The sequence below is a fragment of the Mytilus trossulus genome, chromosome 12, assembly GCF_036588685.1.
Source record: "Mytilus trossulus isolate FHL-02 chromosome 12, PNRI_Mtr1.1.1.hap1, whole genome shotgun sequence".
Lineage (NCBI taxonomy): Eukaryota > Metazoa > Mollusca > Bivalvia > Mytilida > Mytilidae > Mytilus > Mytilus trossulus.
The window spans coordinates 16,038,504-16,110,592 of NC_086384.1; the positions used below are offsets into that span (position 1 = coordinate 16,038,504).

General features: G+C 31.5%; 3 protein-coding genes across 3 annotated transcripts; 2 read left to right on the plus strand and 1 right to left on the minus strand.

Annotated features, from left to right (window-relative positions):
* Positions 1–15,696: 15,696 nt before the first annotated feature.
* LOC134692251 (soluble guanylate cyclase gcy-34-like) lies at positions 15,697–33,758 on the plus strand. The gene is made up of 7 exons (XM_063552702.1): positions 15,697–16,345; positions 26,221–26,495; positions 26,950–27,382; positions 28,313–28,480; positions 31,496–31,594; positions 33,133–33,224; positions 33,672–33,758. Exons 1-7 carry the CDS (start codon positions 15,697–15,699, stop codon positions 33,756–33,758), a joined length of 1,803 nt encoding a protein of 600 aa, XP_063408772.1.
* A 4,254-nt stretch (positions 33,759–38,012) lies between these two features.
* On the minus strand, positions 38,013–41,188 carry LOC134692252 (fucolectin-like). The gene is made up of 4 exons (XM_063552703.1): positions 41,140–41,188; positions 39,988–40,218; positions 38,894–39,133; positions 38,013–38,245 (listed from the first exon to the last, which is right to left on the minus strand). The coding sequence occupies exons 1-4, from the start codon at positions 41,186–41,188 to the stop codon at positions 38,013–38,015; spliced, it is 753 nt and encodes a 250-aa protein (XP_063408773.1).
* Positions 41,189–44,270: 3,082 nt separating this feature from the next.
* On the plus strand, positions 44,271–47,959 carry LOC134692253 (uncharacterized). Its single transcript, XM_063552704.1, has 3 exons — positions 44,271–44,505; positions 46,652–46,737; positions 47,681–47,959. The coding sequence occupies exons 1-3, from the start codon at positions 44,271–44,273 to the stop codon at positions 47,957–47,959; spliced, it is 600 nt and encodes a 199-aa protein (XP_063408774.1).
* The last annotated feature ends 24,130 nt before the right edge of the window (positions 47,960–72,089 follow it).

Sequence of the window (72,089 nt, forward strand, 5' to 3'; positions counted from 1 at the left end):
TTAAAATGTTTTAATCGTTTACGGATTGATTTAACATACATAAATAAAATTTAAAAAGCAATGTTTGTTTTATCTTTTACTTTTTGTGCTTCTTTGTTTAATATTTGTTTTATATTTATTGTAATTCAGAAACTTGTACATCCTATAATGTTACTGTTTATGATATTCTCGTATTCTTGTCTTTCATTTTTGCTGATGTGCGTTTGTCTATCTGCCTTCTGGGGTTACGTCTGTATATATGGTGTGGGTTTGTACCTATATATCCCGTCAGTGTGCTATTGTAAAACATGTGTCTATGCTTGTCTTTCATTTGTGCTATTTTTGTGATGCTTTGTCTGTATGTCTTTTGTGTTTCTTTGATACATATATGACCTGGCTCTAACTTATAAAATCCCGTCGTTGTGTTTTTTGTACTATGGTAAATGTTTGTATTCTTATCATTATTATTTTGAAGGTGTACTTGGTCTGTATGACATTTTTGCCTTTTTGTGTCTGTTTGTCTTATTTCCGCATTGTTATCCGTATGGCGGAATTTGGCGTAGTTCTGAACTTATACAACCCGTTTTTATGCTATAGTAAAACAGATGTGTAAGTTTGTCTTTCATCTTGTGAGCTTTGTCTATTTGTCTTTTTGTGTTTCTTTGATACATATATGACGTGGCTCTAGATCTGTATCAAGTCGTTGTTTAATTGCAATCTGGTAAATATGTATAGTCTTGTCTTTATTATTTTGCTTTGTTGCTTTGTCTGTTTGCAATTTTTGCCGGTTATGTCTTTTGTTTTGTTCGCACATCGTTTTCGGTATGGTGGAAGTGATGCCACTGAAAACTACAATCCCGTTTCTTTTCATGAATCTGACCTACCGGATTTGTTATCACATAAGCAACACGACTGGTGCGACATGTGGAGCAAGATCTGCCTACCCTTCCGGGGCACCTGAGATCACCCCTAGTTTTTAGTGGGGTTCGTGTTGTTTATTCTTTAGTGTTCTATGTTGTGTCATATAGATATAGGAAGGTGTGGTGTGAGTGTCAATGAGACAACTCTCCATCTAAATAACAATTTAAAAAAAAGCAAACCATTTTAGGTCAATGTACGGCCTTCAACACGAAGTCTTGGCTCACACCGAACAACAAGCTATAAATGGCCTCAAAATTACTAGTGTAAAACCATTCAAACGGGAAAACCAACGGTCTACTCTATGTACTATTGCCACGAGCATCACTGAAGAGACATGTTTTGTCGAAATGCGCATCTGGTGCAACAAAATTGGTACCGTTGATTTTATTGTTTGTCTGTTTGTCTTTTTTCATTTTAGCCATGACGTTGTCAGTTTATTTCAGATTTACGAGTTTGACTGTCCCTTTGGTATCTTTCGTCCCTGTTCTATACAAATGAGAAGTTTAGCTCAATATAAAAACCAGGTTCAGTCCACCATTTTGTACATTAGAAAATGCCTGTACCAAATGAGGAATGTGATAGTTGTTATCCATTCATTTTATTTGTATGAGCTCTTTTTTTGCCATTTGATTAGGGACTTTCGGTTTTGAATTTCCGCGCAGTTCAGTACTTTTGTGATTTTACTTTTTACAAACTGATTCCTCGTATTTCATTTAGTTCTAAAACACGACAACATTGACACCATCGTAAAAAACATTTACAGATTAAACAATAAAGCAAAGCCCATACCGCTACAGTTAATATATAAATATAACCATATCAATGATATTCATGTCAGCAAAAGTGCTGACTACTTGGCTGGTGATAACAGTACAACATAAGAAAGAACTATGAAAATCAGTTGAAAAAGACTTTACTCATCAAATGGACAAAAAAACAAGTGGATTTAGTTTATTTTATCTTGATCTAAATTTATTGCGTTTCATGATGATCGACATTCATGATATACAACCTGGAAGAGTTGATACAGATAATGAGTTGTGGTATGATTACTGACTTTTGTTTTTGTTTTATCTCCGTAAAAAAGACATTACGTTCTAATGAATACAGCTTAGCTTAAAATAACCACATTATTAGTTACATATATAGTGTGTTGTGACCTAATATGATATATACAGGATCAGTAAATTCCATATGGGGTGAGAGCGAAGCTCGAACCCCATACGGAATTTACTTACCCTGTATATATCATATTAGGTCACATTTACACTATGTAACAAACTTATCTTACCGACTATCTTCATTTATTGAATTAAAACTAAAGTTGTCTTTTTTGCTATTATAAAACATTTTCTTATTTCTGTATAAAAAGTGTTAAAGTGTTCAATTTTAAGAACCTTCTTCAATTGGTCTGCATTAAAAAAAAAATGTAAACGACAAATATCTATTATCGACAACCTTGATATAACAATATTACACAGATCTTTCAATACTTTTTAATAATCAAACACTGAATAAGTTGTAAATTCAATACTCACCGTGTATTGAAATAAGCCCCGCCTCCCTACTGACCTAATATTGAATATACACGGTCTCCACGAGGTCGCTTTTAACCAATCATATTCCTCTAAATGTATAGGAGGTAAAATAAATACATTTATTTTGCATTTATAAATAACTATTCCTACATAACTTACGTAAAACAATCCTTTCCCTTTTAACAAGATATAAAGAGTGGCAGTTGTGAGATATGTAAGTATCTCCCAGCCTTTTCCCGCCAAAAGCATCCAAAATATTCCGTTGTGATTTGTTGACGTGACCGCTAGCCAGCACCACACTCCATTTATTCCGTTCACAGATTCGTTCCTTCCTAAAACGCCCATTTTAAACGCTATCGTTGTAATGATTCCTAAAACATGTATCAAAATAAATACAAAGAACATGAATACAACAGTTTAAATCGTGTGTTATTCAAAACATTATTCAAGTAGACATACAATGACAAGAAGGGGTTAGTTCAATATATAATAATAATGTGTACCATACATTTATTACGTATATGTTATTCGTTAATTGATTTCTTTACGATGTACCGTAGTTACCTCAGTATTCATTAAAGATGTGTTTTTAGATATACTGGAATGAAATTCACTTTTTTAAAATAACATTATGCAATCTGCTTTAACGTTCAAATGAATATCAACGCAAATTGTCTCTTGACCAGAAATATCCAGCTTGTTAACAGTAAAATTTCTGTGTTAGAAAAGTACATACCTGGTATTCCCTATGCTACCACATGCACAAATATAAACTTAACTCCAGATAAATCTACAACTCGGGAAAACCAAACGCAAATGAAAAGATAAACTGCAATGAATGAGGTCCACAGAAATGAAGCAATATTCGAAAATGTAGTAACGAAACTTTGAGCTTTACAGAAATTATCTGATGCGAACTAGTACTGCTATTTTGCATTCCAATCGAATACCATCTTACAGTTGCCATTAAGTAGCCTGAAGCAGTCAATATATCTGCTGATATTAGAGATATTAATATCAAACGAACAGTATTACGTGTGGATGGCACAACATAATATGACCAAATTAATACTAGTCCTCCAAGTACTGACAAACAACAACTAATGGTTGTTATAACAGCTGATACGGCGAGTTCTCCCGGGTTAAATCTAATTGTATCGTTAGACAACGTTTCCATTTTCATTTTGGATAATTGTTAACGGTACCTAAAATAAAGTATACATGTTTATCTTATTAAACAACGAATTCACTTTACTGATCAATTGACAAACTTTTTTATCTTATCAGAAAAAAACACTCTATAATACGATTATATTCAAAAATGATACAAATAGACATGAAGTAGTATTAATTCGTTACTATTGAAGAGTGTCACCATTCAAAGATTACATTATCGGACTTCCCATGTACGATGTGATACCCTTTAGCCGAAGGTTTCCAAAATGGGCTATTGTGTACTGATGCATACTACAACTACACATTAGCTATGAAATATTATCGCCTTTAAAATAGGTGTAAATGAAATAATAATCTTATGACATACTTTTTTCATATTGCATGTATTTCGCGATAGGAATCAAGTTGCCAATTGTACAGGAAAGGCAACATATACCAAAGGGACATTTAAACTTATAAGTAAAAACATACTGACAACGCCATGAAAAAAAACAGAAGAAAAACCAAACAACAGTATATAAAATACAAATGAGAAAAGTAAATATTATTAACATGCATCCTACCAGAAATCGGGTTGAATATCAGCTGCTTAATAACGAAAATTCGCGAAAACTTTTCACCTTAGACAACCAGAGACCTTTTGGTGTCCGCGTGGACTAACAAGTTTATCTGACGTTGTGTCTTTCAAAATTTGAACCATTACATGTGCGTTCGATTTCGATCTTTATTTACTTACAATTATAATAATTATTATGCTGTTATTTTATTTTTGGCGTTGAAATGTATAACACAATACTTAAATCGTTTTTTTTAAACGACGATACTTAATCGAGTCAATATTTTATATGCCAAGAAAAAAACCATTTTGATTTTTTTTTGCATACGTGACCTAATTACCAATATAATGAGTTTTATTTATTTTTGCTAAACTTTTGAGAGATAATGTTTCTTTGACATCCGATTAGCTATTTAATTAAGATCAAGAATGCGTGTCTTGTTTTCTAAGAGTACATATACTTTTTTAACAGCAACAACAGTTTTTGTTTACACGACAGGTGTGACATGAACTAGTATAAGTGCAAACGAAACATCAATTCACTAACTAACCGTGTTTCGTTTATAAATGACATTTATTAAATATAATAACTTAATCAATGGTTTTTTATGTCTTTCATTTGGATTTCACTGTTTAAAATGATTTAACCAAACTTGGTTCTATTTTGAGGTTTAAAATGATAGAAAGCACCTGGCCCTCCATTTATAATAGTTTCAAGAGATTTTAACCTTGTCGAACTTATAACGGTTATCCTCACCTTCTCAATTGCATTAATCAAATTACAGTTCGATGGAGTTTTTATAGAATCTTGTCTTTTCTATCGTCTAAGTTTTAATGTAATGTTCACTTTCAACATGAAATCGTGTGTGACATAGAGCGTCAAATCTTTTCTATCTAGATTGAATAATAATTTGAAACAACAGTTTATTTAATCCTCTAAGCTACCCCAATATCATTATATTTACTACTACCACTACTTGCAATAGTTACAATAATGATAATTATAGAACCCTATTTTTTCTTTATTCTATTATTTTCATTTCTGTATTTTGTTTGTTGCTTTTTCTGTACGTTTGGCTATTATTCTCTGTAAACTCCAACCAAAAGTTTGTCATTTCTTCGTGTCTGAATTGTTTATGACATTTTGGTCTATTATTTATATTTTATCACCATATATTTCGTTATTTTGTCTTTCCACCCTTCCTTGGAAAGACCTATTGGTTTTCTTCTGAATATTTTGTTTTTCTTCCGCCTAATTTTTTTATTATACTGTATTTTTGTTTCAAAAGATGTCACTTAGTTTTTTTTGTATATGATATCAAACAGTCTATAGGCTTTTGAAAATGACCCTGTGTAACCGAACACTTTCCTTTGTAATTCAGCTCAAGGTCATAGAAAAATTTAACTTTCAACACGGTGAGCTTTGCTTTTACCTCATATGTATACATGATAAAGCCATTTGACTTTTTGCTTAAGGTTGCAAGCAATTATGTGACCTTGAAAAAGCCAACCGGAAGCAACCTATTGTAAACCGGAAGTAGCTATTTCTTTACTTAACTTATGTTAAAATATATAGAACCATGTATTTTTGGAATCAGTGTCAAGCAACTATCAAACAATACCGAAATTTACATTTTTTAAACCGTAAGTAAAAAATTATATCCCTTATTCATATCTTTATATACTGAAACCATATATTTTTTCAGCGTACAATAAGCTGTCATTTGACGCTTAAATTGACATTTAATACCAAATTTAATATCAAAATAGATCCTTACTGTTGGAGAGACATTCACTTGTTCTCTGAACAATTTGTTTTTAATATTGTATTAGCATCTCTTTTGCGAAAAAATCTACATGCTTGTTATCAGATGTTCTCTGAAACTACATGACCAATTGACCCTTCTTTCATTTTTGTACCTGTAAAATAGGACAAGATTTCTATCAGAAAAAAAAAAACAACAAACAAAAACAAAAAAAAAAACCGCCGCTAGTGTTATAATTGTCCGTACCATCTGTATGTAGCGTAAGTCCTCAAATTTGGTATCCATTATCTAACATGATTTTGTCTTAACAATAGTGCATACAACTTATACATAACGCTTATTACCACTAATACAACTCCTTACTGAAATTGAGAAGCGTCTCTTACATGTATATCATTCATGAGTAATACCCTTTATCAACAAATTAATTTGATGATTGTTTTTCCTTAAAAGAGGGACGAAAGATACCAGAGGGACTCTCAAACTCATAAATCGAAAATAAACTGAGAACGCCATGGCTTAAATGAAAAGGACAAACAGAAAAACAATAGTTCACACGACACAACATAGAAAACTAAAGAATAAACTACACGAACCCAACCAAACACTAAGGATGGTCCGCAAGGGTAAGCAGATCCTGCTCTACATCTGGAACCCGTCGTGTTGCTTATGAGATAACAAATCTGCTAAAAAGTCTAATTCGGTAGATCATATTTATGAAATGAGGAGGTGATTGTAGTAACGACGTAAGGAACATATCCGATATCATTTGTGAAACGGTTATTCCATAACGGTCAATCAACTCGTGATGGCGTCCGTAAAATTTACGAGAGATGATTTCAACTTCACCACGTTTAACTCTTGATTTAATATCTTCCTTGTGAGTAAACAACCGTCTATCATGAAAATCTGGATGGGAAATGCAAGCACGGGAATATCGTATCAATTAAGAGATATTGCTATCTTCTTATCTTTCTTTCTAAGAAGTTCCTGTATGGGGTCAGCCTCGTAATAAGAAAGAAACAAGTCGGCAAGAAGAGGGGCACAATTCGTTCCCATTGGAATGGCGATAGTCTATTCAAAAACACGTCCTCCGAACGTATCAAATATGATGCCAATCAAGAAATCAAGCATATTGATAATGTCAGTTTCAGAGAATGTTTTTGAATTTGAATTTTTGAATTTTTGAATTGTTTAAATCAAAGTGATCCTTCAAAAAGTAGCATTTATCCCTTCCTCAGACAAGATACTTGTATCTTTGTTGGCCATTCTTTTTGTATGAAACAAAGCAATACCAACTCTTTCAATTTGTCTTATAGTTTGGAATGTGGAATAAAGTGTAGAAAAGTCAAATATTTTAATACTATTACAAGATGAAAGAGAGTTAGATTGTATGTTAAGTTTGCCTAAACCAAATGTTATAAAACTTATCCATAAAACACAGATCAGGGGTGAATAGGGGATGGCGATATTCTTAGTGTTTTTCCGTTTTAACGCCTTTTTTAATTGTGAAATGGCAACTCTGTGGATTTCGGTTCTCTAACTTTAGTTTGCTTCATCCAAATGTTATGACACTGACTTAAACATAATGCTTATTGCCACGAAACTGAGATCAAGTACAAATTTGGATAGCGCCAAAATTACCATTTTTGGGTTATGCGAATTCATTATGTAATATGCATGTTGTGTATCATGGTTTTACTTTTTTTTGTGCTTTAAATCATTTGGTAGAATAAATCATGCAGAACCGCATATCTGGCTTTATATAATGTGTATTGTGTGAATGAACGTGACGATTCATCCGATTGAAATTGCTATTCAGTAAACCGGGAATCCAAATGTTTATGTTTGAATGCCGATGGAGCGATCTTCATGTAGACTAGATTTTCCCGAACATACACTATAAATCAAGTACAGATCACATTTCAGACAACCCATACATAGCATGCCACGCGTCAAAGTTGGTATCAACAGTCAGTACATATACTTTAAGTTAATCTTTCTGCTACTACAACGACAACTTCTACTACTATCACAACTACTACTATAAGTTTGTAATGTGATTGAGTAGGTTATGGTATGATATTCCGAAATTTTTTTTGTAAATTCGGTCAGAGAATGTATTTATAAGTAAGTTAATAAATTATTTAGCCTTGAACTTACCAAGGATTGAACTGATTTTGTATAGTAAAGTAGGATTTTCTTTGATGTTGACTTATAAATTATGGATATTAATCATTTATATTTTTAGGATTAATACCTTTGTGTATCTCTTTCACAATAGTATTAACTTTGAGATCTATTGCTTCTTTGTGTGATTCAAGATAAAAATCAACAGTTATGGTATAAGAATATAAGATTGCTTAAACATTAAAAGAAATGATTTCCCACACGAATCTGTAACTGTTCGTTTATATGTGCAATAATATGTCAAACTAGTTGAAAAATTGCACCTTTATATAATTATTTTTTGTTTGTTTGTCTTTTGGGATAAATGATTCGACTATATTTAACAATGAAAGGAATTAAAGTGGTCGGTGTTTTCAAATTGAAGCGACAAAGAAGCCAGAAAGCGCCTGATGTTTACGTTTGACACCGAAAGCATATTTATGATGTCACCTAGTATTAGGGATCAAATAAGATAAAATCTTTTCGCGGAATTTTTATAAATGAAATTTTACACTGACATAATGATTGAAATTTAATCATGAATTTGTTTTGCAGTAGAAAAAAGATAAATCCGCTACGTGTCGCCAGGTTAACTAAATCATGTGCAGTAAACTTACCGATGGGTGTCTGCAAAGCTTCAAATACAATACAGGCATATCTTAAAAATAGCGAAATAGACAAATGATAACCTCGCAGTTATGTTGTAGAAGTTATTGCTCAATAAAAAGGCTGATTGTTGATGTTGATATATTGACTTTGATTTAAAAGATCCTAAATGACATAGTATTGTATAGTTTAGTCATTTAAACACACAAAAAATATTTTATGAGTACTTTATACATCCTTAGTCGTAGTTGAATCAAGTTCATGGACTTAAGGATAATCAATGCTGTTTAACTTCAGATTTGACTTTTAGTTGTCTTTTATAAAACAAATTGTATTGGACGTATTTTATTATAATCAGCCTGGTATATTTAATAAATAAAATATTCAGACACATGTAAATTTGCTTGCAGCAATTTAAGGACTCCGTTGGTCATGTTGGTTATTCGTGATGTATTATATTTCCGTTAAAATAATGCATTTTATGTGATCTATTCATAAAACTCAAGGAAATGAGTTTGGTTGCCATTTTGACCAAAAGTGTAAGTAACTAAGGGCTAGTGGCTGGTCTTAAACAATAAACATATCCCATACATTTTAATAGGCTATACAAAAGAATGACCATCATGACAAAAGATGAAACAAGTCAAGCAAGACCAGCAAAACGTGTTTAAACCGGACGACTTAGAGCTTAACAGCATGCAAAACACCTACTTATTGTGTACAACAGAACCAGAAGCAAAAGAAATATGTAAGCATTACAGTCTATGTTTTAATACAAGATAAAATTATTAAGTCAGCTATTCTTTGATATTAAGCTCAGGAAATAAAACTATAAAGAGGTAACTTCATACCTATAAAAAGTAACCATATATCTGAAAGTATTTCCAGAAATAATGTAACTCTGTGTGTGCACACAGATACGAACAAGTGATACTTTCAATCTCTGAGCTATATTTGGCCCGCTGATATATATGCGGGAAATATAGAAACCGTTACGCAAATTCCTTTTTGAAATGACAAAAAAAAAACTTAATCACATCTGATGAATGACAAACAACTGTCACTTCTGATTTGGTATAGGCATTACCTCAAATGAATACATTGAATGGCATGTCAGTTAACTGCTAGTAGTCTGTGGTTATTTATGTATAATTGTCATTTTGTTTATTGTCTTTGGTTACATCTTCTGACATCAGACTCGGACTTCTCTTGAACTGATTTGCAAGGTGCGTATTGGTATGCGTTTACTTTTCTACTTTGACTAGAGGTACAGGGAGAGGGTTGAGATCTCACAAACATGTTTAACCCCGCCGCATTTTTGCGCCTGTCCCAAGTCAGGAGCCTCTGGTCTTTGTTAGTCTTGTATTATTTTAATTTTAGTTTCTTGTGTACAATTTAGAAATTAGTATGGCGTTCATTATCACTGAACTAGTATATATTTGTTTAGGGGTCAGCTGAAGGACGACTCCGGGTGCGGGAATTTCTCGCTACATTGAAGACCTGTTGGTGACCTTCTGCTGTTGTTTTTTTATTTTGTCGGGTTGTTGTCTCTTTGACACATTCCCCATTTCCATTCTCAATTTTACATTGGAAACAATGGATAACACCCTCAGGCTGTTTTTGTAGCTAGATTAAACTTGTATAACATTCTCATAGACTTGATTATGAATGTTTCAAAGAAAATATATCAAAAGTTATAATATCTTCTTACAAGTTACCCTTTCATCACACGCGTTTTTGAAATTGAATCCATGATATGGAACATTGTCAATATGGAAGACTTAATTATCCTTTTAAGATTTCATTTTAATCACATGACGGAGATGTTGTGTAACGTTTATGATTAATATATGAAGGTCTAAATGGGGTTTACTGTGGAAAAGATATGAGGCATCAATGGCGAATAAAGGGCAAATAAAAAAAGAAACTGTGGCAAACAAAACAGAGAATAGAGAATAAAAGCTGTTAAAATATAAGAAAGGATAATAATGGGCAAAACAAACGGAGAACATACAACATTTGTCTAAAATATATGAATTAATGTGGAAACATGTCGTTCGGAACCTCAAATAGGGATTGATTGATTCATCGCCGCATTGTCATTGTCTTTGTAATTATTGACATTTACAGAGAATATTATGAAAAAAAGGTTTCAGGGAAGGAAATTAGTGTAGAAAATGGTCAAATAGAAGCTTTAGGGTTTAATTAAAAAACAATAAATTAAAAAACCCATCTGAAATAGTTTCCGTTTGCAAGTAGTTATAAGAAAAGATTGTAATAACATTAACGGTACCAATTTTCCTGCACCAGATACGCATTTCGACATAGTTACATGTCTCTACAGTGATGGTCATGGCCAAAATATGTAAAATCCAAAGTTTATATAAAAGATTAAGAGCTATAATCCAAAAGTTCCAAAAAGTATAGCCAAATCCGTGAAAGGAATCACAGCTTTGCATGAGGGAGATACAATCCTTAATTTATAATAAGTTTTATTATTTTGTAACAGCAAATTTAATAACACAAAACATCCGTATTTTAATGCCAGTACCGGAGTACTGACTACTGGGCTGGTGATACCCTCGGGGACTAACAATATGAGTGACACATAATATAAAATATACACATTTGTTATGTATATCAAAATTAAGGAATCAACAGATATCTGTTGGCAGTTGTCCTTTTTAATGAATATTAAACTCGGTTAACTAGTAAATACAATTAGAAAAAGTGTATGTTTTCAATTCATCTGGTTCAAAACTATTTATTAATTTTAACTGAATATAAAAACTCTTACATTTTATAACAGCATTGGATGCAAAAGAAAAATTATAATTATATTAAAAAAAACATCCTATCTTCTCATAGTTGAACGCTTGTAAACACATTTATCGTATACTTTCACTGGCCTAACTTTAACACAACTGTTCGCCAAATAGTTCTTTTCATGTTTTTTTGACATTGTACTTCGATTATGTCATTCATCTCAGACTATAAAACATACAAGTTACAATGTTCGTGATTATACGTTATTATACGTGATTATACGTGATTATACGGAGAGAAGTGATCACATCTGTTATTACTAATACTTCCATATATACATTTTCAACTTTGTCTAAAATGTAATATGTCAGACTTGAATTATGGAAATTAAACACGCACACACAATTAACATCAATTAGTGAAGGACAATAACAAACAGAACAATCTTGTTAAATGTCATTTCAAGAAAAACATTGCCAAGCTAATGCATTCCAAATAAGAGGGAATTTGACGAATATTGAAAAAAATGTTGAGAGAGTAAAGACATAAATTATGTACTTAAGGTGGTATAGGAGTCTAAAATAAAAATGATAGAATTTGTTCATACTTTGCCAAAATGTAGTATCTATTGATACATGTTAAAAAATATTATAAAAATGATAGGTCACCGTGCATTTTTTCAAGCTACGGGTCGTGACAAAATGACACATTTTGTATGGATTATACAGGAAAAAACACCATTTTGTGAATAGAAACTAAACGAAATGATAGAATTGTAAAATAAATTAGGAAAATATAGCTTGCAAACAATGCTTTGATAATATCAAAAGAAAAGATAGGGTCACCGTACGTTTTTTCCGGCTAAAATACAAAGTAGGAAAATGCAATGAACAATCCAACAGAAAATGCACTGTTTTAGAGTTACCTCCCCTTAAAATGACAATTTCAAAATATTTAAAAACAACCAAAAATAATCTACACTTGTACATATATTTATATTTATAAGTTATATTCTTATAAATTGGATCTTTTAAATGTAAAAACACATGAAATATCTGCATTCTTGCATCAAATTTTGCTAATTTGATAGAAAATATGGACCTTAGATTCTCTGTTTTTTACAATCCAAGATGGCGAAAGACACCCATACCACCTTAAGAAGGGACAACAGTAGTTTATTAATCTACATCATGAATAGATTACCTTAGCTGTATTTGGCGAAACTTCTAGGATTCTTTTGGTCCTGAATGCTCTTCCACTTTGTTATCTATAAAGCTTTTTAGACATTGTTTAATTCGATCGTCCCTGATGAGTCTTTGTAGACGAAACGCGCGTCTGGCGTACATACGAAATTTTTAATCCTGATATCTATGATGAGTTTATGTATTAATGATCAATTCTAACAATTATAACAGCATTTTCAACGAGAGAACCATACCCATACACTTTTGGATTTAAGGACATGATGTCATACACACTCTGTGAAAAACAAGCTTGTGAAATTCCACAATTCAAATATTGACAATTGCATTGATATAACTCGAATGTCTTCCTTAACCTTCTACGACTATTTGCATTTAAAATAATTGCCAGTGAACTATTTGGAAATGACTATCAATGTCGTAAAAATAAAAATTGCATGTGAGTCTAAAATGACAAACTCGTATTAATAAATGCACGCAATAATTTCTGAGTTTAGGTACTTAAAATGAGTTAAAAGAATATTCATTATTGCCAATGCCCTTGAATAACACATTAAATGATATGCTTTTTTAAAAAGATTATGAGGTAAAGGTTATATTTGTTTTGTTATTGTCACATAAAAAAACTATTGCTAAAACTATTGTTTGCTCATATCGATACTACTTCTTTTATGATTTATATGTCTGAGATAAAAAAAACAAAAACAAACAACAGTTGATGATAAACATGATAAACGGCTGTCATTCCGAAATCTCTTTTTATTGCATACGGATATATTTAGATACATTAAGCTACTTAAGAAATGAAGGGTTTTGATCGCAGTATAGTTTATGGTTTAACTCAATGTTGTTTTGTGGGAGGTATCTTTCCGTTTCTATTAAGATAGTTTTAACGTAAAGATATAAGCAATATAGGCAAAGCATGTGAGTTCGCGGTCTACTGGTTTTAAGACCGGTGTCTTTAGTTCTGAAGGTTCCGAGTTCGATTCTCAAATGGCATTCTAAAACATCAGAAGGTTGATTATCACTCTCTCACACACATCTCTCGTACCCAGAACGGAGTTTAAACTAGGAGGGGTACTTTGGTCTCAGTTGCACCTGGAGAACAATTTGCTGATATTTTTTTTGTCTGTTCCCGCCGCGCAGCCGGTAGGTTTTCCGCGAGTACTTCGGCTTTCTGAACCATAATAACAGATTATTTCCGGTGTCCTAACACTCCTTCGTATTGGTTGAGGATTGCCCTTGTACATGTTAAAAATAACTGTAAATATGTTATTGACACATCTCAATTATATAGTACAATAACACAATAACGGGATATATAAGTACTGAGCCATGTCAAATGGATATAGTTGATATATTTGTCTCATTGGCACTCAATCCACATCTTATAATTCAACAAACAAAAAATACAAATAAATAAATACTATAACACCCTATTAAGATGCGGACAGAACCTCTGTCAATCACATTTTAAACTGTAATTTTAGTATGCCAATTTTTGACAAACCGAAAAATGTATTTGCTGTTTCAATAAGAAAATATTTGGTGATAACATTAATGATTATTTATATAAAATGCTGCAGTATTGATTACTTCGATAAGTCATATGCCAAACACGCCATTAAGACATATTCTGAACTTTTGCATACACTTTGGGCGATACATGCATTATGAAATCCCTAGTTCTGCATTGCAGTGCTTAAATACCATATAATTTATTTATTTTTAAAGATCTTAAAGTCAACTAAGATATCAAATTCTGAAAAAATGTATTATTAATAATTTATGATTGGTTGATATAATTATGTTTAACGGAAAGAATAGATTTGAAATAGAGTACTATATCATATTATCCCAAAAGGACAAAGTTCACGAAGTGCGTGGGCTATGCGACTGCCAAAAGAAGTGAAATGTTTATCTATCTTTAAAACGGATTAATTTCACCGTTTTATACGTAAGAAAATACCTCTATCGTTTATTGTGTTTTGCCAGTTGAAAAGGGTCTTTCTGATTTCAATCTTAATATCTGTTATTTTGTAGTTAAATCTTTTCTTGAGTTAGAATACTGGAAAGTAACTTTTAATATTTAGTACAATTTCTCTACTTTAGAATTATTACAATGTATTTTCCAGTACTTGATTTGTACTTAAAATATTGGTACAATAAAAATACCTAAAATGATCACAATATTCCATGTTTGAACATCATAACTTTAAGAGAATTGAAGTAGACAAACTTTTTCAAAATACTGAAAATGTAACCGAGCAATCAAAAATATGTAGTACTTAAATTTCAAGTACCAATCAAGTACTGTAAATTACAGGTACCTAAATATTACAATATTTCTTAAGTAACAAAGTAGTACTGAATATTAAAAGATTTCCAGTACTACATATTTATGGTACATAGAGAGTACCTATGCAAAAGTAGCTGTGAAGGACTTTGCCATATTCAAGTTTTCACTGTTAACATGTAACTCAACGTAACCAATTTAACTGCTTGCGTAAAACGTGGTCTTAAAAAAATAATGTAAACAAAAAATAAAAAGTTATTTCGATGATAATGAACTATCAAACGCTATAAACCTTATCTTTATCCATTTGAAACACAATACTTCCTAACAAAATATGCAATGCTTAAAAGGAATCGAGATAATTAACCATATTCCTACACCAGATACCTTACAGCAAATCAGGACTGTCATGAAATACTTTATAATCAATACAGTCCTTTAATCTTTTCTACATCAACTTAACTTTGCAGCACCAGATTGATGAAATTACAAGTAAGACAATGTTGATTTTGTGATACTGTTCGCGCAGATCAGAAAGGATAATAAAAAAATAGTAGACAATTTTATTCTTGAAAGATCTTAATTTTTTTCAATATGTTAGTCTTAGAGCAATGCATTACATATCGACAGTAGTATTTGCATTACGTTACAGATCTCAACTTTTACACAGCATAATTCGAAGATCAGTTTACGTACTTAGTATCTATATTGCAAAATAAATATGGATCAAACAGAATTATTTGTTCCATTTAAACGCTGTTGCAATTGCAATTCAAATCTTTCGACTGAACGTGGACAAAATATCATACTCGTCAAAATATTAGTATTAGCTATCATTCCTATCATTGTTTTAGTAATTCAAGGAGGGATAACTATTGCTGATGATAATAAACATGTGGTGACACAAAACAAAGTGGAAGCAGATATTCAGTTTAGTGTAGAAATTGGACTACTCGTCCACAATTTACAAGTTGAAAGGGGAATCACAACCATGTATGTTTCTTCAGGAAGAATGGATATTCTACCCGTTCTACAAAGCAAAAGAACAATGACAGATATTTCTTTAAACGCTCTTGGAAAATGGATATCAGTGTCTACCCCTGGATACTTCCGGTCAAAAAAGACCTTTTTCCAACGACTACGGGAATATAGAAATACTTTTAACAGCGTTAACAAGAGTTCAAGTGAAGTCATAAGATTTTACTCTTACGATAATGACGTCATATTAGATTGGTTAGGCTCTGTTATAACAGACGCTAAATATATAACTGGAACAAGCTGGCAACCGTTAGTTTCGTACCATATGATTTTGTTAAGCAAAGAACAAGCTGGGATGGAAAGAGCATTGGGTGGAGTATACTTTGCGAAAGGTAATGAGTTTACATCTTTCCCAAATCACGTTAAATACCTTAAATTAAAATGATAAAGTATTAATCTACAATGGAAAAACTTCAAGAGGTACCAACGTAGAAACAAATATATCAAATGAATGGGTAACAACTGTCATATTTCTGACTTGGTACTGACATTTTCTTATGTAGAAAATGGTGGATTGAACCTGGTTTTATAATTAGCCAAATCTCTCACGTGTTTGACAGTCTCATCATATTCCCTTATATTGACAACGATGCGTCAACAAAACAAACAGAAAGTTTTAGATAAAAATGTCAAAAATACAGCAGTCAACATTGTGTAAAATCTTAAATTACTATAAAAACAAATATGTTAAAAAGAAGCACAAAACGGCGTATAGACCAATACGGTTACACTCGTTCTAAAAATAACTGTACAGAAAATTTACTTCTATAAACACGTCACAGGACAGTGAATAACAACCCTATAATAAACCCTAAATGAACACAAATGCTATGATATCGTTCTGCCCGAGAGAAGAAAAAACCGACTATTTACTTGAGTTATCGATGTTACATGTATGTGGACTTTTACAAAATAGGGACAAAAACGTTATGCTTAAACGAAATATTAAACAGAAGAGACCAAATAACACAGAAATTTACAACTAAGATTACCGTACGGCCTTCAACAATGAGCAAAGCCCATACCGCATAGTCGGCTATACAAGATGAGCACATTCGATCAAATCATAGTGAGTTCGAAGGACAACATCATAAATTGTTCCTTTATCTTACATTTATACAGGAAAATTAACCACTGTTGAATAGTAATAGCATTAGACACAATATTTCGCAAACAAAAATAAAAGTTGCTTTATTTCTTTGATCTTCAAAATGTATTCAATTTTATTGGCAAAAATCAAATTGACTTCACGATTAAATTTGTAGCAGAATTTACTACTAGATATTCGCACAGTTGAGGTTTTAAATTACAAATCCCTTCATTAATTGTCAGTGTTCATTGTTTTCAGGCACGTTCATGTTTTTGTTTTTGCATTTTTGCATTTTGTCTGCCTGAACCTCCGGCCATGGTTGGTTCAATATTTGTTTTAAAATTTCGGTTTATTAACAAGTTTCAGAGATAAGTGTGACATCAGTTAACCAGAACATATTTGAGTAAAAACCCATTGGCGGCCTTTTAAAAAACAATCGGTTTGGTAGCGTTGTTGTTTCTTGGAACATTTTCAGTTTTATTGTGATAACAACTCTTTAAATTCTAAAGTAACTTTATGTTACCTACTGTATAATGCGATAAGAAGAGTTTTTAAGATGACATCATATCATCATGAACTGAAGATCTTTTCATATGACATTTCGTCCCTCTTTTTTAACATGTTTCAATCAAATACAAATCAGCTAATATCAGTTTAAGCATTCATCATATAGCAACAAAACTATTTCAATTACAAAGTAACATATAGGCAGATGAGTTGAAGAATAAAGGAAACAGTAGTATATCGCTGTTCAAATTCATAAATCCATGGACAAAAAACAAAATCGGGGTAACAAACTTAAACAGAGGGAAACGCTTTAAATTTAAAGGAACAACGACACAACACTAAAATGTAACACACACAGAAACGGACCAAGCATCAGACAAAATCCCACGATAATTACAAATATAACATCGAAACCAAATACATGAATTTTGGATAGACAAGTGTCGTGACACGTCTTATCGCAGTGTGAATTTACACTAAAAAATAAGAGAAAACAAAAGACGCAACGTTAAAATGTAACACACACAGAAACGAACAATAATATAACAATGGCCATATTCCTGACTTGTTACAGGACATTTTTAAAGGAAAAAATGGTGGGTTGATCCTGGTTTTGTGGCATGCCAAACCTTGCACTGTAATGTCAATGTTACATATAACATTGGAATGCCAACATAACATTACAGGACTACAATACAAATCAATAGGAGAACGTATTACACAAAGAAACACATGATAAATAGATAACAAAAAGCATCAGGTTTAAAATTTAATACGGTCAAATTGCAATATTCCATGTTTCAACTCATTTATACTATCATTCCAAAGCGACCGTTGACATTTCAGATGCAGCTAGTTATTGAAAGTTAAAACATGCTTAAAACTTTAATGTTGCAATTGCCGTTTCTTAAATTTTTGAAATGCTTTTCCGAAGTGCGTATTACGTCATTTCCTGATCCTGATAAAGTGGATATGTGCCTCTCATTTTTAACATCTGGAGGCCCTTCATATGTTTCAAAAACAATAGTGAACCAGTGTTATCAGTGTTTATATTAAGACATAGCCTAGTCCAAAAGTGACTTTGAAAAGTTGATATCAATTTTAAAATGGTTGGGTTTACTATCCATCAATTAATAAGTTCAGATTAAATACATTACATCAAAGTATATGTCAATTAGACATGCATGATAACTGAATTGAAAGTTAATTCCATGTTTTTTAGATGATTAAAAACTGAAATAAAGTTGAATTAACCGAGCAGTCATTAAAACGCATGTTGTATGGAGTTTTGCATTAAATATGTACATTCGGTTTTAAGCTAATTTAAATGACTTTGTGTAAAATTACGGATTTACATGATAATTAAGAAGTACTAATCAACCATATGATGTTACAGTACATATAATAGATGCATTCTGTTATAACCTTTTCAAAAGTACAAGTATATAATATTTCTCAATTAAACAGGGTAATCTATAACAATTGAAATGCTAAGATTAATGCATTTTAACCAGTATTGTGACTGACCCAGCATTAAGTTGTGTATAATGCAGAGTTTTACAAATGTCAAATCAATTAACGTTGTATGCAGTATTGAGATCATATAGCTGCGTTTAAGATAAAACCTAAGCCATATTTATGACAATTATCATACAAGAACATACAACAGAACCTGATCATGATAATATTAGTAAGAAGGGAAGTTTGTATGATTAACATTGAGAGAATGTACATGTAGATATTAGCAATTAAGATATTATCGTGAAGAATTAATTCTTTATGCATACTGATTGCGAGTACAAACCTCTTTTATATTGCAAAACGTTATAGAATTACATGTTATACGAAGTTCTGCTTTATCAATGCTCTTGAAATTACTTGTTCTCTGTTTTGCTTTTCTTCCGAGCAATAAAGATAAGTCTTTTGTTAACGAAACGCACGTTTGGAGAACAAAATTGTTATACGTAAAATTGAGAAAGGAAATGGGGAATGTGTCAAAGCGAACACAACCCGACCATAGAGCAGACAACAGCCGAACGCCACCATTGGGTGTTCAATAAATCGAGAATTCCCGCACCCGTAGGTGTTCTTCAGCTGGCCCCTAAAAAATGTAAACTAGTATAGTGATAATGTATGTCATACTAAACACCAAATTATACACAAGAAACTTAAATAAAAAATCAGACAAGACTAACAAAGGCCAGAGCCTCCTGACTTGGGACAGGCGCAAAATTGCGGCGGGGTTAAACATGTTTATGAGTTCTCAACCCTTTACCTATTCTCTAGCCAATGTAGAAAAGAAAACGCATAACAATACGCACATTAAAATTCAGTTCAAGAGAAGTCCGAGTCCGATGTCAAAAGATGTAACAAAAGAAAAAATAAATAAAATGACAATAATACATAAATAACAGCAGTTAACTGACATGCCAGCTCCAGACCTAAATTGAACTGGTTGAAAGATTATGTCTTCATCATAATTATGAATATCAGGCACAATCCCTCCCGTTAGTGGTTTAGTATCATACTATCATAAAATATATGAGAAGAACATAACCCGTGTCATGCCAACAACGGTATCTATGATAATTTCCTTTACAGGGATTCATAACGGATATAATTCTTAAAAACAAGTTATATTACTCTTATGTATGCCTTAATGATGCCCCACAAGGCACTGCCTGTTGTCTCTGTCGATTTTACACAATATACTGTTTTTGTAGTAGTTATATTTATAATGATTTTATAATCGAAAGTATTTACAGATGTTGTCTCTTTTGCTTTCACCAAGTCAGGAAAATGACAGATGGTATTCATTTGTTTGATGTGTTTGAGCTTTTGATTTCAAAATTTTGTTCAGTTCTTTTTTTTTATGTTTTGCTTTTTAAGTCCATGTGCTTTTTCATTTCTTCACTTTCTCAAAGTATGTTAACCATTAGTATTTTTCGTTGAATTACACTTTAAAAGTTTACATTAACGTCAGCATGGAAATACATTGTACTTATTATTGGCCTGTCACGTTATAATCTCGGTCTGTAATTTACGTTGACTAATTGATGTATTTTGATTGTGCGTGTTCACATTCCATTATACAATCTGATATATGACCAAATTTGAAAATGAATACATTGCTGTAATATTAAAAGCAGATGTGATCACAACTAAACGTAATATCACAATTGCTATAGTTATATACATCTAATTTTTTGTCTGAAATGAATCGTATAATCGTAGTACGTTCATCACACTGCATTAAAAGAAATAGTCTGGCGGAAAGGTATCAAATTAAACCGGGGAAGACATACGGTTGATGTTGGTTCAATCGTCCGATTATCGGAAACTTGAATTTTTTTGAATAAATGAGTAGAATACGTCTACATCCCCTGCAGTTATAAAATGGATTTCTTTTTTTTTTTGAGAATTATGCAATACTTTAAGACATACGAGAACAATTAAGAGTTAGAGTATGATATAGTTTATCAACGGATAACATGTAGTTTACCAACAAGGAGCCGACACTATCTATGACATTTAATAGATGTCTCTTTCAAAAATGTTTGTGTTATGCGTTCTAACATATTCAAGCAAGCAGTTCACATGCATTCTTCTAAGGAAAAGAAAACTCGATGATTTCAAAAACGAAGATCCTAATTTTGTTCAAGCACATTATAAATTCTGCAATCTAAAGGTTAAGATTTATATAAACAATTTGCCTGTATATCTAGCAATGACTTATATTACATAATTACAAGGTCATCATGTTTCTGATTTACTAGTTTTATAGTTATATTTATTTAAGTGATGCTTGTTTGCATTGACATTGACAATCCCAGATGCTTTTGATCCTTTTATTGATAAATTGTGCATGATAGACGGATTTATCACAAACGATAAAACAAAAACAGTTGTGAAACATATATGATCAATTCCTCATTTTATTTCACATATGATTCCATGGAAAACGAACATTCGCAGAGGCATATGAAAAATGTTTCTTTTCGTTTTAGATAATCGCATAGTATTATAACGTAACTGTTGGTGCTGCGCTTGAACTGCTCAAACCAGTGATTGATCGCACATTTAATAAATTGTAAAAGAGAAAAACACTGCAGTATCATGAGTATTGATCTTAAGAATATAAATAACAAAAAATCATGATGTATAAGTCAACATCAAAGATCATGTCACTTTACTTGACAAGATCGTTTCAATCTTTAAAAAAGTTCAAGGTTAAAAGAAACATCACCATACTTAGTAAATAAAAATCTTTGACCGAATTAAAACATTTCTTTCAGCAGAATCACTACCAAACATATGAATTACTTATACCAAGTCAGGAATAATACAGTTTTTATTAGATAGTTTGTTTCTATTTGTGTTGGCCTTTTTTTGTTGCACTCCGGTGTTCCAGTACTAGAGGATCCTTTGTTTTTTTCGCTTATAGTTGATATGTTTCGATTGGTTTTGGTTTGTAACCTGATTTTTGTTAATCGATTTATTACTTTTGAACACTGGTATACTACTGTTACCTTAATTTACGAGCCTATCCGATAGTAGTAGTAATGGAAGTAATAGCAGTACCAGTAGTAGTAGTAATAGTACAATGTAGTAGTAGAAGTACAATGTAGTAATAGTAGTAGTTGTAATAGTAGTGGTAGAACTAGTAGTAATAAAAGTAGAAGTAGTAGTAAAAGCAGTTGTAGTAGTACTTGTAGAAATAGTAGTAGTAGTAGTACAATGTAGTAGTAATAGTAGTAGTAGTAGTAGTAGTAGTAGTAGAAGTAGTAGTACAATGTAGTAGTAATAGTAGTAGAAATAGTAGTAGAAACAGTAGTAGTAGTACTTGTAGTTATAGTAGAAGTAGTACAATGTAGTAGTAATAGTAGTAGTAGTAGTAGTAGTAGTAGTAGTAGTAGTAGTAGTAGTAGTAGTAGTAAAAGTAGAAGTAGTAGTAGTAGTAAAAGTAAAAGTAGTAGTAGACGCCGTAGTAGTAGTAGTATTAGTAGTATTAGAAGAAGTAGTAGTAGTAGTAGTAGTAGTAGTAGTAATAGTATAACTAATAGTAATACTAAAAGTATTAGTAGTAGTAGTAGACATTTGCAGAAACTAGGTCTACACCTAGGATTACACCTTAGACTTACGATTACACTTAAAAAAAACAAAGGGTCATCTCAAAATAAAAAAACAAAACAAATAAAGATACATAGTAAAATGATTTTTTTTATTATGTAAATAAATCTTTACGGCGGCAAACGAAGGCAGCGCATATGGTCACAACAGATGTTAATCGCTGTCTTGGAAGTCTCCACAAAGTCCCAATAACTTTATTAATTTTTAATTCTCCGATTGCGTGTTCAACCTTACCTCTATAGTGGGTTATCAGTCTATTTAATTTTCTACATTTTCTCTGCATATTCCTGGGTTTTCTAACAATTTGCTGTCTAGTATAAGCTGTCAGTACTGGATGTCTGCTAGGATAAATTTTGTCGCCCAGCAGAAATAGCTCATCCGGGAAAGGTAATTGTTGTCCAATATTTCGCATCAACATATATAGCTGAGCATCGTTTTGATGTCCAAGAAATACACATTCCATAACATATACTGCCTTCGTTCGATATAACAACTTGTGTATGAATGCAGTGATATTGTTTGTGTCCCGAATAACATTGTTCCTGTGGTTCTGTTATCGGCCTATAAATTTCAGTTGAAGTTCCGTCAGTAGCCCCTACTGCAAACGGAAGTTTTCCCCACCCACCTTGTAAGTCCTGCCATTCATCCAAAGAAGTCTAAAATTGGTTGTGTTTTTTTTTTCGTATACTTTTGAATATTTATTAAAAGAGAAAACGTAAATTAAGACTACTAAACAAACTGTTTTCTCGATTGAGATAAAGTTAGATTATAAAAAATTACCGAAAGGGAAATGAAAAACCACGCACAAAATATTATATATACATGTACATGTAGTTCTTAAACAACAACTTGTTGATTCTCATTCTCCTCAAATAAAAATCTCAGTTGTCAGATCATTTTATGAAATGATGTTTGTTAATTTTTTCATATAAAGATATATGAAGATGTAGTATCAGCGCCAATGAGTCAACTCCCTATTATAATAGCAATTTATAAAAGTAATGTTCGGCCTTCAACATATACATGCTTAAGAGTGGCATACTTAAACTATAGTTTAACACAACTACCAATATTACAGGGGCGGATCCAACCATTATTTAAAAAAGGGGGGTCCAACTACATGTCCCGATTCAAATACATTGATCGTCCGAAAAAAGGGGATGGTTCAACCTCCAGACCCCCCCTTTCTCTGGATCGGCGCCTGTATTAAATATGTTAATTATGGATACATGTTTTTCTTGAAAACTCAATTGTTCAACTTTTAAAATCATCATAAAAGAGATAGCATTTGTTTTGAACGATAGTTTGTATTTACACTTTGAGACGACCAAAGTTTGAATGTTACCTGTAAGTGTAATCGTAATCCTAATCGTATGTGTATGCGAGTTTTCGCAAATGTCTAGTAGTAGTAGTAGTATAACTAGTAGTAGTAGTAGAATGTAGTAGCAGTTGTTGTAGTTGTAGTAGTAGTACTAGTAGTAGTAGTAGAAGTAGAAGTAGAAGTAGAAGAAGTAGTTGTAGTAATAATAGTAGTAGTAGTAGTAGTAGTAGAAGAAGTAGTAGAAGTTGTTTTGTAGAAGTAGTAGTAGTACTACTAGTAGTAGTAGTATAAGAGGTGTCTGTAATGCATGAAGCAGTAGTATAGACCATCTTTATTTATTCGCTTTACATTTGGCGTTTTTTGGGCCTTTCATAATTTGCTAAGCTGACTGGGTTTATTTCATTGTAAATGGGAGCACGGTGACTGAAAGTTACTAACTTCTACCTAATATGTTCTCTGTAAGATATTCGTCGCGTTGCCGATCATGTCATAGTAGCACCAGATTTTATTAAGCTTAACATTATAAACAAATGCAAAATTATATAAATAAAAATATACAGCCAATTGGTGCATTTGTTTACAATTATTTGTTTTATTCCTGTGACAGCCTAGTGAACAAATATAGTTGTTGATATTTTAACCGATTTTCTATAAACTGTTTGTACTCGTGAAATGTAAGACACGCCTTTCTGGCCTTAATTGAAAACATAATCAGATTTCAACGATACATTATCTCTGGTAAAATTAGCAAAAAATACATAAGCCAATGTCAAATAAAAGCTCATTACATTCATAATCAGGTCATGTTAGTACATCAATCAAAATGGTTTATTTCTTGGTATAGCAAATACTGATAGTAAAGTCGTATAAAACAGCAGTTGTAGTGTTTTGATAGATGTGTCAAAAACAAAAATAAAGACAGTATAAAGTATATGTGAATTGTCCTCATGAGATGGATAACAATCATTGCACCGATCTCTATCACAGAACTACCCGTGATCCTCAAACCCCTACCCTCAAAATAAATAAAACCTGAACGGCCCCTATAGTTAGCTAAGACTGATTGATAGTTGTTGTTTTACTTCCGTGTCGTGAATCTTGATTATACTCTATGACGAAAGCAGAAGTCTCATTTTGACATGGAATGAAAACATTCAATCTTCGCCTATCAATGTCGGGGTCAAAGACACCTTTTTAACGCCTAACATCAAAGTTGACATAAATGAATGAAAAGATACCAGAGGAACATTCAAAAATTTTAATTTAAAATTACAAAATTTTAAAATAAACAATTCGCATCGCATGTACGACTTTGCATCCATATTGCGTGTCTATATAACCCGATATTAACATACATGAATATCTGAACACAAGGAATGTACGTCCAATTGAATTTGTCTAGGTCATTATGGAGTTCAAAAGTATATTCATCATATGTTTTTTTATCTTATCGTAGCTATAATGACATTTTAAAACAAAGTATACGTAATTACATGATTTTGTACATTATTCATGAATTTGTTTACGTAATCACGCTTTTCCATTCACCTGAACATATGTACAAAACATCTGTATACGCTTCTTTGACGTTTGAATCATAGATTGCAATAATGCCATATATTACATTACATTTTTATACGACTTATAATGGATACAATAGGACAGTGCATCAACCGCGAAACACTTGTTATATATAATATATATTTTGACCAAGGATCTTTCTTACATTCAACCTTAATTGGTATCTCAGATTTGCCCTTATTTACACCTATGAAGTTTTTTGATGGAATCAGTACGATATTATGTCATATGATCACAGAATGATCAGGATGTATGTACAAAGGTATCTGTATGCATTTAGTAAAAATAAACTTCTTTTTAAATTTCCCTACATTGTCTGATACCATTAAGTTAAGTTATATATAATGTAAATAAATGCTAAAACCTTTTCTGTATATATCTAAATAAACTAGTCATAGATATCAGGACTAAATTTTATATATACGCCAGACGCGCGTTTCGTATAAAAAAGACTCATCAGTGACGCTTGAATCCAAAAAGGTTAAAACAAAAGCCAAATAAAGTACAAAGTTGAAGAGCATTGACATCTTCTAGCTACATGTATAGACATCATAACTAATTATAAAAAATATTTGCAGGTAGTGTTGCATTACCTGAACTTTTGTGGTATAAAGAAAAAGCAACACTTGGTGCAAGCTATTTAGAAAGAAGTATGCAATATTCTACCACAGTAAAACAACAAATAAATAGTCGTTATACCTCAAGTGAACTAGAATCAGTTATCAACATCATGAGGTCAGACGTATTGGCTAATAATTCTACTCATGGATCTGTTGAAACCAGTATCTCATGGTTTAATAACATCACTAGTTATATTGATTTGCTGAAAGAAATACAAGATATCTTATCGCAGGTAGATAATATTATGGAGTTTTTATGTGTCGTTTTAATGAAAGACATTACTTTTAAAGAAAAAAATCATGAAAGGGGGAACTAGACGTGAAGACTTTCAGCATTTATTCATTTGTATTTTCATGATTTGTTATCAAAAAAGAGAAAAAGATTATATACCTAATGAATATTCAAATCGTTAGTAAAAAAATCATGACAATTTTATGGAAAACATTAAAAAAAAAGAATCAAAAGTAAAACAATGGTATATCAAACTCAAGAAAGAACTCAAAAGACTGACAAAACAAACCCCAAACAAAGATGTAGAAATCTTTGTTTTTTTCGGATGGGTAAGCATATCCAGCTCCATCCGTGCCCCTCGTTAAGTCACAAATGTTACAACAAAGCCGATGATTAGTCTTACTCACGGAGTTACATTGGAGGCTTACATACAATGGTATTTTTTTTTATTTCAGGAAATAATAGTAATGCTGGAAGACTACGTCACGTCATTAAAAACAAATCTAATTGTAAATGTGATAAAAATGGTCTGTGCGATATTATTGTTTCCGATAACTGTGATCCTCGTATACAGACTCACAAACAAACTTCAACAATTCGCAAATTCACTAAAAAACAAAACATACGACCTTGAGAAGGAACGTAGACGTTCAGAACAATTGTTGTATCAGCTGCTTCCTATATCGATAGCCAGAAGAATGATGAAAAAGATGGCGATAATTCCTGAACATTATGATTCTGTGTCAGTTTATTTTTCTGATATTGTTGGTTTCACTGACATATGTTCAAAAAGTTCTCCAATGCAGGTTATCTATATGTTAAACTTATTATATATTATGATTGACGCCAAACTCGAGGCCTTCGACGTCTATAAAGTAGAAACTATAGGTATGTATACAAACACATGTAGAATCCCGTTATGAGATATCAGTTTCACAAATGATAACGGATATGTTCGTTACAGCGTAACTACAATCCCGTCCACTTTTCACGAATGTAACCTACGACTACAGTTATAAATGGGTTTGTTATGAAATGGGCAACACAACGGATGCCACCCTTTCTAGCACTTTATATCACCCCGAAGTTTGGTAAAATTCCTGTTGTTAAGTGTTTAGTTTTCTTTGTTGTGTTTTGTGCGCTATTGTTTGTTTGTTAGTCTTTTTTCTTTTAAAGCTATAGCGTCGTAAGTTTATTTTCTGATTTCGAATGTTCCTCTTGAACATGTATATTAACTCATCATAGATACACGGATTGAAATTTATATTGACGACAGATGCACATTTTTTGTCAACAAAATAATTATCAGTGACGCTCGAATCAAATAATGTTAAAAAGGCAAAAATAAGTACAAAGTTAAAGAGCATTAAGTACTAACAATTCCTAAAGTTTGACCAAATACAGATAAGGTAATCTATTCCTTAGGTAGAAAAGCCTTAGTATTTACTGTAAAATACAGGTACTTAAATATTACAATAATTTTTAAGTAACACAATAGTACTGAAAATTAAAAGTAGATTTTACAGTACTACAGATATGTGATACATAAATAGTACATAAATAGTACCTATGCAAAAGAAGCTGTGTACCCAATCAGCAGAACCGTCACTCTTAATATTTTTGCGAATTTGTGTGTGGTCATTGCAGACTTTGTCGGTGTTCCTAGTTAATTGACGTCTTTAAAACTTGAAAATGTGCCTAATGATAATTTAGTCATTTTTGCAGCCGATGTAATGAAAGAAATATCTTGTAGTTTTCTTATCAACTAATTTCCGGATTAGTTTCAGTCATATGTATTGTACAGTTAATTTGTTCAAGGCGATGCCTACATGGTTGCTTCAGGTCTACCGGTCGCTGCTAAGAACAGAACAAAACATGCAACAGAAGTAGCATCAATGTCATTAGAAATAATGAGAACAGTCAGTGAAGCTAAAGTTCCTCATATTCCACAGGAAAAATGGAAAGTTCGAATAGGAATCAATTCAGGTACTAATTTTATCACCATAATATTAAAGTAATAATGATAATAATAATGATAATGATAATAATAATAATAATAATAATAATAATAATAATAATAATAATAATAATAATTATTATAATTATTATAATAATAAAAATGATGATAATGATGATAATAATAATAATTATTATAATAATGATAATAATAATAATAATGATTATAATAAGAATAATGATTCAAATAATAATAATAATAAAAATTAAGATAATGATAATAATATAAGTTACACCGTGTGCAATTGTCATAATACAAGAGTTTATCGGGTCAATCAAATTCTTTTAGATGAGGCTCGAAAAATACTGTATTAGGACAAACGAACACTGTGTAACGAATACATTCTGATTTTGTTATATTACATATTATTATATTCAAATGCAATATTAGGACAATATTAACCAAATATATTTGAGTAAATTAATCTATAGCTGTACAAAAATAAAAATAGTTTGACTTTAAAGCAACTCATTTTTTTATTAGGTAAATGGTATAAGGGAGATAAATCCAAAAATTGATGAACTGAAATTTATTAGGACAGTATCTGCCAATAAAACGGCAAGAAATTACTCTAAATCAGGATAAGAATATTTATTAGAGAATAATAATAATAATAATAATAATAATAATAATAATAATAATAATAATAATAATAATAAAAATAATAATAATAATAATAATAATAATAATAATAATAATAATAATAACAATAATAATAATAATATGATAATAATAATAATAATAATAATAATAATAATAATAATAATAATAATAATAATAATGATAATAATAATAATTAAAATAATAATAATAATAATAATAATAATAATAATAATAATAATAATAATAATAATAATAATAATAATAATAATAATAATAATAATAATAATAACAATAATAATAATAATAATAATAATAATAATTATTATTCCATATTGATAAAATATTAATAATAATAATTATTATTATTATTATTCCATATTGATAAAATATTAGTAGGTTTTTCTATATGAATGGGATTTTGAATAAATTAGCAGATGCACCTCCGGAAAAAGGATATCCACCGCGCAAAACGTCGCGTGTATAATTTTGGTAAAAAACGTTTGATGTACAATTGGTTTTGGTAAATATTTTCCATTACAATAATTTCTCTCGGAATATGGAATAAAACATTTACTGTCTTTTGTTTCGGTAAATATGTGGTTTTATTGACTTTAGAAAAAAATGATATCCACTTCGGCCGTTAGCCTCAGTGAATATCAGTTTTTCAAAAGTCAATAAAACCACAAATTAACCTCACTAAAAGACAGTAATTGTATATTATTCCATATTGGTATTACTTTAGAAGGTTTCTCTATATGCATTGGGTTTTAAATAAAAAAAGCATATTCACCTGAGAAAATGTTATTCACTGCGCTTAACGTCACACGCTTTTTCATGCAACGTTATGGTTAAATGTTCCATGTAAAATTTGTTTTGATATATGTTTGTCATTAAAGACATTTACTTCTCTTGGAATATGGAATCAAACAATAACTGTTTTTTGTTTTGGTAAATATGGGGGTTAATTGACCTTTGAAAAACTGATAATCACTTAGGCCGTCGGCGAATTTAATGCTTTAAAAATTAGTATTTTCCCTCAACTTGATAGATTCCTTTTTTCCCATGTCTTGAATATTTCATCATTTTCTCTATTTCACAATTCCAATTCAATTTTTTGCATTCATCTTTATCATGTCCAAAAAACACTCCTAATTCTTTAATGGGTTTATCTACGCAATGAATCCCCGAAATTTTATCTTTACATGATTTCAATTTCCTTATACATAATCCTTCTGTTTTATTTCTATTTTCCAATAGTCCTGAAAATGAGCCATCCTTTCAATTATATTCATTGCAGATATTACATTGTTTTTATCTTTACAAAATAATTATGTGTCATCTGCTAGTTGTGAGTTTAATGCTGTGACTTTTACTTCGTTGCTATTCCTCAACTTTAGAGCCATAACTTCAACAGGCAAAATCAAACAATAATGCTGATAAAGGACAGCCTTGTCAGATTCCCCGTGAATTTTTGAAATTTTCTGATACCCATCCATTGTTCATAACACATGTTGGAGCATTTGTATACATGGGTTTAACCCACTTAATGAATAATTCGTTAAACCCAAAATGGTTCAAAGTTCCAAGAATAAAATCCCATTCTAAAAAATCAAAAGCTTTTGTAAAATCCCTAACACCAATGCTCCCTCTATTTTGTATGTTTTGAGTAGTCTATTACATCTTGAATTTGTCTCAGATTAAACCCAATGAATCTGTTTTTAACATATCCGGTTTGATCCTCATTTATAATTTTTAGAAGGACTCTTTTTAATTGTTGCGAAAGAAAATATGACAAAATTTAAAAATCTATATTAAGAAGTGATATTGAACGATAGTTTTCTAAAAGTAATGGATCAACCTTTGAAATATCAAAGTTAATTTACTAGTACGTTGTGAAGTCCATCAAGACCTGGAAATTTATTTAATTTCCTTTAAAAGATACCATACGTGCATCCCTCCACTGCTATTTTCCCTCCGCATAGTAGTTTGTCATTTTTATCAACAGTATTTTCTAAATTTGTATCGCTGATATTCTGTTAAATCTTTTTTTTTTACTTTTTTTGTTATACAAGTTTTCATAATAATCTTTTATTTTGTTTAAAAGTTTCTTTTGATCTGAAATAATTTTCCATTATCTCCCATTAGCTTCCTTATAGGTTTTTGAACTTGTCTTTTTTTTTCTTACCCAAGGAAGTAAGAATTATTTTTTTCACCAAACTCGAACAATTTTTCAATCAAGTATAGAAAATAATTGAGTTTTTAAAAAAATATAGAAAAGAGTTTAATTGCAAAAAGATATAGCAAAGATAATAATGGTCTAAAGAGTAAGAAATATCTCGAGCTAATAACACACGTATAATATTTTTTTATTAATGATATAGGTCCTGTTGTAGCTGGGGTAGTAGGTACTAAGATGCCTCGTTACTGTTTGTTTGGTGACACTGTCAATGTAGCATCGAGAATGGAATCGTCTGGAAAACGTGAGAATGAACATATTTAACGAAACTGTTTACCGTGATCGAAACATAGCTATATCTACTAATAATTTGTACAAAGCAATCAAAATGGTATAGAATAAAAACATGTATTTGGTTAAATTTCAAAATCACAACTTCAATGTTATAAAAAAAAAATAGGAGACATTGCATGATTGACAATGTGAATACCATACAACTAGTGAATATAACATGAATTTAAGCAATTATGTTTTAGCCACCAGGAGCAAAATGAAAACCGTATAAAAAACTTTAAAAGAAATCGTGAGAACAAAATGTGAATCAAATCAAACGAAAAAAAAAACCCAACAGCTTGATTCAAAACACAGCATTACACGAATAAATTATACAACTAACGGCCACAAATGACAACCGCTGATTTACATGCTTCTTTGTTGGGACAGTCATATAAATAATGAGGATGGTTTATCGTATGCGTGCGCACTAAACCATCTTGTGGCAATCAAATAACAAAACAAAACAAGAGCAAACTACATGTAGAATACCCACAAGCTTATGCAAATACTGTTATATATTGGACAATACAATACGAAAAAATAATATTAAAAGGTTAAGTTTGAAAAAGAAGTAAGACCGTTATTCCTTAGATTGCATGAATTGATATTGATATTTATAGGAGAAAGAAATGATTCATATTGGATATTTTTGTTAATACGTATTATCTAATTTTTTCTTACTTCAGAATAATATTTTAAGCGTTTAAATCATATATCTACTGTTTTACTTTATTGAACCTTTTTGAAATCTACTTTTGAATTTTGTATGAAAATTGAAATTTTAATATTCTGCCAATAGTTGAGCCGTTGTTAGCAAACATGTATTTGTTAGTTTATTTATAATTATAATCCATGTGTAGATGTCTAAGCACTATGACTAGTAAAAAAGTAAGCAGGTGGAAAGTTTCGTCTCCAATTGTATCACCAGCCCAGTAGTCATCACGTTGGTGTTGACATGAATATCAATTATATGGTCATTTTATATTTCCTGTTTACAAAATTATTATTTTTTCGAAATACTAAGGACTTATCACAGGCATAAATATATTTCTTATTCGTACATTGTATTTTGCAAAACATTTTGAAATTTTTTGTCAATATTGCTTTCAAACTTTGTACTTGTATGGCTTTATAACTATTTTGATCTGAGCGTCAATGGTGAGTCTTATGTAGAAGAAACTCGCGTTTGGCGTATTGAATTATAAGCTTGGTACCTTTGATAACTTTTAGTATGTATTTTAACAAAGTGTGTAAGAAACGTAATTTTCCCCGACAGAGAATTGTGAAATATTAATCTTTAAAAAAAATACACAACAATTTAAAAAGTAGCTCAATTACTATCGCCAATTTATTTAGAAAAAAAACCCAGAAAGTAAGTGGCCACAGTCAGACAACAAGCAAAAACAACAAAATAACAGTAACATTATCTGAACATATTTAGTTACTTTGATATCTTTTTTATTTGTGTAATCATCAAATATATAAATGAACTTGGTTATGATTCAGCTGGTATGATTCAGATATCGTCTGCTACAAAAGAAGCTTTAGAAGCATATCCTGAATTTGTCATTAGGGAAAGAGGTGACATGAACATAAAGGTATAACGTGTTGGCTACCGTAAGTTACAAATATTCTTTGTTTCTGTTTTATATATTGCCTTTTAGTGAGTAAACGGACATTATATCTCGCATTAGGAAGTGTCACATTCTTGTAAATCTTGTACTTTTTTTTCTATTTGATCGGGTTTTACTGTATGCTCAAATATATATTGAAATTAAAAATAAATATATTTATTCATCTTATGAAATAACTGTTTGTGATTCGATTTTGTGACTACTCTTTGATTTAATGCTTACTACATCCACAAAAAGACAGATTACAACAACGAGATAGAGGAAACAAAGGAAAACTGAAATCTTATTTGTCGAATATTTACCTAGAACATTATAAAAACTGCAAAAAAAGACAACTGCCTACATTCAAACTAAAAACTAAGCATTACAAGCCCACAGAAATGTTTTATGCAAATAATTTTATGTTTACAGGGAAAGGGTCAAATGAAGACTTTCTGGCTGATAGGACATAATAATGGCTACACAGTTTCCACGCCTCATTTATTCCTAACGGAATAATCTGTTCAGGACACAGTAATACAGAGTCTCATACCCACAGTTACACGGAATAAAACACTCCAGGATGACAAAGAAGTGGGTGAACAGTTTTAATGTCTCGTTTTTTCATCATGGAATACAGCACTTAAAAACAGACTATAGGAAGCAGAGTTACAGCACCACAGTCATTCTTCACGGAATTAAAGACATATTATGGGGAAAACAGTGTCAATGCTTCAGTCATTTATCACGGAAAACAGCATTTTATGATACAATATTGATTACTGAGTTTAAATGCCATTGCGATTCCTCAATGACTAAAGCCATTTATGATTTTATATTGTTCACTTAGTTTCAACTCCAACATTATTTCAAACAGGATATATATTGAGGACACATTCATGTGTACAATATAGAGCTTTTCAACGCCACAATGCTTGCTCACTAGATAAAACACTTCAGGACACAGAAGAGCGATTGCAGGGTTTCAATTGTTACACAATAGTCACAGTGCAAAAGATCATTTATATAAACACAGAAATAAACTCATCATAGACAATGATAGTTACCAGATCTACTAAAGACTCATCAGTGACGCTCGAATCCAAAAAAGTTTAAAATGCCAAAAAAAGTACGAAGTTGAAGAGCATTGAGAACCATAATTTTTTTGGACCTTTTTGCATGTTAGGTCAGTTTGATTGATCCCACTTCGTTATACATATAATGGAATAGGGTGTAACTGTATACAATTGAGAGGCTTTATAGTAAGCTATAAAAACCAGGTTTATTCCACCATTTCAAACATAAGAAAATCCCTTTACCAAGTCAGGATGTATGACAGTTTTAATCCATTTCTAATGCTCATAACACTTCTACATTATTTATACCTCATTTGATTTTACTTTTTTTTTGTAAATGTTAGGGTTTAAAATTCAAAAGGAAGATAGATAAAGAAAAGTGATTTGAAGGCATAATTTTTATTAAGCATAATCTTAATAATTCTTTATAATAAAACTAATGGGGTGATATCGAAAACTCAGGTATAATAATTTTTCAGTAATACATAGATTTATTTCGTTAAAATGTAATAAATTGCTTTATTTTACTTGTTTGATGCTTGTCTTTTACTTTAGCTATCTGCTTTGTCGATATGCCTTTTTATGTTTCTTTGTAATATATATGACGTGGCTCTGTACGTCCCGCTGTTGTGTTATTATAGTATGATAAAATTGTGTATTCTTGTCTTAATTCTTTTCTTGTATGCTTGGTCTGTATGCCGTTTTGTGCTTTGTTACATCTTTGTATGGATTTTTTAGTGATTATGATTATAGCATTGTTGACTATTGTATTTTTCTGAAATTTTTACCTATTATGTCTGTTTATTTTGTTCACGCATCGTAGTCAATCTAAGCGAATTTGAAGGGACTGTCATATAAGTGAGAGCTAGGTTCAGCTAGCTATAAAACCAGGTTCAATCCGCTATTTTCTACATAAGAAAATGCCTGTATAAAGTCAGGAATATGACAGTTGTTAACCGTTCGTGTGATGTGTGTGAGCTTTTGATTTCCTTGGAGTTCAGTATTTTGGTGATTTTCCTTCTTACATACACGAGCAAATCGAAAAAGTTGAGATATATAAACAATGATAAACACAATAAGATGGTAACAAGTGATCGTCAATATCTAAAAATTGATATTAAGAAAGTGAATTACAAAAATTAAATTTCATCTCTTTTATCACACATTTTTGTATAACGCTTCCCGTTAATGATTTAGATATCAGAATCTAGAAAAGGACAGTATTCCTTGTTGTTATCATCTTTATTTAAGATAAGTTCAACAGGATAATTCTCTTAATGTACATACTGAGTCAATATATCGTTATTTTATCTAACGGTTTCGTTTTATTTTTGTATCAGATGTTCTATCGATGAATCTATGCATATTTTTGTCATATATTGTAACTCATAACAATACATAAACAGGTCCTCAATAAGTTGGGCACAGTTAATTTTCAATGGAATTCCGATAACTTGACGATAGACGGTATTTCCAAACAAAATTCCACAAATGTTATGTAGTTAACTTTCAAGAGCAGTTATAGTATCAAATCAGATTCAATTGACATAGTCATTTTTATTTTTTGTTACTTAAATATGTAGGACTTTAAAGTTCGATGGTACTCTTAAGTACGATGGTCACGCTAAAGTTCGATGGTTTACGCTAAAGTGTGATGGTGTCAGACGCTAAAGTGCAATGGTTGTTTATATTTTTAAATGCGATCAGATGACACGCTAAAGTGCGATGGTATGCCACGCCAAAGTGCGATGGTATATGACACGCTAAAGTGCGATGATATATGGGACGCTAAAGTGCGATGGTATATGACACGCTAAAGTGCGATGATATATGACACGCTAAAGGACGTTGGTTGACACGCCAAAGTGCGATGGTGTAACGGGAATGGTGTTCAGGCAATGTCTTTTGTTTTTTCCTGTGTTAATATTAGTTTTGGTATATATTGTTTACAATTTATGCCGTTGTTTTTTCTCTTTTGAATTGTTGTAAACGAGTTATTGTGTGGGTTATAAAACAAGCTATTCGACTAGAGTCGATACTCCACGCCTTGCCTCATAAGTTATTACACGTGTGCACAGCAATAGCAACATTTTGTGTTTGGTGAATAATTGTTTCATCGACATCTTCTTATTTGTTTTTTTGTTTGTTTAATGATTTTTTTTCTGTATCAATCAGTCCGTTATTTTTTCTCGTATCAATTGTTTTGCAATGGTCGACCTTTCAACCTTTAGTCATAAAACTACTATTTCTCTGCTGGGTTAGCCATACGATAAACTAAAGCTTCCAGTCTTAGATCGAGACTTGTCTCATCGGCAATCATATGATGATACTTCACAACTTCTTGGTATGTCACTATCCTGTTGACGAATATCCATCACTTTCACAGACAATATTCACATGACAATACATATTGTACAAAAATATTCAGGTTATAGAATAACTCAATTAGAAAGTTAAAAAGTAGCTTTGATATCAAGCAAGTTCGATTAAAAACATAGAAGAAGTTTCTAAATTAAACTTGGACGAATTGAATTACTTTGACACTTGGTGTATTTTGACTTTTTCTCTCTCTTTTACGGTTTGCACCGTCCCCTAATTGTCGTCAGTTTTCTTTGTTGATGAGAAAACCTTTTATTCACTATACTGACAGAAAAACGTGTGTCCGCGCCGACACAGCGAGTTCAAAGGTTTTCTGTATAACCTACTCAAAATGTTTTGTTTCATTTTTATCTCTTTTTTTGTCTTGTAAAAACCTTCATCGGGAGCCACATATATTATCGTTTACCGGCATGTCAATTTTTTTTATGTTCAAACGGCTTGAAGCTTCATAATGCAAACGTTCATACTTTCGCGAAAAAACACGCATTCGCGGAAACACGCACTTTAGAGTGTCGTGGCATCGCTCTTTAGCATATACCATCGCACTTTAGCGTGACCATCGCACTTTAGCGTCCCAATCGCACTTTTAGAGTTCTACAAATATAACCTGCACAAATACATTCCCATTCTGAAGTTTTAAATACCCATTTAATTAGTTCTACGAAAAATGGTAAATAGGGTTGAAAAATCAAAACTGTGAACAGTTTCAAAATTACCAATATGAGCATGCAATTGATCAAGTGTGATAAAAACTACATTTTGACAAATTATCAATGGTAAATCACAGAAATAATACTAGAGAGTATATTATCATATAATTCTTTTCCTTACAAAGACCAAATTTCACCCTTGGATGGAACTAAGATTTGAAAACCTTGAGATTGACTCTTTCGTCATTTTTTTGTTGTTGTTTTTGATCTTTTGTTCTTCGATAATTATGAAATGGTTTTCGCTGTCTTTTTTCAAACTATCGCTTTTGACCGATCAAGTGTGGAATATGATAGTTCGTTTGATGTGTTTGAGGTTTAGATTTTGATATTTGAAAATTGATTTTCCAATTTAAAGTGATTGTGTTGCCTGTACGTGTAGCTCGGTGATGTTATTGATTTACTTTTTCGAATCATGAATTATTTGCGACATAACATACCGATGTTCAAACGTCAAGTATTGTAAGCTATTATGATTGAATCAAATGACGAAATATCAATATATATATCACAAAACAAGATTCATTGCGTGTTTATATACGTGTAATAGACACCATTACTGAAACAAACTAAAATATTACAGAGAAATAATAACCATGTGATAGCAATGTTTAATTGACCAAAAATACCGTATGGTCAGATTTGACAACGACGTTAGCTCTAATTTCTCTTTCCATTAGACTACAAATGGAGGTCTTCATGTTGAAGTTTGCTGCGTGACAGATGTTCATGATGGCACACATAAAGGTACACTGCACTTCACTGTTAACTATTGCGCTCCAAACAGCTTCACCGTTGCCATCGTATTTGTGACCTGGAAATCCACAAGTGTGAGGAAAAGTGGCTGTTGAAATAGAAACATCATGTCATTGTACTAGTCATATTAAACAAGAAATATATTTGTGCTTTTTGACTTCTGTCACACACCCTGTTATAATCTAGGAATAATTTTGTTACGTTTTAACCCACGTTAGTTTGGAAGCGAATTGCATTGCATTGTCATCTTTATTCCATGTTTACCCTTATTTCCTTATAAATACCATATAGCTATGGTTTCCATACAATGTTTTAATCTTATAAAATCGAAATACCAGTTTTTTATGCTAGCATTGAAACGTTTTACCTCAGCTTGTACCTCTGATAACTTTTGCTCATATCTTATTATTATTATTCTTAACTGAATTAACATTGTATGATGAGAATTCGTGATTAGAATGAAATTTACAGTCCGTCGTTAAACTAAATTTTGTTCCTTTTTGGAGTTTCTCGATTCATTTGAATTTTAAAAATCTTGAAAATTAATTTTTAACACCATCTATTTAATTTCATATATAAACAAGGTCGCAGATTGAAATCCCATTTTCAAAACATAAAAGGATCGTATGACTCTTACAAATACATCTTCGGATTTCAAATGTTTTATTACAACATATAAGATGTAACAAATTACTAAAAAAAACTTGACATATATGATATTTCCTGAATAACATACCAGAATAAACATTTTCAACGAATGTTCCGTGAACTTCAACTTCACAAAGTGCTAAATAATTTCTATCTTTAAGTCGTATGCGAACATACTTCCCCACTGTCTGTTCCGGGCATGCAGCATCTAAATGAGCTATTTTCTCCTGTTGATGATGGCAGAGAGTTACAATACTATCATCAAACCAGGAAGTTTTATTCCGGCATGGTCTAAATACTTCAATGACAAAATTTGAAAGTCGTTCAGCTAAAATAATAAAAACAAATAACGGATAAATATAACAGCCACCAAAACCAACCAAAAAACCAATCCTTCTGTTGTACAATATTGTTTTTTAAAGGATCAAATCTATAAAAGACAAATGTGTTACCGTCAAACTGGAGACAACATAAGAAATTTAGCTAGCTTTAAAACTATGTTTAATCTTAGATTTTCGAAATGTGAAAATGACTGTTCCAGGTACAGCATATTTGTTGTCAGTTCGTTTGATGCGTTTGGCTTTTGGTTTTAGGATTTGGTTAGGTACTTTTCATTTTGTGTCCTGTTCTTGGATACACAAAAATCCCGTTTAGAAATGTGTTTAAATAACGCATTATTTTCCTTAGTAGTTTTAGACAGGAAAATTCTCTGTATGTACTGTAATGATTTATATATTATACATGAAGTGTATTTTCTATTTACTGATTTATATATAAAAAAAAATGGGGGGCAGGCTGAAATAAAATGTTCTGACCCAAATTAAGTACCTTTGCGCTACACGCATTGCAACTACTAGCAAATATAAAAAAGAAGATGTAATAACTCTTGATAAGAGACCAAAATGACACAGACATTTTAAAACAACTACAGGTCATTGTACAGTCTTCAACAATGAGCAAAGACCAATACCGCACAGTCATCTATAAAAGGCCCCAAAATGACAATGTAAAACAATTCAAACGGGAAAACTAACGGCTTTAAGTATGTAGAAAAAATAAACGAAAAACAAATATGTAACACTAGACAAACGTAAACCACCGAATTACAGGCCCCTGAAAGCCTTTACCATATAGACAGCTATACAAGACCTCAAAATGAGACTAGTGATAATTAAAACTTACTGCAGCAGTCAGTTCTTCCAAAGACAACAACGTTACTAATGTCATAAATAGCACCAAGATCCACTGCCCACCATGAAGGTTCATCTCCAACATGTGTATGTGAACAAGCATCTTGTGTATCAGTTAGACGCTGGTCATAATCGCCATCTACAGCACTAGAAGAAAGTCTGTCTGTTGGGTGTTCATTCGTTGATTGCTTTGTTTGTTTGTGCTTAGCAACTTCCAATGTAGCTTCAAATTTTCATGAAAAACAAATTAATGTTAAACAGGTAACACAATCGAAATATTTCACAAAAAAAAACACTTTCTTGTTGTTTGTTATTGGAGGAACTAATTTATAAAAGTGTTATCCCAAGGTGGTCTCCACGTTCTATCTGGTCTGTGACAAAGTTACTAAGTAACGTTGTTTGACCAATACCACAGCTGTGTGGTGTGTTAAAAAGGAAAACGAAACAAATTAAAACATTAAAACAAGATTTGATTTGAAGTAGAAGACTTAATTTTTAAAGCATATCAAAAGTTGTAACAATGTTCTACAAAAAGACAGGTTATTGTGTTCATATAAAAAGAAGATGTGGTGTGATTGCCAATGAGACAACTCTCCACAAGAGACCAAAATCACTCAGAAATTAACAATCTTAATTTAAAGAGGGACGAAAGATATTAAAGTGACAGTCAAACTCATAAATCAAAAATAAACTGACAACGCCATGGCTAAAAATAAAAAAAAGACAAACAGACAAACAATAGTACACATGAAACAACATAGTAAACTAAAAAATAAACAACACGAACCCCACTAAAAACTAGGGGGGTCTCAGGTGCTCCGGAAGGGTAAGCAGATCCTGCTCCACATGTGGCACCCGTCGTGTTGCTTATATGATAACAAATCCGGTAAATAGTCTCATTCGGTATGGCGTCCGTAAAATTTACGAAGAGATGATTTCAACTTTACCATTTGGAACTCTTGGTTTAATAACTCTGGGTTTAGATAATCGTACGGCCTTCACCATTGAATAAAGCCCATACCGCACACTAAGCTATAAAAGGTCCCAAAATTACAAAGAAAAACAAATAAAAAAATAAAACTAACGGTCGCATTTATATAAAAAAAATATGTAACACATAAACAAACGACAACCACTGAATTACAGCCTCCTGAGTTAGGACAGACACAAACAAACATAGTTTGGCGGGACATGTTAGCGGGATCTTAACCCTCCCCTAACCTTGGAATTTGGTAAAACAGTACAACATAAGAAGCATAAGACGGAAATATACAAATATATATAATAAATCGCTTTAAAAATAAAAATAATCGCTTTCAACTAGTAAAACATTTATGATATATTCAACAAGAAATACATAATTGTCTCACATAGACCAGATACCTTAAAAGCATACACTGCCGTTATGGTATCGGAAGTATTTTTACATTTACAGTTATTATTCTATTGAAATTAAAGTTCCAAATGTTGCATTTAAAATCAACCCTTTTGTAAAAATAAAGTAAACGCCAAGAAAGATTAGAACAAGTTTTTCCTGACGGAAATAGTTGCTATAGAGGGTGTACTCATTCAGAGAATGATACATCGTGGCCAATAGATGTGAAGGTTAACATAACTTTAGAGCATGACATGACAGCCATATCTGAGAAGCCGAATTGTAAGCACACGTTTTTAGAACCAAATATCCACAAAGAAACGATTTAAAAACTGTTTCGACAATGATATCGTAAAGAAGATACATAACTCACAAAAATCAAACACACCTAAACGACTTGGACCGTTTTTACGCACAAAACAATATCTTAATTAAAACTTCTTGTTAAAATACTTTAAATAATGAATTAATTATAATGAAGGGTTACATCGCCGTCATTTGAAATTTGGATTGATCCTATGTCATTTGTTATAAGTTTTGTTTTTCAAATTCCCAAACGATACCGAGAACACATGTCGTCGCAACTACTGATTTCAAACTGAGGTTTTAACTAGTGATAGCTTTATATACCAATTAACTGATATATAAAGGCAACACTAGTATACCACTGTTAGATATTCGTAAATCGATTGAGAAAAAACAATTCTGGTTACAAACGAAATTAGAGGGAAACACATCAAATATAAGAGATCTACGACACAACAGAAACACAACAGTAAAATGTAAAATACTAGAAACGAACTATAATATAACAATGGCTATTTTCCTGATAAAGATTGGAATAGAAATTTAAACAAAATGTTAAACACACATTTCTATTATATAAAACATGTCAATATATCTGGAAATATAGAAACCAAATGTAAAATTAACAGATAAGGTAAAAATACAATACCACAATCATTAATTAAAATGATGACATATATCCATGCAATCTCAATTAGTGACATGTTTTTAAAACGTTGGAATTACAGTGTGTCTTATGTTCTTATTAGTCTATTAGTTTGAAAATAAAGGACTGCTATAATGATGTTCCTAATAAGACACGCCTGTTTGATTTATTTTTAATTCACATTGGTTCTTTGGAAAATTTGAAAAAAATGAGTTTTGAAGACATGGAAGGATAATGCTGCACGTGTTATGCAAAAATCATCAATAATCATTAATGTAAGTCACACATATATCCTTTATGTCTTATAAAAAACAGAAACTTCACCTTATTATCAATATAATTCCTGATTAATTTACATAACTTGATATTAGGTATGTGGGTCTTTTTTTTTGGGGGGGGTAAACTTTTGTTGTAGATTTGTACAAACCTTTTGTTAACCCGCTTTGTCAAGATTTATAACATTTAATATGAATACTGTATTCTCTAATAAAAGTTTGAAGTATATACCGTCACACCTATTATATAGGACCACTTAAGGGAGAGCAAAACAAATATCCCATGAGACATGTGGTCTTTAAATAAGGTTTAAGTAATATAAAATATACCACAGAGGGTTCTAAAATTCGTGGTCTTTCAACACAAGATTTTGCTCAATACGGGTGGTCTCTCAATCAGGTTTGTACATTGTATACTGTTCTGTTTCATTTGGTTTAGTATCTAGTGCCATGTCATTATCACTTCGTGTTACATTTGAATTATTATAGTGGTATAATTCGCTCTTCATTTGTAATTAAACAGTTTTAGCATAGGACGTGTCAGATCAAGGAAACTTGCAAGCACTAGAGGTTTTTTTTTAACAATTTGTGTACGTTATACACATTCAAAACGTACTTATTTTGCCTAAAACGGTATTCAAACATTGGAATATTACAAACTGGTCTTGATTAAAATAATTGTATAACAGAGTCACTTTTCTTCTACAAAAGACTCATTCGTGACGCTTGAACAAAAAGAAAAATACCAAATAATGTCGAAGAGCATTATGGACCCAAATATTTCTTAAGGCTTTGTAAAATACAGCTAAAGTAATCTATTCCTGAGTCATATGGGTAGATATTTAATTTATCGAATATTATCAAAAAAATTACAAAAATAATGAACTCCAAGATAAAAATCACAAAATAAAGTCCCAAATCAAATGGCAAAATCAAAAGTTCAAACACATAAAACAAATGGATAAGAACTGTCATATTCCTGACTTGGTAAAGGCATTTTATTATTTATAAAATGGTGGATTGAACCTGATTTTATAGCTAGCTAAACCTCTCAGTTATTTGACAATGAAATTAATTCCATTAATATATACAGTTCAAAACAGACAAAAACGAATAATGTTTGATATCAATATTTTAAAATCATATTCTTTCATTTATGCATTAATGAAAATATTGTACAGTTAATTTGTTGTTTAATCATGTTTCAGTTAAACCATTGTCTGTTTTAAGGAAAGTCCAATACTATACACCGTTGAATTTTCACATTAGCAAATGACCAGTATAAACAAATAAATACTACTACGTATGTACTTATGTTATTTTAAAATCTAATCGTTGTGTTGGGTATCTCGTCTGATTAGATAAAAATACAATGTCATTAATCAGTCGAGTGGTGTGTGTTGTGACATTTGATGTACGTGTACACTTTTATTTAGGTAGCATAAAAAACTAAGTTAAAATGTTTATCTTAAACAATCCACTAACATCACTAAATTTAATCCGGGGAACTCATCGTATCATCTGCTATAACAACCATAAGTTCCTTGTTGTCAATACTTGGAGGATCAATGTTAATTTGGTCATATTATGTTGTGCCGTCTACACGTAATACTGTGCGTTTGATGTTAATATCTCTAACATTAGCAGCTATATTTACTGCATTAGGCTACTTAATGGCGACTGTAAGATGGTATTCGATAGGCATACAGAATGGCAGCACTAGTGTTTCTAAATCGGATGATTTCTGTAAAGCTCAAAGTTTTATAACAACTTCTATGAGCATTGCTTCATTTCTGTGGACCTCATTCATTGCCATTTATCTTTTCATCTGTGTTTGGTTTTCTCGAGTTGTAGATTTATCTGGAGTTACGTTTATATTTGTGCATGTGGTAGCATGGGGTATACCAGGTATGTATGTTATAAACTTTTTAACTATTATCTCAAATGTTAATGAAATTGTTTCAGTATTTTTTTCTTTTAAATTTAAGGTAGATGGGGTGTCTAAATTATAATCCATAGAATTTCTTGATAATTTGACATAATGTAGTTTTTATCCTCCTTGTTTAAGAATATTAAAATAAAGAATGGGTCACCGGACTTTTTTTCACACTACAGGTTGTGCAAAATTGTCAAATTTTGTATACATTATGCATGGAAAACCAAATTTTCGGTCATAAAACAAAAACTACACCATAGAATTTTGAAATAAAATTTGAAAAGATAGCTCAAATATTATTCTTTCAGATAAGAAGAAGAATAAATGGGGTCACCGGACTCTATTTCTTGCTTCATAATAAAATGGGTAAATTCCTAACATATTCTATTGTAAAAGTAACACTATCTGAATTATCTGCCCTTGCATTTGAGATGTCTCCCCTTATATGGCAAAGTTGGAAAAAATAAATCAAACAAAAGTATTTGTTTTTTTGTAAAATACAACCATAAATATGATAAAACAATGCATTTTCTATATCATAACGAAAAATCTTACACAGGAATTACCTTCTTATTTCAAAATTTGCACATTTTAACAAAAATCTAGACCTTGTTTTCTGGTATTTCAAAATACAAAATGAAGGAAGACACCCTATCTACCTTCAACAGAAAAAATATGCTTATTAAAAGTCTGCAATTCCACAATCAACATTTTCATCAAGAGTTTACTATGCATGTGTTAATTTGTGTGACTTCGTTTTTTGATTACGTTAAGTCATTCCATTAATATTTTAAATTGTGTCTTTTCTATGTTATATTTTACTGCGTACTGTTTCCGAAAATAGAAAAGGTTTGGTACCATTAAAACATTTCATCCTGCTGCAACGGTTTGCACCTGTCCTAATTCAGGAATAAAATGTTCAGTGGTTGTCGTCTGTATATGTGGTTCATAAGTATTTCTTGTTTCTCAATTTTGGCTCCCTTATTTTTTCATTTTTCAAATTCTATTTTGGAAAGCTACTTCTTATGTTACAATGTTCCCTCAGGTGTGAAGTTTGTTTGTATGAACTTTAAAATCACAAATATAAGCAACTGGGTAAGGTGATGGTGGTAAACGTTCTGTAATCATTCAAAACACGTAACTATTACATTGTATTATTCACTCTGCAGGTGTTCCGTACAACACATTTTTTGTTTTTTTAAAAGTAACTGCGCCAATGTGACTCGAAAATATTTTATTCCCATGTCACGAGAACTGTCTTGGTTGTTTAAATCGCCATAATTTTCTCCAGGCCAGAAGGAGCACGATATAAAATTTTCAGAAACAATGACCAAAAAAACGTCATTTCCCCTTCTTTTGACGTTTTTGATGCCTTTTAATCCTCCAATCTCACCAAATTAATCATTTATTACGTTTATGAGCCTTTTTAACAGTGAAAACCGCAGAAACAAAAATCCACGAAAATGCATATTTTCCTAAATCCAGGAAAATTTGTATCCACGAAATAAAAGAATCTACATAAATGTTGAATTGTCTATTAACAACCATATGCATTGTCGGTATTTTTTTTTGTATATTAACACATACAAATCCCTAATCCATTTTCTATGTGTGTTCGGTTTTTTTCCCTTTTTCATTATATTCTCCTCATAAATGTAGTATTAAGTTACAGGAAAATTAAAAACAAAATTTCAATCTCTTTTTTGTTATATATACATGGTAAAGGAAGCATTACAACGATAGCGTATGAAAATGGCGTTTTAGGAAGGAGTGAATCTGTACAAGGAATAAATGGAGTGTGGTGCTGGCTATCGGTAACATCAAAAGATCAAAACAGAATTTTATGAATGCTTTTGGCGGGAAAAGGATGGGAAATACTAACATACCTAATAACTGTCACTCTTTACATCCTGTTAAAAGGGAAAGGTTTTTTTAACGTAAGTACTGTATGAATAAACAATAAATATGTTAAAAATGCAAAATAATTGTGATTTTTTTTTTCAATTTAGCCAAGCAGTACTGTGAAAAATGCGAAAAAATCCAGCATGTTCTTTTTTCACAATGAAAGCTCATACCGAGAAAACAACGGATATTTAACTTACCATTCTTATCAATCAGGACATTTCCAGGTTATGAAAAATATGATCATAAAGAAATCAAGACCATCATACAATGTAAATAAACAGGTTCATTCTGGATGTCTTGTAAATGATTTTAACAATAAAACTCAAAATATGCCTAAAAATTAGTCATATAACCAACACACTATGATATAAACCCCAAAACAAAAATGAGCTTTAAATACATAATAAAAAGTTTGGGATCTCTTAAAAACAGCTGTAGGGGTTTGGTTATCAAAATTGAATATGCTTATTATTAAGGTCGGATTAGAAATATGGCCGCCTAGACAATCGAAATTGTGATTTGAACAATTATAAAATCTGTTAAGGTTTCGTTTTTATCATTGTGTCATCGTTTTTTGGAACTTAACATAAAAGTAAAATTACAACATAAACCGAACTCAGTAGAAAATTCTAAACCTAAAGTCCCTAAGCAAATTGCAAAATCAAAAGCTAAAATACACGAATGTTCTGGAACTAAAAGAAAAACATCAACCTAAGAAAAAGTCTGAAGCGTAACACCAGTCCGTTCTTTGGAAGTAGTAAAATTGTCAATTAATTGTTGTTTTATTTTTAACAGTCCTGTAGGGTATCACCAGTTTTATACTTTGGTACTGACATAAATAAGAAAAAGACTTGTTGGAATCGTCAGTTGATTAATTTATCCAGTAATCAGAAAATAAAGATTTATTTCCCTCACGGAAAGTAATTGTAGATCATGTCTGCATTTGAATTGTTAGCGGCTGTCATACAATGAGAGCTTTAGCTAGCTTTAACACCAGGTTTAATTCACCATTTTCTACATAAGAAACTGCCTGTACACAGTCAGGAGTATGACAATTGTAATCCGTTCGTGTTATTTTTTTTAGCTTTTAATTTGCAATTTTATTAGGGAATTTCCGTTTTGAATTTTCATCGGATTTTATTTAGAGTTTAGTTTAAACTTTTCTTTTTAGCACTTGCATTGTAGATCTAAACTTTGACTAAGTATTAGCATTGATGACAACTAAAATATTTATACTTCCAGAAAAAAAGAAGTGGTCAATTTCTATGGAATCAAATCAGTGCGGGACTTCGCAGAGAGGACGAATTATTCTGTTTTACCTGGTTGATTCTGTATTGTCTTAGAATGTGGGGTACTTTGAGATTCTTTCTAGACATTGCAAAGTTTAATCATGGCACAACAGAATTTGTATTACTGATCTTACAGTCATATGGTGATAGTGCGCACGCTTTTTGGAACTTTATTTATTTTGTGTTTGTGATAAAACTGTTCGTTCTTATGTATGGAGCCGTTATTATTTAAATGGCTGCGGCAACTCCTCTATATCTAGAAACAACCAAGATAACACACAGGAATCCATTGAAAGACCAGATATACAACATGAAAACAACGAAAAACGACCAATATTAAAAAATCCAAGGTTTTCAGAAACGACATTGTCAAGCAGCAAAAGAGCAAAAACAGTATCAATTTTTGAAGTATTTTACCTTTTGGAAGATATTTTTATCCGATTATCGTGCATCTGAAAACATGAACGAGAAACAACGAGATATCGGTACTTGAAAATTATATCTCAGTGTTATTCTAAATTGCAATAACGTTTGAAATCTAAGCTGTAGACAATAAATCATGGATTAGATGATATACTGGAAATCATTCATAATGTAATACTAGTTCGTTTTAAGAAGAATTTTTAAAATCGTGAATATTTAAATGATATGAACGATTTATTCGTTTGATGCATATCTCCCTTCAAGGGAGATCTTCTTTTATTTTCAAAGTAAGAGAAAAGATAATTTGTTATCATATTCTTAGAAAATGTCATGACTCAATCTCGTTTTTCTTTGTGAAAGAATGTGTTCTTTTACCATATCTAAATGTATTTGTAAAAATGCTACACATATATGCATCATGTCGGAGTTTAATAAAAAAAAAAAAAGAGGATTTCAATTTGTTGATTAAATACTTTAAACAAACAATATTTTGTTTTGCGTTTCCAAATCTCTAATATACCTAATAAATATTCAAACTCATTAGTCAAATTTACTGACAAAATGATGACTAAAAACGATAAAAGATCAAAAGACTAACACCAGTCTACAACTTGACACCTCTAATCAATCAACTGACACATATGTCTCTAGATACTATCAGTGCATTGGACAAATTGTATATAAATTTTCAATGGGATCTTTGTGATGAATAGTTATATAAAACTTATTTAGAAAACGTGTTTGTTATGTTATTTCTTTCATTTTCATTTGTCTCTCATTCTAATTTGCTTTAATTTGAGAGTAAATAGGTCAAGTTTTTATATTTTATATGTATTATTGGAATCTGCATCGGTGAGAGATCAATTAGTTACACACTGTGACACAGCGATGACTGCTCTACTCCTATTTTGACACCTTTACTTGTTATTTCTGTTTTGTTCATTCATCATTGTAAATGTAATGGAATTTGATGCGTATGTCATACAAGTGAGAGGTCTAGCGTTATAAGGCTAGGTTCTATCCACCATTTTCTACATTTGAAAGCTGTTTTTGTTAAATAATTTATTGTACCTTTTCAAATTGTTACACGATGATGACTGCTGTACCCATATTTCGACTATTTTATTTATTGTGTCTGTTTAGCTCACGCATCATTGTAAATATGACGGAATTTGATGAGACTGTCAACAAAGTAATAGGTTAGGCGCTATAATACCAGAACTAATCCACCATTTTTCTACATTTCTTGTCCATTCGTTTTTTATGTGTTTTGTCATTTGATTTTGCCATCTGATTATGGATTTTCCGACTGGATTTGTCTCTGAGTGCAGTATTTTTGTGATTTTACCTTTTGCTACATTTGAAGTGTCATATTTATTTTGCCATTTGATTAGGGACTTTAAGTTTTTAATTTTTCTCGGAGTTTAGCTTTTGGGTGATTTTACATTGTATAGCACAATGCTCCTAATGCTTCCACGTTTGTATATCTCCTTTGCTTGTAAATGTTAGGGTTCGAAATTTAAAAGGAAGATTAATCAAATTAATAGAAAAAGATGTGATATTGAAAGCCCTGATGAAATGTTTTGAAGTAAGACATAAATTGATTTCGTTAAAACATAATATGTTGTCTTATTTATAATAAGAAATAAAAATCTCTTCTTCTGGTATTAAGCTTCCCGTTTATGATACATATTCAAAATCCAGGAAAGGGTAGTTTCAATTGTTAGTATCATTTTTATTGACAGTTAGCTCAACATCATGAATTTCTGTAGTGTACATACTGTGGCCGTCATTAATGACAACCAACATATCATCCAAATATCTAAAAATTTTGTTAAATATGTGTATCAGATATTATTTCGATGAGTCTCTTATCAGTTTTATCATCAATTGTAACTCATAACAATACTAATACAGGTCAGCAATGACTGGTGCACAGTCAAGTCACATTGTAATTCCGATAACTTGACAGTATACAGAATATTCAGAGGAAAAACCGATATGTTATCTGGTAATCATTCAAGGGCTGTTATAGTATCAAAGCATGTCCAATGACATAGTTATTTTCTTTGTTGCTACTTAAAATGACCTTAAAGACTTTGAACATATGTATTCATATTCTGACTTGTCAAATGTCCATCTGAATAGGTGTATTAAAAGTGGTATATAATTTTGACACCACATCCACCTTTAATCATCATGTTTATTATTTTAAATTCCATGCCTTCTTTATTGAGGCAACTTTCAATGGTAAATCGCATAAATAATTCTAAAAAGTCTATTATAAACCCTAATTTCAACCATGGATGCAACTATGATTACTTATTTGTTTTTATATAGAATCGTTTAAAACAAATCGTTTGTTGCTGTTGATCTTTTGTTCTTCAATGAATTATGTAATGGTGTTTTACATGTTCTATGTCTCTTTTCAAGCTATCGCTTTTGACCGATAAAGTGAGGAATATGACAGTTCGTTTGATATATTTGAGCTTTTGATTTTGACATTTCATAACGGAATTCAAAGTAATAAAGATTGTGATGATAGTTCTCGTAGGTAGGCACTGTTGTTGTTTTACTTTTTGAATAATGAAATATTTGAGACATACCATACTAATGTTCAAACGTCAAGGATCATTAAGAGATTATGATTGATCAAATACGAAATATCAAATATATATCACAAATGAAGATTTATTGAGTGTTTATATATAATACATAGACAACATTCTCGTAGCAAACGAAAGGTTACAGAGGAATAATAACTATAGTGTTTAATTAACCAGAAAAACGGTATGGTCAGATTTGACCTCGACGTTAAATCCGCTTACTCTTTTCATTAAAGTACAAGTTGAAGTCTTCTTGTTAAAATCCGCTGCGTAACAGTTAGTCGTGTAAGCACATATATATGTACACTGAATTTCACTGTTGACCATTGCGCTCAAAAGAATTTCTCCCTGTCCATCGTAACTGTGACCTTGAATTCCACAGATGTAAGGAAAGGTGACTATTGAAATAAAAACATTATGTCATTTTATAAGTCATGTAAGTAAAAAAATAATCATAGAAATATACTTGCACTTTTTGGCTTCTGTAAAATCGCCGTAAGAACTGAAAATATTTTTATTTTTTTAATTAAACCACTTCAATTGGGAAGCGAATTCAATTTGATGGTCATCTTTATTCCCGGATTATATTTTTTTCCCTTTTCATGTAACAATAATAATAATAATACTAATAATAATAAAACTGATACTAATACTACTACTACTACTACTACTAATAATAATAATTATATATAAAAAAAAATAAAAAAAATAAGCTAAGACGCTACACATTCCGCATGGTAATTAAAACAAATCTAAGACTAAAACATAAACATAAAACATAAACTGTGTCTGATTCAAATACTTAGATAAAATATAAAACAAATATGCCTTAATCATGTTAATAAAAAAGTCAATAAAAAGTCAATAAAAAAGTAAATGGTAAAACAAAAAATTGAAAAAAATTACAATCTAGGTTAAAAGCATGCACAACAAGCAAAACACCGTAAAAAAGTATACAAAACTTTGCATTTAAAGTTTCTACAAAACAAATTGAAAAAAAAACGTAAAATAGAAAGGCAAAAATCTGATTGAAAAGCAATGCGATAAAAAAAAAGTTGTTAGCTGAGATTTAACACACTTTAGGGACCAATGAAATCAATCTTGCTCGTTTTTGATGTTCATATGATTTCTTCAATTTTTGAATTTTTGATTAGAATATTCAAATTGAAAATGACATTTAAACACCATTGATATTACTTCATATTCACAAACGGCGGCAGATTAACATTCTCTGTTAAAAAGGAGAAAGACAAAGCTAACGACCGTAGGACTATCAACATCTTTATGGTCACAAATATTGTCACAAAAACATGCCAAATATAATATTTCATGAATTACATACCAGAATAAACATTTTCAACGAATGTTCCGTGTACTTCAACTTCACAGAGTGCCAAATTATTTTGGTCATTAAGTCGTATGCGAACATACTTCCCCATTGTGTGCTTTGGGCATGTAGCATTTAAATGAGTTATTTTCTCCTGCTGATGATGACAGACTGTGACAATACTATCATCAAACCAGTCGGTTTTATTTCGGCATGGTCTAAATACTTCAATGACAAAATTCGATAGCAATTCAGCTGAAAATAAAAGAAAAGACCCCAAAAGGATAAAAGCACAGTCGCCAGAACAAATTAAAGCATTCAACCCTCCTGTTGTACGATATGTTGTATTGGAAAGAAACAAATAAAACTCGGTTATAATCCAAATGTGTAAGCGTAACCATAGAGACAATAAAAGAAAAAAAAAGAAATGTTAAGCTAGCTTTAATGTGGAGCAGGATCGGCTTACCCTTCCGGAGCACCTGAGATCACCCCTAGTTTTTGGTGGGGTTTGTGTTTTTTATTCTTTAGTTTTCTATGTTGTGTCATGTGTACTATTGTTTTTCTGTTTGTCTTTTTCATTTTTAGCCATGGCGTTGTCAGTTAGTTTTAGATTTATGAGTTTGACTGTCCCTTTGGTATCTTTCGTCCCTCTTTTAAGACCATGTGTAATCCTTAATTTTCCACAAAGGAAAATGCCTGTTTCAAGACAAGAATATTATAGTTGTTATTAATTCCTTTGATGCAATTGACTACAAAAATCCGGGATACAAATTCAAACACATAATTCAGACGATAAAACAATAGAACAACATAAAACTTTAAAGCTTTGATCTATTCAAATAAAGTGTACAATTATTAACAAAATAATGATACATCAGAGAAAGAGATACATTTAAAAAGAAACTATTATACTTTATGCATTGGAAATGATTATTAGAAGCTTACGGTTTATATACGAATTTCCGATAATATGATCACAAAACGAAAATATATATATTTGATAACAGATGAACAGTCTTCCATAAAAGAATAAGTCGAGCTTGAAATCAATGAACTCATTAGTAAATTATAAAAAAAACTTGTATCTTTGTTATTTTTACTTTCAATCATATTTCATTTAGGAGCTACTCACAAAAACGATTACGAAAAATCTCGTAAGCTGAACGTTGTGAAATTTCTTCTTATCCTAGTTTATTTGAACTTAAATTACCAAACCGATCCCATACAACTTCCAATATAAAATACAACAGAAAAAAAGCAAGTCTTAGTTTTACCTTGCCTTATATCTGTTATAACAGTTGGGAAACTAAAGTTATGAATAAGACATGAAATCAACTTTTCCAAAATCCTCATTTTATGTAGCAACATTCCAACTGCATTTGAAAATTAAGTACACGTGTTAATTTTGATACTATAATCCATTGCATAAATTTGACTTTTTATTGACAGTACATATATAACTATATATTATCCTGAGGTGTCCTGACACTTTTGCAACATCACGTTCATTGCATGTTAGTGAGTATTGGTTCCCGGCAACGAAGCCCATTCCGCCTAGTCAGATATAAAAGGCCCTGACATGAGATTAGTGACAAGTACAACTTACCACAGCAGTCAGTTCTACCAAAGATAACAACGTTACTTATGTCATAAATTGCACCAAGATCCACTGCCCACCATGAAGGTTCATCTCCAACATATGTATGTGTACAATAATCCGATGAAGAAGCTAGATTCTGATCATAATCACCATCTACAGCATTAGACGAATGTCTATTTGTTGGGTCGTAATTCGTTGATTGCTTTGTTTGTTTGTATTTAGCAACTTCAAATGTAGCTTTAAATATTGATGGAAAACAAATTAATGTAAAACAGCTAGCAAAATTGGAACAGTTCACTAGAAGGAAAACTTTTGTGTTGTTTGAAATTGCAATGTACTGATCAAGAAGAGAGAGGTGTAATGGAGTTCATGTGTTTTATTGAATATGTAATCATTGGTGGTTTCTTGGTTGTATCCGGTCTGAGACAAAATAACCGATTAACATGTTTTACAAATACCACAACTTATTGATGCGTTTAAAAAGATAACAAAAATATTCTAAAATAAATTGTAATTGATGTGCTAGATTTAATTTCTAAAGCATATTAAGAATTGTACTTATGTTCTTTAAAAAAACTACATGGGAAGACCAGTTATTTTGTTCAAAGTATGATCATTAGTGACAACAATACCAACTGACGTTACAAAATTATTTGCTTTCAATAAGGAAAACATTAATTATTTATTTCACTAGAAATAAGAACTTTTTCATAAATGTATTGTCTCACTTATGATGTTATGACAAACGCAAAAGTAGGTAGAACCAAACATAAAAAAAACCACAATGACTTCGCAATTTACAAAAGTTTATATTAACAAAAAGCTGTAGCAGATTAAAAAATTCGAGAAAAAAATATGTATTGTTTGCCACTAGTCTGTGAATGTGATTTAATAAGAAATGCATTTAAAAAGTTATACATGTACTGGTTATTATAAGAGCTGTTGTTACAATAATATCGTGAAAAAGATAAATAACACTCCAAAAAACAAACACCCACAACACGATTAGAAAGGTCTACATGCACATATTAATATCCAAATCTAAACAAAAGCTTCTTATTGAAATACTTAGATTAATGAAATAAATGTTATGAAGGAGTTGCAACACCCGTATCTAAAATTCTGATTGATCATATGTGATATGTTCTAAGTTTTTTTTTTTTTTTTTATAGTTCTCAAGCGATATCGAGAACACGTATCGTGGGCTGCTGGTGTTAAATTTAAAAGCATACATAATGATAGTTTTCGGTATCAATGAACTAATAAAAAATATGGAATAGAGATTTATTCAAAATGTAATACAAACATTTCTTATCTCATAAAGCATGTCAATATATTTATATGGAAATATAGAAACCAAATGTAACATTTATAGATAAGAACAAAATACGATACCACATTCAGGAATTAAAATGATGACACATATCCATGCAATCGACATCAGTGACATGTTTTGTAACATTGATTGTACATTGTATCTTATGTACTTATTTCTGTACCTTTTATTTGTGTGAATCAAATCAAAGGATTGCTATAAACCTAATTTCCTCATAAGACACGCCTCTTTGTTTTAGTTTGATTCCCATTGGTTCTTTGGAAAATTAGTTTTGAAGACATACACGGATTTTAAGTGCTTTAAGTATTATGCAAAAGATATCGATAATCAAATGATTAATGTAAGGCACATATCATCTACCAATAAACTAGTATCCTTTATATCTTACAAAAATCACACACGTTCACCTTAATGTCATTTATTTATCAACACAATATCTGACTCAGTTAAATGATACAAACATACTTATGTTATGTTGATAAAGTTATTATGAAACAAGGATTAACAACTTGTTCGCCAGACACGCGTTTTGTCTACAAAAGACTCAGCCGTGATGCCATGCTCAAATGAAAATGTCACGAATGCCAACTTATGTGCAATGTTTAAGAGCATTGAGGGCCAGAAATTCCGAAAGGTTTTACTAAATAGGTGTACATAACAGTAATATATTCTGGGTATAGAAAACCTTAGGAAATTCGAAATTTCTAAGTTATTCAAACAATTGCACCAGATACATGTCTGGCCAACATAGATCAAATAAGACAAATGTGTAGAAAAGATACGTCTATGTGTTATTAAAAGAATGGTTGTGGTAAACAATTATGTTTTCCGTACCGAGACAGCTGTACTTAGATCATATATGTCTTTAGAATATTTAAATTAGAATTTAAACAACATTATGAAAATATGAAACTTCTTGATAAAACAACAAGTAGATTGTTGAATGGTATTTATAAAAAACTATAATAACCATATTGATTATTGCGCATGATCATTCTTCTGTATTACTATATATATCATCTAGAAAACTCAAATGTAAACAAATATTTTATTGTAAGATGCTTAAATGTGACGAATGGTCAATGTTTACATGTTTACCTGTATGATTTTTGACCCCGTACAGTCTACTGTCTGATTTCTGAAAAATATCTAGTCCTACCTACACAATAACTTTGGCCACTAAATTAGACTCAACTAAAATATGCATTTTGCCGTGCAGACAGACTGCACTCAGCATTTAATCAAATTTGTAATTCAGTACAATACAATAATCTCATATATACATATGCATACATCATATATAATAGTATCTATACCAAGTAATTTGACACACAACTTTGTGAACCAAAAAATATACTTCCGGCAACAATAGTAATAAATATCTATTAACTTCCAATAACATTCAAATGATAAATATCATATTATGGATACCCGTCATAAACAGACACTCGCCGACCAGGAAAAAGCAACTTAAAAAGTTTGGAAACCTGCGCACGGAGCAATGCAAGAACCGTTTCTGGGTAATGATGCCGTACTCCATCATGATCATGATTATATATAAAAAAAAAAAAAAATCATTCAAAAAGGAAGTTTTAACTATACGATGTATACGGCTAGAATGACCACCTAGACATTTTTTTCTCGAACCCGCGAAAAAACAAATTAACATAACAAAACATTAGGTCACCTGACCTATCGAATCATACATCATTGACCCATACAAAATATTATAGAAACTTTAAGACAGTATTTTTCCGCTATACTGCGAAACCATGAAAAATATATGTCCTATCTACACAATAATTTTGGCCACTAAATCAGACTCAACTAAAATATGCATTTTGCCGTGCAGACAGACTAGAAAGACAAAGAACGGGCGTGAGAAATGCAATATGAATACAATGCAAGATACTTATCAAATCATAAATCATAATAAAAAATAAAATTCAAACCCTGAACATTCACAAACCAAGTTTTTTCGTAACCTGAATCCGATGATCAAGTGAATCGGCCACGTAACCATCTTTAGCAGTGTCGCTTTTCCACCGACAGTGTCGTGTCCAACAACATTCGTTATCATCTGAATTGGCGGCTGCAATAGCCCCACCTGCTCTCAAAGAATGCAAACCAATGTTTAAATCAGGACAATATGTTTAACCTAGAAACTATACATTCTCTAGCTCTGGTATAACTTAACCGTTTATTTTTATATATTAATGAACAAACTTGTTTTGATCTGAAAATTGGTCTGAATAAAAAGTTTATTGATTCAGAATTAATCATAGCTAATTGAAAATACTTTTTCAATAATAAATATGGAGAGGCAATTAACTCTCCTTTACAAATGAAAATTTCGTCACCTAATCTATATTTGTCAGTTTTACTCTTAATTATATTGATTGAAAAGTGATCATCTTTGAAAATCCTTACAACGAATGCCGCTTACTTCATCATAACGAAGAAAAGCAGCAAAACAGAAAATAATCATAGTTAAATCCCGCATAACAAGTAAATAATTACAATCTTTGTACTTAGAACATAAATTTATCAAAACATCTACGGTAATGTGATCTTTTTTCACTCTCGGTCTGTGTGGTTGTCGTTTTGCAGCTTTCATTAAATTCCCAACGAAAGAATTTGTTGTCGGATCTTGAATTCCTTGAATGTTATGCGCCCACTTGATCCCGTAAACGGCAGATTGCACTACACTTTTTGACGATATCCTTTATCCAGTAAATGAGTTAAATATAACGCAACGTGAATTGGTGAAGCGGGAGTAGATTTTCCTCCTTCTTTAGATATAAACTGTTCCCAACGTTTAAAAGAATAAAAATATTTACTATTGGTATTGCTGCTATGTGAATGTAACAAAAACTCTTCCATTTTCCTACCAAGTTGAGTGAAATTTTCTGAGATCGCTCCACACTGTCAAATCTCTTTCTAAATGGTACATTTTAACCCGACTTTTTTCTACTACAAAACTCGCAAATGTTTGCGAACCTTCAATACCAACGTTTAAAATTGGCCAAAAAGGAGCTGACCTCCAGTATGGAACAATAAGTGTACCGATAGATTTTTCTTGTTTCATTTTTTTAAACATTTGGAAACAAGTGAAGGTGGTGGTACAATCCAATTAATTTCGCTATTCCAATCTTGATCAAAAGCATTAATACCTGAAGTATTAGGACAGCAGTGCTTAGAGTTGAAGACCAAACATTTTGTATTATAATCTGACGCAAATCGATCTACCGTATGAGGACCCCACACATTATCTAGAACTGAATACACTTCTGGGTCTATTCCCCAGTCATCACAGTCTACACTTTTACTGATCTGGTCAGCCTTAACGTTTTCCTCGCTTGGTACCCACTGTGGTAACAATACACTATTGTAAAGCTTACATACATTGGCTATTTTGATAGCGATTAATTGTAGATCGCCCTTTCTACTACCTTGCTTAATAATGTAAACAATATTTTGATTATCAGTATACCATTTAAAAGTTTCACCTTGTAATGTTACTAGTAATGTCAACAAAACTCTATATACCGCTTCTAACTGGAGCTTTTCAAACTTTCTACTGAATTCCAACTACCCATAACTTCAGTATCACTGATACTGACAGCATACCCTCTGAAACCTATACCGGAGGCATCACTGTAAATAATGCAAGAGTACTGTTCCACTATACTCAAATCTCTGCCATTCAGTATGGCTACGTTTTCCTTCCAGAAAACAATTTCATCTAATGCTTTGCTATTCAAAAGCACAGGAGCATTTCAACTTGCTCTATACAACAAGCAGTCGTACATACTCCTTGTACGCAATCGTACTACTGGGCCCATTGCCCCTTTCATATAAATAATCTGTCCAATAATGAACGCCAAAAACCTGGCTGTTACTTTTATTTCACCTTTTCCCAACCTGTGAATAATCACATTCAGCGTATCTTTCAACTTATTCAATCTTGGTTTTGTCACATAAACAATACCATATTTCATGTCCCACACCAAATCTAGCCAAGTAACTGATTGACTTGGTTCCCAACTACACTTTTCCTCGGCAATTAAAAAACCAGCCGACCTTAAAGCATAATGCACAGTTAAACTACAGGAATTAGCCTTACTAATTTCACTTGCTCCACCTATGCCATCATCAAGATACATTATAACCTGTAATCCTTGGTCTCTTAATTATCATACAATTCATCTAACAACCTTAGTAAATATGTATCCTGCTGTACTTATACCAAAAGGTAATACGTTAAAAACGTAGTATTTTGTTACTTTTTCGTGTTCATAAAACCAACTGAAACCTAAGTACGTTTTGTGATCTTGAAATATTTCAATATGATGATATGCCGATCGAAGATCGTATGTAAATAGATAATCCCCCTTTTCGAACAGATGAACAGCTTCAACAGCATCTTCATGTTTGAACCTAAATTTGTGTAAGTGGGGGTTTATATGCCTGCAGTCAAGAACAAGTCTGAATTTTTCTTTATTCCTCGCAACTGTGAGAGGATTACTTAAGGTAACTCGGGTACTTGAGATATACAACCCCGACTTATTAACTTAGTAATCACGGATTCAACAAACTCTGCATTATCGAATGCTGTCTTATGGTTCCATAAACTACAGCTTTCAGGTTCTGTATAAAACGGAATTCTGTAATCATCTCTAATGATACTAAGAATATATTCGTTTGCATTAATACTTTGCCAATAAGTGTACGTGTTGCGTAACCTGTTTACCAGTGAATCGATATAGTTCACCTTTGTAACTGTACTTTTAAATGTGTTATCCAGCTTAACGATTTGTGAATGTGTATCTTCTACAATTGTGCTTTTGTAAAAACTATCAAAGTTTTCCACAGTTTTATCAAACCTATTTACATTTTTACTTTTCTTGTCAATCTTGTTTCTTTGCATAGTTGCACCAAAAGCACCAGTTTGATGGTCTACCCTCCAATGTCCGGGACTACCACACTCATAACATTTCCCTGGGCGTTGAACTGGAACATTATTTCTAGTTGCGTTGGAATTAAATCTCGACGACTGAGAGGTACTGTATGGGGTTGATCTATGTTGTTTATTTTGTTTCTCGTTCTTGATTTTACGTGCAGCTTTGTTTTCGGCTCTGATGATTCGTTTCTCATCTTCAGAGTCGTCGGCCAGACTATGAGTTTCTTATTCTGTCACTGTTTTCCAGCCACTTTCAGATTGGTCTGCCAATTTAACTAATTTTTGTCTATGCCATAAAATATTCAAAACTTCACTGATACTCTGTGATGCCTTTTAGGTCTGTTCGTTTTGCTCCGGGTCTGCCCTCAGGAAACATCAGAGATACCCGGCTGAATGCTGTGAGTCGAGTAATTTGTTAAACAGCAGAGAAATGTGCAATAAAAGATTTATCGTTTAAAAAAAAATAGATCATATATACACTTATTACATATCAAGATTTGATATAAGTAGCGTGTTTTCATTTTTTCATTTTTTCATTTTACTTTTTTGTTAGTATGTTGAATAAAGGCAATTATAGTTTACCGCTGTTCGAAACTCATAAATCGATAGAAAAAACAACTCCGGTTACAAACTAAAACTGAGGGAAACGCATAAAATATCAGAGGTGAACACACACAGAAACAAACTAAGCATTAGACAAAATACGATGAAAACAAACAAATATAACATCAAAACTAAATACATGAATTTCAATCCTTTTGTTATTCCGCTTTGTCATGTTCTATAACATGTGATATGAAAACTTAATTCTTAAATTAAGAATTGAATGCTTCTTTTTGTAACGTTATTGGGGTGTAAAAGCGTTGACCGATGTACAAAAATGTGCGCACGGTCAACGCTTTTACAACCTTTTGAAGTTACAAAAAAAAGCATTGAATACTTATAAATGTCATTTTTAGCTATGATCATGAAAACACGAGTTTTATAAAAAAAAAAAAATTTAATTCACCTGTGCACTTTATTGTAGGACAACGTGTTATCTTGAAATTTTTTATTGAGTGATGCAATTGCTTAAGGAATTACATGTGAGGTGCAAAACAGAATAAAGTATTATAATCATAAACATACATCTAATGTTATCTTTAACGTTTAAAGTATATATTTCCATTATTAAAATAAATGCTAATTAGATATAGCAAGATACGGACATTCCATCAAATAGCCATCTATCTATTCACTCGCCCTTTATTGAACTTTTCGTCACAGACGTATTACTGTAACCGATGTATACTTTCAAAAAGCTTTTAAATAAACTTATAATATGATGAAAGCACACACCTAGCTAAAAGTTTACTTCCTGATTATGCATTTTTTTATTTAATGGGAAAAAGTCAGATGAAAACTTTCGTTCCGGTTGATAAGGCACTGTAGTGGATACAAAGTTTAGACACCACATGTATACCTCACGGAATTATCTATTCAGGACACATAATTGTATTCAAAATTTTAACGCTTAAAATATTCCTCAAGGAATGAAGTGTTTCAGGCAAAGTAGTGAGTACAACGTTTCAAAACCTCAGTTATTCATTACGAAAAAAAGTTCTTCTGAATACATTAATGGGGACAGAGTGTCAATACTACGGTCATTTCTCATGGAATAAGAGATTTAAGGGCACAACATTGTACACACAGTATCTATGTCTCAGTTGTTATTGTTATCACGCAATAAAACACTTCAAAACAGACTATATGGAGCAGAGTGTCAACACCAGTCAGTCATCGCAGAATTTAGCATTTCAGGATATAATACAGTATCAATGTCACAACTATTTCAAACGAAATATACACTTCAGGTCACACATTAGTTCCAGTTTTAATTCCGCAGATGTTCATCACAGATCTAGACATTTCAGGACACAGTATATGGTAGATAGTTTGAACTCTACAATTAAATATCACGAAACAAAACAATTTAGGATACAGCACAGTGATTACATAGTTTCAATTTAAACACAACAGTAACAGAATGGAATGGTATTTATGTTTAAAAACATAATTTATGAACTTATTCCATGTTTATCAAACACTTCAAAAATATTACAGAAAGTTTATATATGGAAGTAGTTAATTTCAAAACTTAATTGAATTTCACAACAAACAATATCAAACCTTACAATTTACAAAACAATGGTAAAATACATTAAAATCAAATAACAATTTTAAAGCATTATGAATGAAACAGATAAAAAAAATGACTGAAAATATCTTATCAAAAGAAAAAAGCAACCATGTTTATAGCTTTAGAAACATGCGAGTCCTCTTGAATACCAACAATTTAAAAAAAAAAATAAGAATCAATTACTCTCAGAAGTAAAATTTCTAACTTAATAAAAAAAAACTAGGTCAGTTATAGGCAACGAATTAGCAATACATAGAAGCGTTAGAAACAATGTTAACAGATGAGACAAAGTAAGAAGCAAGAAGCCAAATTTAATAAAGGCTAATTTTGGTTGAGGGAGTCAAGTTTCATACTTATGTATTATATTTATCAACGTCATTTAAGCACATTATGTTACAAATCAGGACTAATTATAAATTCATGATAACTGAATTCCTTACATACTACCAGTTTATCACGTTCGATTATTTACGACATTATTCATTAAAATCATTATAGAATTACAAGTTCACCTCAAGGTTTTGCTGGGTTTATTTTGTTGCTAAGTTTTTCGAATGTCAATATGGTACTTTCAAATTTATGTTCTTTTTCGTTTGGTCTAGTGTTTTTATCCACGGCATTGCGTATTCGTTTTGGACTTAATTATCATTTTTTTCTCTTTTTTGGCAATTGTACAGAAAAAAGTAGCAACACAAAAATACTGAACTCCGAGGAAAATTCAAAAGGGAAAGTCCAAAATCAAAAGGCAAAATCAAAAGTTCATACACACCAAACGAATGGATAACAACAGTCGAGTCAAATTCCATTACATTGTCAACGATGCATGAACAAAAAAAAACATTATCAAAGAGTAAAAATGTCAAAAAAGGGGTACAGCAGTCAATATTATGTTATCATCTTAATCACTTTAAAACCAACAAATGTAACGAAGAAGTACAAAAACGCATACATCAAATTTAACATACTCATTTTGCTAATCTTATACGACTTTTTTTATCTATGTAAAGTCTACCCGTAAAGGATGGGAGGTTTTCAGTACTGGTGTAAAATTGCGCGTATGAAATTCGCACAAAATAATGTTGTCGTTTACAATATGACGGCATACATAAAAGCACAGAGTCACGTCAAACAAATATCTAAAAAAAAACTGATTTAACAGTAAACATAATATTAATAAAGACAAATAAAATAATACTATACCACGTTATTAAGATGATAACCAACGTTAGTACGCAACATCTATACTTCAAGACCATCTTGTATTATTTGTGAAGTTGATACGGAATATTTATCAACAAGTTCTTGGTATCATCCGATGAACTTTTTTAGAAAAAGGACGAGACGTTCTTTGACATACCCCTGGTTCATCAAATTTCTGCTCAGACACTGGTGACGTTTTACAAGGTCTGAATAGGAGCTGCAAGCTCTTGATTACCGAATAAGTTGGGAAATGTATATTCCATATGCAGTTGACGTTGGTATATTACTACTAAGGTGGGGGAAAGAAAGATTTACAACATTGATAAATTGTAGAATCTGTTTCGGAACAGGACTTGCTCGATCGTTTAAGGGAACATTTAATCTGTAAATTTGTTGAACAACTTGACGTGTAGCTGTTTCCAATAAGAGAACCATTATTAACCTGAACATGTACATGCAATAAGTGAATCTTTTCAATGTATCTGACAGTTAAAATTTTAATTAAATTATTGTTAAAAAGATCTGCTAGAATTAACACAAACATTCTTTTAAATCTGGTTTTTTATAAAGACTTATTTTCATAACCAAAACTATAATCTATTCCGTGTACATAAAACCTGAGTCGGATTGGGTTCGTGTTATAAAGTATTTTTAAAATCTTTTTACACATTCAAAACTGTCTTCTGTTCTGTGGTCTGCTATTTAAAAAATGAGAACAGTAATCCTATAAAATATTATAAACTGGCCAGGGTAAAAAATATTAGAACTACAGATGCGCTTTTCCTCTACAAAAGACTAATTCGTCACGCTCGAATAAAAAGGGGAAATACCAAATAAAGTCGAATATCATTGTGGACCGACAATTCCAAAAGTTTTTTTTTATAAAATACAGCTACAGTAATCTATTCCTGGGTCATGTAGATATAAAAAATCCGTAGAATATCGAACAATATCAAAATATAGAAATATATACAGTTAAAATCAGACAAAAAGTATAGAAATATATACAGTTAAAATCAGACAAAAAGTATAGAAATATATACAGTTAAAATCAGACATAAGTTTGCCTGAAATGTAAGATTAAAATAAGCGGATTACAAGTATTTGATAAATCCCACACTTATGATCATATATAATGAATCACAAAGAAATCAAGATCAATTAGGCAAATGATAAATGGCAACACCAAACACTCAATAAAATTGAGAATGGAAATGGGGAATGTGTCAAAGAGACAACAACCCGACCAAATAAAAAAACAACAGCAGAAGGTCACCAACAGGTCTTCAATGTAGCGAGAAATTCCCGCACCCGGAGGCGTCCTTCAGCTGGCCCCTAAACAAATATTTACTAGTTCAGTGATAATGAACGCCATACTAATTTCCAAATTGTACACAAGAAACTAAAATTAAAATAATACAAGACTAACAAAGGCCAGAGGCTCCTGACTTGGGACAGGCGCAATAATGCGGCGGGGTTAAACATGTTTGTGAGATCTCAACCCTCCCCCTATACTTCTAACCAATGTAGAAAAGTAAATGCATAACAATACGCACATTAAAATTCAGTTCAAGAGAAGTCCGAGTCTGATGTCAGAAGATGTAACCAAAGAAAATAAGCAAAATGACAATAATACATAAATAACAACAGACTACTAGCAGTTAACTGACATGCCAGCTCCAGACTTCAATTAAACTGACTGAAAGATTATGATTTCATCATATAAACATCAGGCACAATCCTTCCCGTTAGGGGTTTAGTATCATACCATCATAACATATATGAGAAGAACATAACCCGTGTCATGCCAACAACTGTTTTTAGAATAAATGTGTTTAGTTTCGACGCAAAGACCTTATCAGTGACTCAATATTAACACCAAAATATGCAATCTTTAATGACTTGACAACAGTATCGTAATTATATCCCTTCTTAATAAGTCTATTCAAAGGTTTTGTAAGTTTCTGAGGTGAATACTGACACCTTTGTGCTTTATAAAGAATATTTCTTAAACACATCAAACGCATGCTCAGGAACTAACAGAAATGCATAGCTATAGTATTAAAACACCATTGATGGCGATCCGATGTATACATCTGTTGTAGAGTTGTCACTGACTCAGACGTACTTATAAATATAATTATTTTCTGTGACTGTATCTTACATTAATTTGTAGGATCCTTTACTATAGATAATTTAGCTGATCTGTAACAATAACATCTTCATGCCTTATATATCATGTACTGTAGTACGCCGCTAGATTAAAACTGACGTGGAAAGGTAACACATGGCCAGCGAAAGCTCTATTATTGAAGAGCCCAGGTGGTCGTGTGGTCTAGCGGGACGGCTGCAGTGCAGGCGATTTGGTGTCACGTCACGATATCACAGTAGCATGGGTTCGAGGAAAGAACCAAAAATTTGCGAAAGCAGATTTACAGATCTAACATTGTTAGGTTGATGTTTAGACGAGTTGTATATCTATTATCTATTATATAGTGATTTTATAAAATAAAATACTGTTTGCAAAAGTATGCATTATTCTTAATAGTAAGGATGTTCTTGTCCCAGGCAGAAAACCCTCGCCGTATTAGGCACAACTTTTTAAAATTTTTGGTCATCAAAGCTCTTCAACTTTTTTTTTTTTTTTTGGCTTTCGAACATTATCCTCCTGAGCGTCACTGGTTAGTCTTGTGTGGACGACAATCGCGTCTGGCGTATTAAATTTTAAACCTGGTACCTTATGAGAGCTAATATTCGCGTGTTTCCCTATCCTATGTGTTCTTCCATGTTTTGTATTGAAGTCCTGTCTTGCAATGATGTCATTTTCATGTTATATCTAATATTGCAATAAAAGCAAAGGTTTAGCATGCGCAAAAAACAGGTTCAACCCAACCATTTTTTTGTAAAAATGTCCTGTCTCAAGTCAGGACATGGCCATTGTTATATCATAGTTCGTTTCTGTGTGTGTTAAATTTTAATGGTGTGTCTCTATTGTGCTGTAGTTCTCTTATATTTGATGTGTTTCCCTCGGGTTTGGTTTGTAGCCCGGATTTTTTTTTCTTAATCGATTTATGAATTTCGGACACCGATATGCTACTGTTGCTTTTATCTATCAACTATTTTGCTCCTTCCCCATGCGTTGCTTTAGTGTCGGCTCTGGACGTTATTTCTGAATGTTAATCAAGAATACGCTTCAGACTCATGCAATGTATACACGCTGTGTTCACTTTTAAATTTTCCAGCTAGTACCACTTGGAGTCCCCAAGAGTGGTGTTATATTTTTATTCATAGAGCACTTTAACTGTTTAGGTACTTAAATATTATTTTCTTTCCAATAATCGGATGCAGGAGTTCCTGTTGAAGATAAATTAGAAAAACACTTCGCACAAATTAAATGTAGATTTAGTCTTTTTTATTTGCTTTTTTACAATTATTATTTAGCATCCGCCATGTAAATTTCTAGTGTTAACGTTGATTAAAGGTAACATATGTATACTAAGTCTTACAGAAAAAAAGAAGACGCCTTTTTTTATGGAATGAAATCAGTGCAGGACTTCGTAGAGAGGACGAATTATTCTGTTTTACTTGGTTGATTCTATGTTTTCTTAGGATGTGGGGTACTTTGCGATTCTTTCTAGACGTTGCAAATTGTCAATTTTACTAAGTCGAATTTGTATTACTTATATTACAGTCAAATGGTGATAGTGCGCAGGCTTTTTTGAACTTTATTTTATTTTGTGTTTATGATCAACCTGTTCGTTTTTATATTTTTAGCCGTTATTATTCAAATGACTGTTGAAACACATATATATTTAGTAATAACCACGATAACACACAGGAATCCATTGAAAGAACGGATATACAACATTTGTCAAATAGCAAAAGAGCAAAAACCGTATTCACCTATTGACTGGGGGTGAGGGTAATAGCAAGTTTGTTGGCCCTGAGATACCAACTATTGCTCGATTTTGTGACCACAATTATATAAACCATATAATAGTGGTGGCAACATGTTAAAAAAAACATCTTCCATTAACGACAGACAGCACAGGACATTTCAAATGTGACATACTTTAGAAGTTGTGCGTTACCCGGCTGTGATGATGATTTTGGGTTTGTTTGTAATGTATTTTTGTCACGTGGTGCTGTCATTTCGAACAGTGTCCAATGCACGTTGTTTTGTCGATATTGTCAACATGAATGTGTCTCGGAGACAACTATTTTTTATCTAACTTTCAAATTCGTTTTGTAAAAAATAAAACAAAATTATTCGTTACTCAAAAAAGAATTACATTCTGGAATATTTTAAATGGTGTAATACGAGTCAGAATCAAATAGCAACAGGAAAGGGAAATCATGGGACGTTTAAGGTGTAGATGTTCTGGCTTATATTGTAAGGTATATTGGTTTTTCAATACGGTTTGAAAAGAGGGACGAAAGATACCAGAGGGACAGTCAACCTCATAAATCAAAAATAAACCAACAACGTCATGGCTAAAAAAGAAAAAGACAAACAGACCAACAATAGTACAAATGACACAACATAAAAAAAACTGAGGAATAAGCAACACGAACCCCGCAAAAATAGGGATGATCTCAGGTGCTCCAGAAGTGTAAGCAGATCCTGCTCCACATGTGGAACCCTTCGTTTTGCTTATATTCTAACAAATCCTGTAAATAGTCTAATTCGGTTAGTCACATTAATGAAAGGAAAGGAAAGGTGATTGTAGTTACTAAGCAAGGAACATATCTGATATCATCTGTGAAACGGTTATTCCATCACGGTCAACCTACTCATGATTGCGTCCGTAAAAGTTACGAAGAAATGAGTTTAACTTCACCATTCTGAATTCTTTCTTTAAATATTAAAAGTGTACGGGGCCTGGTGAAACTGTTTAATCAACCCTTTTCGACAGATGATGTACAACATGCAATGGGTAAGGAAACAATGCGATTTTTTTTAATCAAACTGTTAAATACACATATAAATACCGAATGTCAACGTATCACATATATTTCCACTTAAAAATCTTAGTAAAGTGACTAGAAAGGTTTTAAAAGTCTTTTAGAAATAATTTGATCAAACCTTGATTTATCTCTCTTGTATCGTTCAAATGTCAATACATAAAAACTATAAAGATTGTACAACACGAAAAAATAATAATGGTTTTCTTATCCAAGGAATAGATTATCTAAGCCGTATTTGGCACAACATCTTGCAATTTTGGGTCCAAAATGCTGTTCAACTGTGCAATTGTTTGGCTTGATAACTATTTTGATCTGAGCGTCACTGATGAGTCTTATGTAGACGAAACGCGCGTCTGGCGTAATAAATTATAATCCTGGTACCTTTGATATCTATTTACACTACTGGGTCGAGGCCACTGCTGGTAGACGTTTCGTCCCCGAGGGTGTCACCAGTTCAGTATTCAGCACTTCGGTGTTGACATGAAAATATCAATTATATACATATAACATACAAATTTCCTGTACGAAACTTTAAATTTTCTAAAAAAAACAATAAGGATTTTTTATCACAGGAATAGATTACCTTAGCCGTATTTGGCACAACTTTTGCAACTTAGTGTCCTCAATACTCTTCAACTTTGTACTTGTTTGGCGTTATAACTATTTTCATCTGAGAGTCACTGATGAGTTTTATGTAGACAAAACGCGCGTCTGGCGTAATAAATTATTATTCTGGTACCTTTGGTATCTAGTTAACCCATTCGATGGATGTGTTTGAACTTTTAATTTAGTTTTTTTTCTAGGGACTTTCGTTTCGAATATTTCTCTGAGGTCAGTTTTTTTTTATTATTTTGAATTTAACTGAGGTAGTTAGTTTTTTGTTCTCATTAATTTTTTTACATTTCGATGTCAAGAATGTGTGCATATCATGCACATCCCCTTTTCAACCCCATCATATTGTCTATGCATGTTCCTGTCCCAAGTCCGGAGCCTGTAGTACAGTGGTTGTCGTTTGTTTTTGTGTAACATATTTGTTTTCATTTTTTGTATGTATATAAGGTTGTTAGTTTTCTCTGTTGAATTGTTTTACATTGTCATTGCATGGCCTTTTATAGCCGACTTTGCGGTATGTGCTTTGTTGAAATGTACAATTTCAGCTACTAATATTCTAAAAGACAACATATCGTAAATTTATATTTCATTATAATAATATATTATTAAAGGCATATAAAAATTCGATCAGTTGGTACATCTTTTTATCTCTATATGTATACAATATAAAATTACTTATAAATTGATTTCCTCCCTATTTGTTTTCTTTTATCATGTTTATGGTATCTTATATTGTATTTGAAATAAAACAAATATGTAGTCTAATACGAAACATTTTATCAAAATATTGCTTCATTGACATAAAGCATTATATTTCTTTAGATTATCATTTTCGTGAACCTTAATGTTGGTGGCATTGCTAATTAATGGAGGCAACGGCCAATGGCAAAGTTACAAAAAGAGGAAACCGAGGCTAGAGTTAGTTAAAGTTTAATGTTTTTCTTACTCAAACAGTTACAATTATCTCCTTTTGGAGAAACAATATTTACTCCTTCGTTAAAGCAATTATGTTGGTTCACTCAACAAAAAATTACATATGATGATTATTTATAATGTGATAATATTTCACTGTTTTCACAGACAACATTGCTTATCTGCTCGGTTGGACTGATGTATCATTTGATATGCATCAACAAAACGATGTGTTTCAACAGCACAACAATTCTTTTTCTTGTAAATTTGTTGATCTTTCCTTCTTTTGTTTTATGTCATTGTTTTTTAAGTAAAAAAACAACTATGGCATTTGATCGATAAAGTGAGGAATGTGACAGTTATATTTTATTAGTTTGGTGTGTTAGAAGTTTTGATTTGGCACTTGATAAAGGTTTTTTCCCAATTTTAATTTTCCTTTGAATCCGATATGTTTGGTATCTTAATTACTTTTTAATTTATTTCTTTTTAAACTATTATAATTGATACGAAATATCCAAAACATATCACAACAAAAGATAGCAAAGTGTGTATATAATCCCAGGAATAGATTACCTTAGCAGTATTTAGCACAAATTTTTGAAATTTTGGATTCTCAATGATCTTCAACTTAGTACTTATTTTGCTTTGTAACTATTTTGTTATGAGCGTCACTGATGAGTCTTATGTAGACGAAACGCGCGTCTAGCATACTAAATTATAACCCAGGTACATTTGACATTTATAATAGTTACGATGACAACATAATCGTAGCAACAGATCAGTTAACAGGAAAACAAAGTTTAATTGACGAGAAAGATGTTATTTCCAGAATTGACAACGACATTAGCTCCGTCTACTCGTTTCATCAAAGTACAAATGAATGTCTTCTTGTTGAAGTCAGCTGCATGACAGTCATGTGTGTAAGCACACATATAGGTACACTGAATATCACTGTTGGCTATTACTCTCCAGAGAACTTCGTCCTGTCCATCGTAACTGTGACCTTGAAATCCACTGATGTAAGGGAAGGTTGCTATTAAAATAAATATATCTTATCATTTTATAAGTCATCTTATCATTTAGCACTAAACAATAATGACTTGTTTGATATTTTAACCAACATTTATTTTATTTAATTGGTTCAACTTAATTCGACCCTCGATGAACAATATTGCTCCTAATTTGTTATTAGTATATTCAATTTGGAGTTGAATTTTTAACACAACCTATATTACTTCACATGAGAATAAGCTCGCAGATACAAACCACCCATTTAAAGCATATAAAGATAAACATAAGAATCTTAGGATTATCAAAAAAATAAAGCTTCTAAATTTTATCACACAAATATGACACATATAATATTTCACGACAAACATACCCGAATAAACATCTTCCACGAATGTTGCGTGCACTTCAACTTCACAAAGTGCCAAAGCATTCCGATCTTTGAGTCGTATGCGAACGTACCTCCCAACTGTGTGCTCAGGGCATGCTGCATCAAGATAAGTGATTTTTTCTTGCTGGTAATGGCAGACTGTGATGATACTGTCATCAAACCAGGAGGTTTTATTTCGACATGGTCTAAATACTTCAATGACAAAATATGATAGTCGTTCAGCTGAAATAAGAAAAAAACCCTAGAAGTAAATAAAGACAACAGTAGTATACCGCTGTTCGAAACTCATAAGCCGATAGACAAAAATCCGGGTTACAAACTAAAACTGAGGGAAACGCATTAAATATTAGAGGAGAACAACGACACAACATTAAAATGTAACAAACACAGAAACGAACTAAGCATTAGAAAAAATCCGATGAGAATACCAAATATAACATCAAAACTAAATACATGAATTTGGGATAGAAAAGTACCGTGACACGTCTTTTAGTAATATAAATTTACACTCAAATATAAGAGGAAAGAAACGACATAACAGAAACACAACGCTAAAATATAACACACACAAAAAAGAACTATAATTCAACAATGGCCATATTTCTAACTTGGTACAGGACATTTAAAAAATAAAATAAGCAGTAAAATAAATAAACAGTCGATAGAACAAACTGAAACAATCAACCCTTTCCATTGTACGATATTTTGTGTTCGAAAGAGGCTATTCAAAGTCTGTAAAGGAAAATGTGTAACCTTCACTTTTGAGACGTGTTTAGAAGTAACATCATGCAAAGTCCTAGACCCGAATACTTTCCTCTACACTTTTATCTTATTTGA

What these genes read in the sequence shown, in the direction of transcription:
- LOC134692251 (XM_063552702.1), top strand. Translation starts at nt 15,697, where the DNA reads ATGGATCAAACAGAATTATTTGTTCCATTTAAACGCTGTTGCAATTGC. An exon ending in AATGGAATCGTCTGGAAAAC is followed by an intron (nt 31,595 to 33,132) that starts GTGAGAATGAAC and finishes GTTATGATTCAG; the next exon opens with CTGGTATGATTCAGATATCG. An exon ending in GAGGTGACATGAACATAAAG is followed by an intron (nt 33,225 to 33,671) that starts GTATAACGTGTT and finishes TTATGTTTACAG; the next exon opens with GGAAAGGGTCAAATGAAGAC.
- LOC134692252 (XM_063552703.1), bottom strand. Translation starts at nt 41,188, where the DNA reads ATGTCCCGCCAAACTATGTTTGTTTGTGTCTGTCCTAACTCAGGAGGC. An exon ending in CTGTCCTAACTCAGGAGGCT is followed by an intron (nt 40,219 to 41,139) that starts GTAATTCAGTGG and finishes GAAAATTTGAAG; the next exon opens with CTACATTGGAAGTTGCTAAG. An exon ending in TGGAAGAACTGACTGCTGCA is followed by an intron (nt 39,134 to 39,987) that starts GTAAGTTTTAAT and finishes TTATTATTTTAG; the next exon opens with CTGAACGACTTTCAAATTTT.
- LOC134692253 (XM_063552704.1), top strand. Translation starts at nt 44,271, where the DNA reads ATGGCGACTGTAAGATGGTATTCGATAGGCATACAGAATGGCAGCACT. An exon ending in GGTAGCATGGGGTATACCAG is followed by an intron (nt 44,506 to 46,651) that starts GTATGTATGTTA and finishes CTTATCAATCAG; the next exon opens with GACATTTCCAGGTTATGAAA. An exon ending in AGGTTCATTCTGGATGTCTT is followed by an intron (nt 46,738 to 47,680) that starts GTAAATGATTTT and finishes TTATACTTCCAG; the next exon opens with AAAAAAAGAAGTGGTCAATT.